This window comes from Coregonus clupeaformis, chromosome 15 (assembly GCF_020615455.1).
Source record: "Coregonus clupeaformis isolate EN_2021a chromosome 15, ASM2061545v1, whole genome shotgun sequence".
NCBI classification, from domain to species: domain Eukaryota; kingdom Metazoa; phylum Chordata; class Actinopteri; order Salmoniformes; family Salmonidae; genus Coregonus; species Coregonus clupeaformis.
The window spans coordinates 62,731,611-62,803,699 of record NC_059206.1 but is presented as its reverse complement, the minus strand read 5'-3'; the positions used below and the strand labels follow the sequence as shown (position 1 = coordinate 62,803,699).

The following is a 72,089-nucleotide window of genomic DNA, read 5'->3' as shown; positions in this document are numbered from 1 at the left end:
GTGAGATCTCTATTCATCCAATAAGGATCTACTCTGCTCTCTCCACTTTGTATGTTCAGCCCATGGTCTACCAAGGTTTGCCTCTGCCATTTAGTAAATAATTGATTAGACACTTTTGAATGGGGGGGTTAAAATTCATGTACTAATTGGAGACCAGTAGATTCCAGTGGGATTGATGACTTTTCATCTTATGATGATGTGAACATAATTTAACAGATGATTTTATATTAAGTCGATTTGGCATAATTCTGTCTTTTAGTGTGCCGAAATGTCGCTTTTTAGATTTTTAGAAAAAAATAAAACATTGAACGCTATTTTTTGGGCGGCGAGTCAATTTGAATTGGGAATGTGTCAGGGGCTGAGGATCTCAACTCTCTGCGCCTTAGAGGACTCTCTTGTCATCAGTTTAGAGTTTCTCCTCCACAAGTTACTTTAAAGATGCAGAGAAAAAACATCCAGAATCAGATGCACTTTATTAATAAGGGATATGCTGCTTTAACGGCTGTTTTTGATTTGATCTCCAACTCCCCAGTCATGAATTGTGCATTATGACAAGTGTCAATGTAGCTCTTGAGCCGAAGGTCACACTCCAGTAATGATTAGAGAAGGCACACCACATCTAAAGTATTATTTTGTACAAGCCATTTTAATTATTGATTGCCTTGGTCCCACCCCCATATATGCTAATGTCATCGAGCATCTCATTGAATTATTTGTATTTCATTTAGAATTGCTATAACATCGCCTCCCACTAATTGCGTTTTTAAGATGTGAGAAATTGTGTTGTTATTTCGGGAAAGGATGTGGAAAAATAGGAAAGGAAATGCAATATTTCTGTGTTGTTGTGTGTCTATGTGGTTCATTAAGACTACCACATGCCACATTTTTTGCATAATAATAAGATTTGAGTATAATCATTCATAACCATGAAATTGTTTGTTCTTTTCACAGGCCGACAAGGAGTTTGTGTGGTCCCTATGGAAACGCCTCCAGGCTAATCCGGACCTGACCCAGGCCGCCAGTCTAGTGGTCTAACGGTGAGTTAGTAATTGAAACTGCCCAGAAATTTCCACGGCTCCCTCCTCACCCATACTTTATATCTCTCAAAGCACGGCCTGTAACTAATCTCCATACTACTACCTGTGAAGAAATGTTCAGTGGGCGTAAGATCTCCCAGAAATCCCATCTCCAAAGTGAAACAGAAGGAGGTAGGGAAGTACGCCTGCTGGAAAGTTATCCAAGGTTGTGTGTGTGGGAGGCACCTTGGCCATTCTGGTGGGGTTACCGCTGAATAGTGCAGATGCTCTTTAAGCCCTCTTATCCCCAGTCTAGCTGCTCAGCAATGGAAACCACCCGCGTTAATGAAAACAGTCTCGCTCGGCTCCCATTCTAAAAACTGTGAAAACGCTCACTGCCAAGTGCTTCATTTTTTACGGGATAAAACGCTAGATTGAAGATGACCTTTTTGCGAGGGGCAACTAAGCCGCACAGAATACATCAGCATGGGAACTGGTTGAAAAGAACAGGGCTTCAGGTATTTGAACTACTGCAGTGATACATGGTAATAGTGTGAGTTCAGGCATGTGTGTTCTTTTCAAAACTTCTGTTGGGAAGTTGTTTGATTTAAAATGCTATGTCAAAAGGTTGTTTTCATAAAGCCATACCAAGCGGATCGTAAACAGAATGAGGATTCTAAAGAATTGTTGTGCATTATTTCATTTCTAAACAAAGACTACTGTAATTTCTGTTAATAACAGGATTTTAAATGTACTGTAGTAGGTCTAGGCCTAGATGTTTAGTCCTTTCCATGCTAAATGCAGTAAAAAATGCAATTATACCAAGATTTTGGCTACTTTTCATGTATCAGATCTAGCAGGCCTATATTCTACCTTCTCCTGCCTGTTGGAACATCAGACGCACAAAATAAACTGTGTCAGTTGGCAGGAGCCTCAACGCTTGGCTTCAGGGGGGAAAAACATGTACGCCAGGTTAGGATCCTCTTCTATCTGTGTCTCAGGCAGTTTCCATCCCCCCCACGCCCCCCATAGGAAAACCCAACAAAGCATGTTGGTCCACAGGGGCCTTGGTAACATGCACCCAGAGAGGTGTGTGTGTGTGTGTGTGTGTGTGTGTGTGTGTGTGTGTGTGTGTGTGTAGTCTATCAGCACACTGGCACCGCGCTGCACACGGCGGGTATATTGACATGATAATTGCGCTGACTCCAGTCAAGCGCCGGGCCTATTGGGGATTCCAGCTGGTCTTGTAGCGATTGGATGGTTGCTCAGACACGGTTAACACGGCAAAGGATACAAGGTAGCGCTTGACTCCGAGGAGACCAGGCATTCGCGTTCAAACAGCCCCGGGGAGGGGGGGGGGGGAGCCAGACAAGGCAAAGGGAGGAGAGGGGCCGGGATTGGGGGTGGCGGAACGGGGAGAGGTGGGGGGTTGGTTGGAGGGCTGTGAAACAACTGGCCCCGATCTGGGTTGTTTTGTCCCCTCCCCAAACAGTGAGCAGGAGAAAAGAGGTTTGAGCCAGAATGAAAGATATGCTGCTGGAACAGGCTGTTGCTGCATGGCCCAATGGGGGCAGAGAGAAAGAGAGAGGGAGGGAGGGAGAGGGAGAGGGGGGAGAGGGGAAGAGGAGAGGGGAGAGGGGGAGGGGGGAGAGGGGAGAGAGAGGGAGAGGGGGAGAGGGAGAGAGGGAGGGAGAGGGAGGGAGGGAGAGGGAGGGAGGGAGAAAAGGTTTGCGTAGTGTGTGTGTGCTGAATAGGAGTCCAGGTTTGATGTCGCCCTGGTAATTACCTTATCTGGAGAGCAGTGAAATGACACTGGGGGTGCTGATTGACATACTTCTGGTGCCTGCCTGCCTGCCTGCCAGCGCCCGGGAGCCCGTGAGTGTTTGAACACACAACTTTGGGTTATCTTCTCTTCCTGTGACCTCCTTTTCTTTAAGGCACTCTTTGTTTTCATTTGGTTGCCTGATTTCAACTAAATGAGTTTTTATGCCTATTGCACAGATATTTGCTTGATATTGAGTGTTTCTGTGTTTAGTTTTCAAACTGCCATTTAATGTATTTGTCCTTTACTCCCATGACGACAGCAGCATCAGACAGGACGGGACATTATGAGCCTAAAATAATGTGCTATCATGGGGGGTCACAGACTACATCATTTGGCATAGCATATTCAGTTCTCTGATAACATTCAATACTCTGTAAACCTTTGCACTGAATGGCTTTTCCCGTTTATTATACGAATAAAGTTACCATTTCCCTCAGATGAGCTTGTTTGCTGTCGCTTGCCACATGCTAGATCCTCTCAGTGGTGGATCTGTCACCGCCACATCACCCTAATGCCTCAAATGACACCCATCATCATTAGCAGGACCAGAGAGTCGTTGGAGACGAGCTGCTAACGATGCTTCAGCTCTGGGCCTCGCAGTCACTTCACCGCGCCGCCACTCTCTCTCCATAGAAATAGGAATGACACAGATTATGTGTTTTATGTCTCTCTCTTCATTTCTATTTGTATGGTCTCTTCATAGAAATAGAATGACATAGATTAACATTGTCTCTTCATTTCTATTTGTATGGTCTCTTCATAGAAATAGAATGACATAGATTAACACTCTCTTCATTTCTATTTGTATGGTCTCTTCATAGAAATAGAATGACATAGATTAACATTATGTCTCTTCATTTCTATTTCTATGGCTCTCTTCATAGAAAAACAATGACATATATATATATATTATATTTATATGGCTCTCTCCATAGAAATAGAATGACATATATTAACATGATATTTCTATGTTTCTCTGTGTCCCAACAGAGAGAAGTGGAAAGCTGAAGCCAAGACCGCAAAGTGCTGGAGATCCTGCAGGCCAAAGACTACAAGATCCAGGAGCTGGACCAGGTATTGTTGTTATGATATGTGGAATGCATAGTTCGTGGAACCATGTATGTGTCGTATCCTGGTATTTATAGAGATATCTCCCATAGGATTTTCTTGTCGTATCCTGGTGTCTTTATAGAGATATCTCCCATAGGAATTTATCTTCCATTTGATATGAAGGATGCATTTGAATTGGAAGTCTGTCTGAGTGAGAGTGCACGTCCCAGTCTAACCTACATTCAGTCAGTCCTGTTATAGAAAAGACCCCTAGGTCTAGGGTTTGTCTGAGGCAAGCTCCTACCACTAGCGCAAGTGCAACTCTATACCCACCTATACCAGTGGCTCAGTAAGTGTGTTCTATGTGCTGCTAGGACAGTTAATGATAACGGCGACGCACTGTAATTTACCCTCAATCATCGCCCCTTAACGGCAGCATTGTCAGTTTTTGTCATTACATTAGCAACCTTCTGTCAGTCTGGCTAATGCCACGCCACGCCACGCTAACATCATCCCATCAGAGACGGGCGCTAATGCTATCATCAGCAGCTCTTTAACAGTGTGTCTATCCTGCCCTCCCCACTCATCTTAACACTGATGTAGCTATGTACAATTAGCCAGAGCTGTGGAGCGCAATAGAGGTTACAAATGATTTTCTTACCACTGCTCTGTTTGTTCTGAGAAAAAGAGTGCTGGCAGAGATTTCAAAATTGTATCTAATTCAAATAACTTTATCGGTCAAACACTGTCACTGTGAGGGTGAATGAAGGAAAGGACGAGGCAGGTTCATTCATCTGCTTCGCAAAAATTGGGGGGGTCATTTAGCAGATGCTCTTATCCAGAGCGAATTACAGGAGTATTTCGGGTTAAGTGCCTTCCTCAAGGGCGTATCGACAGATTTTTTACCTAGTCGGCACGAGGATTTGAGCCAGCGACCTTTTGGTTACTGGCCCAAATCTTAACCGCCAGGCTACCTTTGATGACCACCAGACACCGCTCAAGTCTTAACAGACCTGACAGTATGTTCCACTCACTGCATAATATTCGCCAACGTGATCTTGTGTGCCCACAGAAACAACAAACTGTTTAGAATATTACAAATACATTGCATTATTAAGTAAGTAACCATGGAGATAAGTGTAATATTTAATTGACTATTTCCATGCCCCTTCGCTTCTAAACTATGCCTTGCAAGTAGCAGCACTCCACCCCCCCCTAAAGTTCTTTATAATAGCAGTAGAAATTCTGGTTGGTAAAGTTCCGCCGATTTGCAAAGCCCATTAATAGTCAGGATTGTGTGCAGTGTCATACAGACCACTGACATTCATCATCCCGCCCAGATTTGGGGCCAAAGGAACCCAAATGGTGATGAATTGGTTTCCCCCCTTTACTGTTCTCTAAATGTGATGGTCTGCTGAGTCACACAGGACCTCACGCTAGTCCTCTTAACGCCTCCACTCCAACTTTGACAATATTTTTTTCCTCTTTTTATTTTTTCCTCTCTCGCTTTACCTCTCCTCTCTACCTCTTTGCTACTTCTCTCCTCTCTCTACTTCTCTCCTCTCTACCTCTCTTCTCCCTCTCTCTCCTCTTTGTCTCTCTCTTCTCTCCTCTCTTTGTCTCTCTCTTCTCTCCTCTCTTTGTCTCTCTCCCTCTCTCTCTCTCTCTCTCTCTCTCCTCTCTCTTTACCTTTCTCTCTCTCCACCTCTCTTTCTACCCACCTCTCTCTCTCTCTCTCTCTCTCTCTCTCTCTCTCTCTCTCTTACCCACCCTTACCTCTCTCTCTACCTCTATCTCTACTTCTCTTTTCTCCTCCGCTGTCTTTCGCCTCCACTCCCTTCCATTTTTGTAACATAATTAGCTTTCATTTTTGAACTGCACTGGGAATTTTGGAATGCTAATCTCTCTGTCCTAGACCTCTTAATTTCCCTAAACCTATTTCTACCAATCGAACACTACTGGAGCTGAAATTGTTCTCGCCCACCTCATTATCAACGCTTGAATGTATTTCCACTTCGCCCGTATAAATCTCGATTAAAGCCTGTTTTTGCATGGCCAACGAGACAGGGAAGGCGTTGAGTAAATCCACGATCTTGGAAAAGATTTGAGTGATTCCCCTAACATGGCAATTAATTGCATCCCAGAGCACAGTGTTATTTTAGAGCTACCCGCAGCCTGCAGTGGATTACTGCCATGCCAGAGCCCAGCTGATGCAGTGTTTAAAAGGCAGCGTCCTCCCTCCTCCTACAATCGCCCAGCTATAGGCCCGCCAGAAGACTAGCCGGCAGGAAGAGAAAAAAAAGATGGATCATTAAAATTATGGAACCATTTTTTCATCGCCTTGATTCCTTTGTTCTAGTTTGATAGTAAAGATGAGAAGCACCGCTTTGATTAGGCTATCATGGTAACTGTATTGTAAATGTACAGAGCAGTAGTTCATTATTCTATACAGGCCTAGACCTATTAGACAGTATTACAGTGCTCTTATTCTATGTAATTGGCTCGGTGTAATATTGTAAGTGGTGAGGTTAGCACATACAGGGGTGTGAGACCCACGTACATGAGTTGGCTCATGTGTACGGAGGTGTACTGAGGCCAGTATTATGAAAGTGAGGGCTTGTGCAGGGTGAAGGGTCTCCCTCAGCACCTGTTCTGAGATCAGGGGTTAGAAGGAAGGTGCTGGCCCGGTCACAGGCCTTGTCAATATCTGCCAGATCTGAACCCGAACTGGACACAGAAGGTGAGTTGGACAGAGTGGTTAGATGTGGAGTAGATTAGACCTCACATGAGATCAAACTGTGTCCTCCCCACCAGTGGCCATTTTATTACAGCGGCTGATACTGAATGTCCCCCCTCTGTCAACTGGAGCCTCTGATTAATCCAAAATGGGACTGTAGTTACTGTAATGCTTACTTCCTTCCACAATCCATAAACAGTTTATTCCCTCCCGTTGCCAAGATTCCTGTTGATGACTAACGCCTTGTCTCTCTTTCCATCTCTCTCTCTCTCTCTCTCTCTCTCTCTCTTCTCTCTTCTTTCCATCTATCCTTTCCATCTATCTCCCTTCTCTCTCCCCCATCTCTTTCTCCATCTCTCTCTCTTTGTCTCCTCTCCAATCTCTCTCTCGCTCTCCCCCCACTCCCTCCGTTGGCTGAAACAGAGAGTGACAGGGCAGCAGCAGGAGATCACCAACCTGGTCCAGAGGAAGATGGCTGTGGACGGGACAGAGGCCTAATGAAGAAGGAGCTGGCAGCTCTGCGCCACAAGCTGGGGAATAAGAGCCAAGAACTTAAGGTTTGGAACAAATTTCCAGTGGCACCCGCCTGCCTGCCGCCGTTTGAAGCCTCTGCTCTTGGGCTGCTTGTAGGCAGCTACTAGTCTTTTCACTGCGACACCAAACAGGGACGTGTCCCCCAGGGCTATACTGTAGCCTGAGGCCTCAAAATCACTTAGAGAGGCAGGGGGAGGAAAAGAAACAAACTATGTGATTTTTTCCTGTTCTCGAGCAGGCCAGATCTCTCTCTCTCTCTCTGTCTCTCTGTCTCTCTGTCTCTCTGTCTCTCTCTCTCTGTCTCTGTGAGACATGCCTCCAAACTGAGGGGTTTGAGCAGACGGAGAATGCTGAAAAGCCAGAGATAGCGAGGGAGAGCGAAGCTTTCGATAACTTGCCTATAGATAAATACTTAATGACGAACCATGGAAGGGAGAAAGTAACGCGGCTTAGTGTGATTATGTGGCTTCTCCCCTAACTATGGCTTCTGATGGGACCCTGGCTATGATTAATTGATAAAGGAGCGATCTCGAGGTCCACGGATGCGCCTTTGCATTGCGGGGTCTCGCCGATGAAATCAAAAATAAGCGGGGGAAGCATCAAAGGAGGCTGGGATCAGATGTAATGGATGTTGTAGCAAAGTGTGTTCTCATTAGGGGGCCTGTCATTAAAGGGAGAAGCTGCGTGGCCCCTGATACCTGCCACACAGTTAGCCCCGGCCCTCACAGCCTCACAGCACAGGTGACCTTGCCAATCAGACATGCATGGGGGGCCACAGTGGAGCGGAGAAGCGGAGGCCCCAACCAACACAGAACAGTACTGACTTTACATTCTACATATTCATCCCATCTCATCCTCCTCAAAACCACATGCTACTTTTTTTTCCTCCTCTCTCTTTCCCTTTCTTTCTTTTCTCTCCCTCTCTCCATCCGTCGGTGTTGTTTATCTGGCCCTGTGACTCTTGCCCCCCTCCCTGGTTCAGGATGTGAAGGAGGAGAGGAGGAGGAGAGAAGAGGGCCTTGAGGAGGAGAAGGAGGGATTAGAGTCCTGCTGCTCTGCCCTGCGCGGCGACCTGGAGGAGGCACAGAGGCAGGAGAGGAGACACAGAGAGGAGAGGGCCGCCGCGGACGCCAAAGTCAAGGTAACACACAGAGAGATGCCATGTGGAGAGGGGAACACACACATACACACACACACACACAGGAAGGGTTCCCTTTCTTCTGCACACCTTGAACATCCCCTCCTTCTTTTCCCTCCTCAATATATGAATGTCAAATAATTCCTCTTGCAAAGCACACATTTTAAATATTGATGGCCCTGTTCAGAGGGTGGGAGAAATAATTACGTTTTTTAACATTTTGGACCCAAGTCTCGTCTGGTGAGAAAAAGAAGAAGCCGAGCCCCGACCAAGTCCCCCGATGTGATCACTGGACGACTGTAGTGTGTTTTCTCCCTCACCTTATTCATGTAGCTAATTAGCAGAATCAGTGATATGCATCTCTCCCCCTCCTCATTATTATGGATCAACTTACTCTCACACTCTAATCAGCCCCGCAACAAAATAATCACCACAGCAGCACGCTGGACACATGTTGTTCAAACAGTCAGTCAACCAATCAGTGACAACTCACAGGAGACCACTACCACCATTACCACCACCACTACCGCCACTACCACCACCAATACCGCCACCACCACTACTACCGCCGCCACTACCACCACTACCGCCACCACTACCACCACCACTACCACCACTACCACACCACCACAGCCACTACCACTACCCCACACCACCGCCACTACCACCACTACTACCACCACTACCACTACTACCACTACCGCCACTACTAACGCCAGTACCACCACCACCACTATCACCACCACTACTACCACCGCTACTACTACCACCACTACTTCCACTTCCGCCACCACTACCACCAATACCACCAATACCACCACTACCAACCCCCTTCCCACTACCCTCTTGGAACATAACACAACTGCCCATCAATAGTAGAGTTTGGTGGGGCTCCGTGGACACCGAGGCTCGAACACGCACAGACAAACAGACAGACACACTCCGCTGACGCACAGTGCACAACTCTCCTCAGTACCAGCCAACAGTCATTTTTCATCAGCGCCCCTCCAGTCAAGTGTCTGAGCTAGACCCAGGCAGACGGAGAGACAGGCAGACGGAGAGACAGGCAGACGGAGAGACAGGCAGACGGAGAGACAGGCAGACGGAGAGACAGGCAGACGGAGAGACAGGCAGACGGAGAGACAGGCAGACATACAGACAGACAGAGAGAGCGAGAGAGAGAGACAGGCAGACAGACGGGAGGGAGAGAGGAAGAGAGGGCTTTGAATAAGTCAGGGCCAGGGTGTAATTATGACAGGGCCCTAGTAACAACTCCACTATGCACATCAATCACATCACCAGACACAGACAAACAGACAGACAGACACTCACCTGGCTCTGCTCCTAGTCAGGGTTTAATACCATGGTGTGATGTGGAACTCTGAGATCTGGATGGAACACATGGAATGCACAAGAATTCCACACCAATTTATAACAATATGTCTGTTCAAGAATGAAACATTAAAAAGTTACAAGAAGTCACAACTATGCACTGATTTTGTTGATGTACTAGTAGTGTTATCTCTCCGTCCATAGCACCAACTTTACTTTACAAAATGGCCGCCGGTGGCTAATTTGCTGCCATTAATTTCACCAGCGTCGGTGATTGAAGCTGTTTTTAATTACAGTCAGACTTGTCCCGATGCCCCCTGTGTGTTTGATGCCAGGCGGCCGGGTCTGCCCCGTTGTAATTGTAGCCTCGCGCTAAAAGGAGAGAGTCTCTTGTGATGTTTTAAGATGACCTAGTGCCCAGACACTTTCAGACCTCTTATCTCTCTGGCTCTTAATGTTAAGAGTTGTTTGGCCATTAGTGGAGTCCAGCAACACAACATCAACATGTAACGTCATCGAGGACTCAGTCAGGGCAGAGACCAGTCATACACTGTGTCCTGGGCCTCTGGCCGTTGTTTTGGCTTTGTATTAGTGCTGCCTACTTTGTTTGTGTACGCCATTCTGAAACTCAGCTGGGAACAGGAACACCAAGCCTGTACCAAATTCACTGAGGAATACAAAGTTCATAGTCATTTGCACAACAAACACAAGCACGGTTACTCTAGACCAGGGGTGTCAAACTCATTCCATGGAGGGCCTAGTGTCTGCTGGTTTTTGTTTTTTCCTTTCAATTAAGACCTAGACAACCAGGTGAGGGGAGCTTCTTACTAATCAGTGTCCTTAATTCATCAATCAATGACAAGGGTGGAGCGAAACCCACAGACACTCGGCCCTCCGTGGAAGGAGTTGGACAACTGTGCTCCAGACTCGAAGAGGGCTGCCCAACACTCTTCCTGGAGATCTACTGTCCTGTGGGTTTTCAGTCCAACCCTCTTCCGAGATCACTGTCCTGTAGGCTTTCAGTCCAACCTTTTTCCTGGAGATCACTGCCCTGTAGGAACTTCAGTCCAACCCTCTCCTGAAATCTACTGTCCTGTAGGTTTTCAGTCCAACCCCAATTGAGCGAATCTGATTCAGCTAGTTAAGGTCTTGTTGAGCAGCTAATAAGTAGAATCAGGTGTGTTAAATGAGGGTTGGACTGAAAACCCACAGGACGGTAGATCTCCAGGAAGAGGGTTGGACTGAAAACCCACAGGACGGTAGATCTCCAGGAAGAGGGTTGGACTGAAAACCTACAGGACAGTAGATCTCCAGGAAGAGGGTTGGACTGAAAACCTACAGGACGGTAGATCTCCAGGAAGAGGGTTGGTCTGAAAACCCACAGGACGGTAGATCTCCAGGAAGAGGGTTGGACTGAAAACCTACAGGACAGTAGATCTCCAGGGAAGAGGGTTGGACCGAAACCTACAGGACGGTAGATCTCCAGGAAGAGGGTTGGACAGCCCTGTTCTACAGCATGTTTTTGTGACAACTGTTGATGTAAAAGACATAAGTACATTTGATTGATTGATTAATTGATTGATTGACTGATATTCCTCTTCTTGCCCACCATGGCAGGAGATGGAGGGTGATCTGAGCGATGCCCAGCAACAGGTGGCAGACCTTCAGGGCCAGTGCAGCAGCCGGCAGACCTCCTCCCTCCAGGCAGAAGGAGGTGGCACAGAGGGACCAACACGTCACCCAACTCAGGTCATAATAAAACATAATACAAATAAATGTTATTTGACAGACGCCTTTCAGGACACTCTCGACACCTTGCATTAAATGTAATTGTAACTGCTGTGAGATGTGCCATGACATCTGTGCTTTGGCATCGCCATGGATACAATGAAGTAAATGTAACAGGCAGTATTTCCCATGCATTCAATTTGGTCTGTCAAGTTGATGTCGCTTTTGTATACCTTTTTAAGCATAAAGTGTACCGTGAAATGACCCTCAATTAAAAAAATGTCCCGTATCAATTTATAATCTTGCTAAATTAGATTTACTTTTAGGTGGCTTTCATTATCCACTACAGTCTCAGTTAAACCAGTTTAGAGTAGGGTGGGTGTGTGTGTGTGGGTGTGTGTGTGTGTGAGAGGCTCTAGCCGCCTCTCCACCCGAGCTCTGAGGCGACACACACACCTCATCTAGAACCACTTGATAAGCTCTGCATACCAGATGTGTTTGGAGAGGTAGAGTCACGGAGGGGAAATGGTGCTGGCTTTGGCTAAGCTTTAGTCAATATGATAAAAACTGTGAGAACCCTGGAGCCTTAGTGGGTAATCTCACCTTTTTTTAACTACTCTGTGTCTTAGCTGCCGTGCCACTGAGAGATGTCAGCCAGCCACATCCGGCTCAGGGAACGCTTCGGTGTGTTATGAGTGATTGAAGATGTCATTGTACTTTTAGTAAGATTGGTACCATTATGCCAACAGATTGGTCAAGAATTATTAATATTTTGAATATGTTTGTATAGTAGGTATTTGATGTTGTGTGTTTTTTTTGTGTTGTGTGTGTGTGTGTGTGTGTGTGTGTGTGTAAGGCGCGAGCTGCAGGAGTTGCAGTGCCCTACAGACAGAGCAGTGAGCATGCAGCAGAGCAGGCCCAGCTCATCCAGCAACTGAGGGGCTCAACCTAGACACACAGAGAGTCTTACGCAACCAGGAAGAGGCTCACACTGCAGACACCACCTCTTATCAGAAGGTAACTAACTATACTACATACTACCACTCTTTTCATTTACACTACAATACCCGGAGTCCTCTGTAACCAGGAAGAGGCTCACACTGCAGACACCACCTCTTATCAGAAAGTAACTAACTATACTACATACTACCACTTTTTAATTTACACTACAATACCCAGAGTCCCTGTACCAGGAAGAGGTTCACATGCAGACACCACCTAACACACTCTACCCATAGCACACACTCTACCCATAGCACACACTACTAACACACTCCACCCATAACACACACTACTAACACACTCTACCCATAGCACACACTACTAACACACCCTACCATAACACACACTACTAACACACCCTACCCACAGCACACACTACTAACACACCCCACCCATAGCACACACTACTAACACACTCTACCCATAACACACACTACTAACACACTGTACCCATAGCACACACTACTAACACACTCTACCCATAGCACACACTACTAACACACTCTACCCATAGCACACACTACTAACACACTCTTACCCATAACACACACACTAACACACCCCACCCATAGCACACACATACTAACACACCTACCCATAGCACACACTACTAACACACTCCACCCATAGCACACACTACTAACACACTCCACCATAACACACACTACTAACACACCTACCCATAGCACACACACTACCACACTCACCCATAGCACACACTACCAACACACTCCACCCATAGCACACACTACTAACACACTCTACCCATAGCACACACTACTAACACACTCTACCCATAGCACACACTACTAACACACCCTACCCATAGCACACACTACTAACACACTCTACCCATAGCACACACTACCAACACACTCTACCCATAGCACACACACTAACACACTCTAACCATAGCACACACTACCAACACACTCTAACCATAACACACACTACGAACACACTCTACCCATAACACACACTACTAACACACTCTCACCCATAACACACACCACTAACACACTCTACCCATAACACACACTACTAACACACTCACCCATAACACACACTACTAACACACCTACCCATAACACACACTACTAACACACTCTACCCATAACACACACTACTAACACACTCTACCCATAACACACACTACTAACACACTCTACCCATAACACACACTACTAACACACTTACCCATAGCACACACTACTAACACACTCTACCCATAGCACACACTACTAACACACTCTACCCATAGCACACACTACTAACACACTCTACCCATAGCACACACCACTAACACACCCCACCCATAGCACACACTACTAACACACTCTACCCACAGCACACACTACTAACACACTACCCATAGCACACACTACTAACACACTCCAACCAAACACACACTACTAACACACTCTACCCATAACACACACTACAACACACTCTACCCATAACACACACTACTAACACACTCTACCCATAACACACACTACTAACACACTTACCCATAACACACACTACTAACACACTCTACCCATAACACACACTACTAACACACTCTACCCATAACACACACTACTAACACACTCTACCCATAACACACACTACTAACACACTCTACCCATAACACACACTACTAACACACTCTACCCATAACACACACTACTAACACACTCTACCCATAACACACACTACTAACACACTCTACCCATAACACACACTACTAACACACCTACCCATAGCACACACTACTGAGTGGCGCAGTGGTCCAAGGCACTGCATCGCAGTGCTAGCTGTGCCACCAGAGATCCTGGTTCGAATCCAGGCTCTGCCGCAGCCGGCCGCGACCGGGAGACTCCATGGGGCGGCGCGCACTTGGCCCAGCGTCGGCCCAGGGTAGGGGAGGGAATGGCCGGCAGGGATGTAGCTCAGTTGATAGAGCATGCGCTTGCAACGCCAGGGTTGTGGGTTCGATTCTCACAGGGGGTATGAAAAAATAAATAAATAATGTAAGTCGCTCTGGATAAGAGCGTCTGCTAAATGACGTAAATGTAACACACTGCCCATAACACACACTACTAACACACTCTACCCATAGCACACACTACTAACACACTCTACCCATAGCACACACTACTAACACACTCTACCCATAACACACACTACTAACACACTCTACCCATAGCACACACTACTAACACACTCTACCCATAACACACACTACTAACACACTCTACCCATAGCACACACTACTAACACACTCTACCCATAGCACACACTACTAACACACTCTACCCATAGCATACATTACAATGAGGAGGCCCACAGCGCCAATACCACCTCTTAAAATACGGTTACTTTACCATTAGTTCACCACACGACATCACACTCAACCATACACTACCACACGACATCACACTCAACCAGTCCCCATAACACTCTAACATACATGACCACAACCGACACCAGCTCCTATCAGTAAAACCACCATGAAATCACTAAAAACCACATCACTACACGCCAAAACCCCATCACCACCCGCCAAAACCCCACACCACCCGCCAAAACCACATCACCACCCCCAAAAGCACATCACCACCCCCCAAAAATCACCCACCCACCCCCCCAAAAAAACCCACATTAACCCACCCCCACAAGGCAAGCTGACAATGTGTTGTCTTTACAGCGTCATTACAGTGAGGCAGTAAACTTATTCTCTCTTCAGATGTTCAGTGTTGTTCCGATCTCATGGCTGCCAAGCCACCCATTGTAAGCCCTGTCTGTAACAGGAGTGTCTGTGTGGGACAAAGACGACGAAAATAATCTGGGCAGTCAGGGGTTTTACACTTTCCACTACTCTCCCACTTTCTCCTTCACCCCCTTTTTCCTTCCTTCTCTCTCTCTTTTTTTTTTTTTTTTTTTTTTTTTCTCTCTCTCTCTCTCTTTTTCTTTTTTTTTTTTTCTTCTTTTTTTCTTTTTCTCTCTCTTCTCTCTCTCTCTCTCTCTCTCTCTCTCTCTCTCCAGATGATCTTAGCATCTGTCCTCTCATCTTCTCCATGGAAATAGGAGAACAATCCTTGTCACGACTCTGTCCCGCCAGCACCCGATGTGATGAGTGTTTCTTTTTAACTTTCCCCTCCCTCTCTCTCTCCCTCTCCCCCCCTCTCCTTTACTTGTGGCCACAGCTCTACAACGAGCTGAGCATATGTTACCAGGCGCTCAAGTCCAACGAGGGCCGGCTCTGCCAGAGTCACGTCGCCCTGACAACCCAGCTGGGCCAGAAGGAACAGCAGATTGTGCAGCTCCAAGGTCGGCTACAGCAACAGCAGCAGCAACAACAACAACAGACACACAATCAGCAGCAGCCTCCACAGACCATGGCCCCAGCCGGTCCCCTAGCCAGGCAGACCAACTCGAAACACTTTGAGGTGAGCTGTTTGAGCTAGAGGCAAGTTGAAGACATTTTGCGTCACACTCCAGTTTTTTCCCTATCTCAGGGATTATATTGAGAGTGCTGTACAGCCAGAGGCAGTGAACTGAGTGGCCATATTGTCTACTGCAGAAGTTTTTAATTGCAGACAGATCTGTGTGTGTGTGTGTGTTTATGCGCGCCACTGCATGCACTTTCACACTTTAAGTACTGTCTGATGAAATAATGAATGTTTATTATGCCCGATGTCACGCCTAAGCTGTTTATAAAGGTCCAGGACTTACACCACCCTTGATATAGACATACATCTAACCTCCGACCCCGACATTCAACCAGTGTCTAATTATTGTCCGGCCTGGCAGGGAGAGAGGAGGGTGTGGGTGTTAATAGGCCCCTGGTGGTGGTGGTGATGGTCTTTAGAGACAGAGAGACTCTTATCAGGCACTTGGCTTGATATCATGTCTCCAGGCCACCACTCCATCTTCTGATCCTCCCTTCACTGTTAAAGCCCAATGTCAGTGTCTTTCATGTAGCTTTGATCTCTTTCCACTCTTGGGGCTCTCTCTCTCTCTCTCTCTCTCTTTTCCCCACGCCTTCTTTCCCACGCCTCTCTCTCCCACGCCCCTTTTTTTCTCTCCCACGCCTCTCTCTCTTCCCACGCCTCTCTCTCTTTCCTCACGCCCCTCTCTCTCTCTCCCACCTCTCTTTTTCCCACGCCTCTCTCTCTCTCTCCTACGTCTCTCCCTCTCTCTCCTACGTCTCTCCCTCTCTCTCCTACGTCTCTCTATCTAGACTGGGACTCAATTGAAAATTCTCTTCAGGTGATAGAACCTTAGAAGCAGCATCCATTTTGATGTTCCTCTCCGTCCCTGGAGGTCCAGGTTTAATTGGAGATGGGTAATGGTGTTGAGGATTGATGGGGTCTCCCCTCTTGTTCTCTAGTCACACCCAGAGGGTAGAGAGTAACAAGATGGTGTCTGTCTGTCCAGCTCCATCAACTAAAGTAGCCCTTAATATCTTGTAATGATGCGTTTATGAGTGATCCTCCCTATTGGTTAGACCACACATGGTCAGTCACAGTCCGTAGATCCACAACAGTAGCAAGACTATATCAGAGTGTCGTATTGCTGATCTAAAATCAGGTCCACCCTGGCCATGTATTCTTAATGATTTATAATCTAAAGGTAAAACTGATCCTAGATCAGCACTCCTACGCAGAGATACGTTATTCATACAGGTCCTGATCTGAGAGCTCTTACACCGGGCAGAACGGTTTGCTATTCGCTGATTTACAAATTGATTGTGTTTGTCTAATTTGACGGGTGGTAATCCTCCAGATAGCATCGCCCCGGACAGGAAGTCAAAAGATATCAGTGCAAATGTTAAGTGAGTTACAATTGCCTCTGTCTCACTTAACCCTATTAATTCAGCCGAATGAATGTTGAAATATAAATGGATCAATTAGCGAGCAATTAAGTACAGCTATGCAGTGTTACCCCAGTAATTAATACTACATTCTTGAGGAGCCGCGTTCCAGGCGGGTGTGTAGTGTGTGTAGTGTGTAGTGTGTGTGTGTGTGTATGCATGTTTATAACTGAGTGTTTTTGCGTGTGTTACAAGTCTTAGTGTGTGTTGTGTGTGTGTGTGTGTGTGTGTGTTCTTTCTGCCACCACCAATACAAGGCAGACACCCCTGTCTCTCATTCTTCCACCCCAATCAGCATCCATCCATCCGTCCTCCATCATAAGAAACTCAGATCACATATATTTTGGGCATCCAACGAGCTCTAATCACACACATGCCTTATGGGTAAAAACCGATGCGTGGCATCAATATTAAATTGTGTTTACCCAGAGCACATGTAGCCGGCTCCTGGGCTGCTTTGTCTCATAACTTTCCTTACCTACTGACATCAAAGTGAACAGATCAGGTTATCATCCCAAGGTATCCCAGCCAGTCAGGAGGGAGAGGCTTCTCCGTTTCCCAGGCTATAATTGCACTGACAGGGCGCGTGTGTATTCCAGCATAATAGCAAATTCCATAACGACTTCCTCTCGCCGAACACCTGTTAAATTCTAATGCACAGGTTGTTAGCCTGAGATGTATTTTAATTTTAAATGTTTGGAAGTTACCCGTTGGAGATGATCAAAGTGCTGATCGCTGGGGGAGCGCCGGGCGTGGGGAGACGTAGCTACCGCCACGCTCATTTGAATGCGGGGAAAGAGAGGGAAGAGTGACTGCTTTGAACACCACTCTCTGAGGAAGAGGAAGGGGGTGAAGGAGGTGAGAAAACACCTACTGTGTGTTATGTTGCCATGCTCTGCTAGAGATCTAGTGTCTGTCTTCTGTCTCCATGTCTGAAGTGGAGTTAACACTTTACAGCCCGCTCAAAGCTGCCTCTGTGATTTAGACTGAAGCAGGTCGTCTGAATAGGAATCAGTCTGTCTAGTAGTCAGACTATGTCAATCTTGACTTCCATCTTGTCTAGTTTCTATAGCTACTGTAGCACCTTTGGTACCTTCATCTACACATTTGTACTGGAAAGTTGTGTAAATGATTTGGAGTTGGCAAGAGGGAAGTGGGTGAAATTTAATTTCCTAGATAAACATCCTCTTGTACCATAGTTGTATACTTGTGAGAGTTCCTCACATCGAGCTAGCTAGTTCCTTGTTAGCCATGCATGTAGATAGTTGGATGCCTTTGTGCTTTTATGTGAGTGAGTGAGTGAGTGAGTACACTGCAGACAGACAGAGACAGGTCTCCACAGAGTCTAGAAGATGGCCTTGTGCCCTGTTCCTCTATTCAGCCTGAAGGGCCTGGCTGTGCTCTGACCACCCAGCAGCCCAGGTGACTCAGCTCAGCCACACACCAGCCTGGATGATGGGTTGCCAGGTTGGATCGAGCGGTTGCCAGATTGGCGGCTGCCACCGCAACCAAGGAGACTGGGGAACCCCCACAAGTGATCAGTGGCCACCAGCAGAGTTTTGTAGCCTAGCTAGCCGTAGCCCAATCAGCCCATACTGTCACTGCATTGTACACAGGGTAGCTAGCTACTGTTTCTCTGGCTGGCTACAGTAAAGAAGTGATTAGTAGAACCCACATTATAATACATAGCAGACCTCAGGCTTTTCTGGACGGCCATCTAAATGAATGGTGAGTTCTTAATTGTGTGGGCAGCTGTTCAAACCAGAGCTCACTTGCAAAGCCCTTCATCAGCGTTGGAAATGAGAGGTGTGAAGATGAGGCTCTCAGTCAGTCCGATGAAGTTGGGGCTAGATTGAAGAGGGGGTTTTGTCCTTTTCGTCAACTGGAACTTGGCCCTCTATTCCCATATAGTGCACTACTTGTTGCCACTCTAAAGAGCATAGGGTGCTATTTAGCCTTGCATCCTTTTTTGTTCTTCATCAGACACACTGATGGGAAGCAGAAGGGTCCTAGTACGTGTGACTGTACCGCATCAACACATAGTGCAAACATAATGAAATGCTGAATGAAACTTTGAAAGCCAGGCACCACATCCATCGCCCCCCGTTAACAAAACTTTTTCTCTCTTTCTTATTTGCCTATTTTCTTCTCGCTAAATAAAAGGTACGGTAGTTGCCCAGAGACTTCCCACCTTTCCCTCAGCTATATAGCCATGGTTCTTCCTATAACATCTGCCTCCATCTAATCCTTGTTTAGTGTTAGTGAATCAGGCGCTGTCTGTCAGATGTGTAATTAAAGTATCACTCCCCACACGCCTGCCGCTCTGTTCCGCCAGGGTCAGGTTTGGATGAGGAGAGGTGCTGCTTTTGATCATCCTACATTACACACCCCTGGATCTCCTGTGGAGTTATAGACCTAGTGAAGAACGGAAGTTTATTTTTATTTTTTATGTTAGTGGTGGTGTGATGGACGAATGGTGGACGTCGTCTCAGAGGGGGAAGCATTAATAGTTGGTTCTCAGATAGGATCTATGAAATCGGAACGCTACAGAAGCAGGTTGATGGAAGATGAAGTCCTGATGTCAGGTTAGAATGTATTGTAATTCTAACTAAGGAACTTAATCAATTTAAATCACAACACTCTAAAAATGTATAGAAAATGTAGCCTAATGGACAGTGGTGTAAAAATACTTTAAAGTAATACTTAAGTATTTTTGGTGGGTATCTGTACTTTACTTTACTATTTATATTTTTGACTACTTTTACTTTTACTTCACTACATTCTTAAAGAGATAATGTACTCTTTACTCCATACATTTTCCCTGACACCCAAAAGTACTTTTTACATTTTGAATGCTTAGCAGGACAGGAAAATGGTCCAATTCACACACTTATCAAGAGACCATCCCTGGTCATCCCTACTGCCTCTGATCTGGCGGACTCACGAAACACAAATGCTTTGTTTCTAAATTATGTCTGTGTGTTGGAGTGTGCCCCTGGCTATCCGTAAATAAAAAAAACAAGAAAATCGTGCCGTCTGGTTTGCTTAATATAAGGAATTTGAAATGATTTTTACTTTTACTTTTGATACTTTTGTATATTTTGGCAATTACATTTACTTTTGATACTTAAGTATATTTAAAACCAAATACTTTTAGACTTTTACTCAAGTAGTATTTACTGGGTGACTTTCACTTTTACTTGACACATTTTCTATTAAGGTATCTTTTACTTTTACTCAAGTATGGAAATTGGGTACTTATTCCACCACTGCTAATGGAAGGCAGAGCAATAGAGTGAAACTTCTGCGAGATGAGGAGTGAAAGCCATGTTGTTACAACCTACAGTATAGAGACATGCATTTACAAAGAGCCATGTTTTTCAATGTTCTCAGATTCTCCATCATTTAATGACTTTGACTTGATTCTTTGTGTCATAATGAATTTTTGTTGTACTGTGTGTGACCCCCGTGGGAATCGAACCCACGACTCTGGCGTTGCTAGTGCCACGCTCTTACCAAGTGAACCACCCAGTGTCAGGGCTCCCTGTCTGGCAGCAGATGAGAGGCCATATATTAGGCCTGAGACAGTAATGACATGGACTCAACATGGACTGTTGTGTTTTAATAGCTCAAGTGGTCTCATTAGAAGGGATCCCTGTGTACTGCAGCTCTCCTCATTAACCAACCACAGCCATGTGCTGCAGGCACACAGGTCAGACAGACTGTGTGGGAGGACCCAGCCGCACGCACACACGCACACTCACGCACGCACGCACACACACACACACACTGCCCCTGCCTTGTCCTTCCATTAGGTCCTCCATCACCCCCAGCACAACACACTTCCACTGAAGGGGCCATCATCCAGACTAACACAACCCACTGCATCTGAACTGGGGGGTTACACAAACACCCCCCTGCCCCGTCCATTCGTTACCCTAGCCTACCTCTCCAACAGCATCAGAGACACAGACAGAGAGACCCCGGCGTTGCCACAGATGTGAGGTTGGGCCTGCCCTGATTATAGCTGCTCCATAATTAACAGTGATCAGATTTGTTTTGTGGCATAAATGGTGCATGTGTAGAACATTAGCCATGGAGCTGCTCATTTAAATTCAGCTGAAGGGCTCAGCAGCAGACGGGTCACGAGCTTCAGGGAGCACAATCACAAGCCTCCTCCATATGTTCCTGCCGCATCTTACCAGGGCCACGAGCGCCAGATAAGTTCCCAGAAGAACCTAATCGTGTTCGGTAATTACAGCGCCCCTCTCTCTCTCCCCTCCCTCCTCCTCTCATCCCTCCCGCCCTCCCCCGTTCTCTTCTGCTCTGGCTTACAAAACGAGGGGGGAAAGAACTAAAACAGTCCCTCATCAGATAATTTGTAAATTGCTTTACGTGGCCGATGCCGACCGAAAAAACTCTGGTTGGTTCTTCTTCTTTTTTCTTCGTCCAACTGAGCTAGAAATTATAAATAATTGTAACAGATGCAGCAATATGGCCAGCCTCCAATAAACGAGGCCCTAGATAATTTGGCCGACCCCTTCTGACAGGCCAATTTAATAAAATGTGAACAAAATCTTACACCGCTAATAATTTATCATCCCCGCTCCCCGTTGGTTAAAGTGAATTACCCTGACAGTTAACAAGGTCACACCCAGATGCTAAGCGACCTCACAACAAGGCTGCAACTCGATGATGTGATCAGGAAACATCGAGAGGTGACGACAGCTCTGGTGTTGTTTCTTTCATTACCTGTGATCCTAGAAAACACACACACACACACACACACACAGGTGCCAAGGCCCTACTTGTCAGTCGGCAGTAATTATACGCTATCATGGAATGTGGCATGTGTGTTCGCGCCTGGTTTGGAAGGAAGTGGTAGGTATAGCACTGTAGGGCTAGCTGAATGTATAATTTATTGCTCACCGTTTTCTATAGGGTCGTCAAGGATGAGGGGAGAGGTGGCAACGCACAGTATGGTTGCATATGTTTAAGGTTTTGTGTGTGTGTGTGTGTGTGTGTGTGTGTGTCACGCCCTGGCTCTGGGGACTATGTTATGTTGAGCCAGGGTGTGTAATTCTATGTTTGATTTTCTATGTTGGGCTGAGTGACTCCCAATCAGAGGCAACGAGTGTCAGCTGGGTGTCTCTGATTGGGAGCCATATTTAACTGTCTGTCTTTCACTTTGTGTTTGTGGTTTCTTGTTCATTTCGGTTTGTGTTAAACTGTAGACGCCACGCTATCGCTTATTGTTTTGATCGTGGTGATCAGTAATAAAAAGATATGTTCACCTTCAACGCTGCGCCTTGGTCCTCATCTCTAACCAACGATCGTGACAGAAGAAACCACCATAACAGGACCAAGCAGCATGAAGAAGAGAGAGGAAGGACTTGGGAGCAGTTGAGTAGGAGTCTCGACTGGGCCAAGCCAAGAGAAGAGGAGAGAGGCTGGAGCTTGGAGCAGTGGGGTGGAGAGTCTGGCGAGAATGATGGAGGCCTGGCCCACGGGGAGGAGAGACCCCCTGAAAATTTTTAGGGGGCCTCACGACGCCGGGGCAGCAGGAGGCCGCGAGGAGCTCCAGCGGGGGTTGCAGAGGAGGCCGCCAGGTTACGGGGGCTACTGGTAGAAGAGGGGATGGAGGGTGTAGAGGCACGGCGAGAGGTACTGGCGCGTGTTGCCAGTCCGGTCCGGCCCGCCCAGATCCCGGGGGTAGAGCCAGTGGTGTGTGTTCCCACACGGTCCGGTCTTCCTGCTCCGCACCAAACCTACGGGTAGCGCCGACACCCAGCCCGCCTCTGCGCTCCCACCAAGTCTGTGGTGGCGCCGCCAGCCCAGTCCGCCCATCCAAGCTTCCCCACAAGCCAGTGGTGTGCGGGTCCGGCCGGCCCTGCCGTCTCCGCACAAGCCTATGGTGCGCTCGCCAGCCCTGTCCGGCCCGCTCCTGCTCTCCGCACCAAGTCTGTGGTGCGCGCCGCCAGCCCGGTCCGGCCCGGCGCCCAGCTCCCCGCACAGGTCAGTGGTGCGCGCCGCCGCCCCGGTCCGCCTTATTCCGCCCCCGCACCAAGTCAGGGGTGCGCTTCGCCAGCCCGGTCCGCCCGCCCTCCTCCACGCATCAAGCCAGGGGTGTAGGCGTCGCCAGTCAGCACAACCCGTGCCTGGGGCGTTCCGAGCCGGATCCGGCGCCAGGCGGGAGTGCCCACCCGGTCCCTCCCCTGTTGTGGAAGTTTGGCGCGGCCGGAGTCCGCGCTTTGGGGTATTGTCACGCCCTGGCTCTGGGACTATGTTATGTTGAGCCAGGGTGTGTAAGTCCATGTTTGATTTTCTATGTTGGTGAGTGACTCAATCAGAGGCAACGAGTGTCAGCTGGGTGTCTCTGATTGGGAGCCATATTTAACTGTCTGTCTTTCACTTTGTGTTTGTGGTTTCTTGTTCATTTCGGTTTGTGTTAAACTGTAGACGCTACGCTATCGCTTATTGTTTTGATCGTGTGATCAGTAATAAAAAGATATGTTCACCTTCAACGCTGCGCCTTGGTCCTCATCTCTAACCAACGATCGTGACAGTGTGTGTGTGTACAGTGGGGGGAAAAAAGGATTTAGTCAGCCACCAATTGTGCAAGTTCTCCCACTTAAAAAGATGAGAGAGGCCTGTAATTTTCATCATAGGTACACGTCAACTATGACAGACAAATTAAGGAAAAAAAATCCAGAAAATCACATTGTAGGATTTTTAATGAATTTATTTGCAAATTATGTGTGTTCCACCTGCCTGTTATGTTAAGGCCATGTCCCTCATCATTAATTGTGTGTGAGAAAGAAAGCCCACGCAGCCTCTGCATATAAACCACTGTCCCCGAGGACTGTCCTTATCTCCACACACCGCGCACACACACACACTGGCCCTATGAGCTCTCTGTGACACCAGGGAGGTAAAACACATGACGAGGAGAAAAGTGGGGGCAAGATAATGCTTTCTTTGAGGTCACATAAAGAACTGGATTATAATACACTGTTAGGTAACAGGAAGTGTTGATGTTACAGTAGCTACGGTTACAGCTTACCTAATACACTTTTATAATTTCTGTCAATGTAGTTAGTGCTACTGCATATGCATATTTCTTTATTTGAATAGGGACCGGGACGGGTACAAACACTGAATAAACAAGGATCTGTATAGATGGGCTTTTCTAAATGTCTTATATTGTAAACATGTTCCTCAGTGTCACACTTATCACCTAATAATAAGTCTGAACCCCCCTCTTCCTCCTCCTCCCCTCCCTCTCCCATCACACTAAGGGGACAATCTGGCCAGTGACATCTGTCCATCCATCATCCCCTCTGTTTCCTCTCTGGGCGGCCGTGGGGCTGTGCCTCCTAGCCTCCTGCACACGCTCACATACACTCCCATTCGCCCTTGTCTCCCTGCTTTGTTTCGGTGGTCCTGTAATGTGGGGGGGATGTGTGGCGGGTTGCCGTGGTGTGTTGGGGAGCGTTAATTGACTGGGCTGCTAGGTGGTGATAAATAGATGGGGCCTTGATAAGGAATGTCTCTCACGGCTGGAGTTGAGTTTAGACAGCTGTCCTGTCCTCCTCGTTGGAGCTTCCAGTTCCCAGCTTTCATGCGTCTGGATGTTTACTGTAACCATCAGGCTGAGGTGTAGGTTATGACTAAGGTACAGCGTCAGGCTCAAGTCTAAGATCAGGGTTTAGTTGAGGATTAGTTTGAACTTTTCACGGTTCTTTCATACTATTTATTTTATCTCAAATTCAAATCAAGGCCTGTAAACTGAAATTTACAAATTGGTTTGCATTTAAAAAATAATGAATACAACTTTCCCCTTTCCCAGAGGTGTGCTGCGCTGCTGGGTCCCCCCACACAGTCTGGAATGCTATTGTCAAATACTTGTTTTATTTCTGTCACCTTATCTGAGTGTCTGTGTCTAGTGCGGTGGATCATGTGGATGTGCTTGGTCTTTTACAGGAGCAGACTCTGTATGACTCTCCAGATCAGGAGCCCAGTGGAGAGGAGGATGCCCCAGCCTCAACCTCAACCTGTAGCCCAGCCCCAGAGGAGCCCCCGGGGGCCCCAGGCACACCGCTGGCCCTCAGCCCCTCCAGGGGCCAACGCACTGGGAGACGGCAGGTAGGTCAGCTACAATGCAGACGCGCACACACACACTACCCCAGTCACCTCAGAGACTCACCCCAGTCAGGTAGGAGATGGCTACTGGGGAGATGGGGGCCAGTTGCAGCGAGTCATGGGAATCATGTGATTGATTTGAACCATTCTGGCAGCCGTAGACCTGGCCCCCCACCTCCCTTCACCCCACCTCTCCTGCCGTGGCTGGCTGGACCCGGGCCGGCGTGTGCTGCGGGTTTCATGCATGCCTGGGGCTCAGGCACTGGCTGATTTACCACATTAGGCTTTTGATCATTCAAGTTCCAACCACTCACTATGTTGACTAATATGTTTTTAGATAACACTCCAAATCTGCCGTACGGACACACATTGTCAGACCTTTTTGTTAAGGACTTTGTAGGTAGAAAAAATATATAACTTTTGCTTAGGCTTTATTACATTAATACAGGCCAAAACATCACTGACATCTCTTTAGAGAGAGAGTCCTACAGCATACATACCATAGCGGTCTCAGCAGTACCGGTCTGTCTCTATCCCGGGGCTCCTGTCTGCTAGAGTCTCCTGTTATGCACCTGGCTGTGTGATGTTAACACCCAGCTACAGAGATGACACAGAAATTCCATTAGTCAGACCCTCTCCTCTTCACCCCACCTGGACAGAGGCCTAGGCCTAGAACCTTATCTGATCTGACACTGGAGGAATTACTGACCCTGACACACACACAAGGCGCACGCACACACCACACACACTGACACACACTCACACACTGGCCAGCGTTCACACACGACCTTCAGCCGCTCTGCCCACATCACACGCTTTTTATTTGTCAGCCTCCAGTCCATATCAGTCCAACCCATTATAGGGGCTGGACTTTAGCATGTCTTGTGTGTTAGTTTATGTACATCACTCTCCTGGTTCTTCCTTGCTCCTCTTACAGTACATGTTTCTAAATGATTCTTAATGTCCTTTTAAAACCTTTTAGTACCTTTTTGCTTTTTTTTTTGCATCCTGAAAAGCACCGAGTGGGTCTTTTCAATGGCCCATATAGCTGTGGGTGTGTGTATGTGCCCGTGTGTGTGTGTGTGTGTGTGTGTGTAGGGGCGCGTGTTTGTGTGTAGCTTACAATATATCCCATTCACATCACCCGGGTCCTGAACAAGTCGTGCTTTGAGAGCCCTGGCTGGCGCTGCTACACACATGACACAGTGCTGCCATCATAAAGAACTCCATTGATGACAGTGTGACCCCACCAGTCTCTCTTCCACTCACAGGGAGATGGAGAGAGTGGAGGGAGGGGTGGGGTGGGGTGGGGGGGGGGTGCCTCTCCAATATGGAGCTGGGGTCATCAACCCTTCAGGAAAGAACACACTTTTTTTCTCTTACTCCATCTCCGTCTGGTAACGTATCTCTCTCTCTTTCTCTACTTTCTCTCTCTGCCTCCCTCTCTCTTGTTTGTGGAGCCATTACGGGGTGTGTGGCACAGGGCAGGTCATGGCCCCTAGCCAGCTGTCGAGTCGACACGAGGGCGCATCTTCATCTTCCTTACGCCTTCGCCTTTTTGTTTTGTCCTCAGGCTGTTTGTGTGTGTGTGTGTGTGTGTGTCGACGGCTCGGGCACGAGTTGTGGCTGGCCCAGCATTAGAGATAACGACGTCGTCCTCCATAACAAGTCGTTTCGTAGTACACACACACACACGTCTGTCCTCTGGACCTGTTGCAGGACAGACGGCAGACGCGGCTGTCCAACTGGACGAGGGGAGCATCTGCACCCACAGCCTTTCATCGATCACTGTGTGTCCCTCTGTCAAGTCCTTCACTGTCTATTCACTCTAATATGTTTGTGTCTTTTACACGTGATGCAAATTGATGTTCTCTAGCTATCTTTGTCTGCTTTTATGCCATGCATGGCAGCACAAACATGAATATTATGAGACTTCAATTTCAGTCCAGGTGGAATTTCTGTCTCCAGCTTTATTTTGATTTTGATTAAGGGTATATCGTTTGATAACACCTGAAAGATAATTCAAACCTCTTATGATTAGTGCTTGATCAGAAATGATCATTCCACACATAGTGTCTCCTCTCTACAGCCAAGTGTTAGTGAGGGCAGTGCAACATTCTTCCCATGTCTTGTATCCTGGCAGCCAGATCTAATAGGCCTCTGCCTTTATACACACACACACACACACACACACACACACACACACACACACACTATACCCCCCCACACACAACGACGCCAGCCAAGCCAAAACGTCAGTAATATGCAGATCCATCTACTAATGACTAACCATAGAGGTAATTAAGACAGAGCTGGAACAGAGATGGCAGAAGGGCTGTCCCACAGCCAGGACTGCTGGTGGAGTAAAAAAAACATTATTTTAAAAATGAATTGAATTGAAGATCGTTGACACCCAGGAGGAAAGTATTTGTCACAGCAGTAGATAGTGAGTGGTCAAAACATTAGGAACACCTGCTCTTTCCATGACAGACTGACCAGGTGAAAGCTATGATCCCTTATTGATGTCACTTGTTAAATCCACTTCATTCAGTGTAGATGAAGGGGAGGAGACCAGTTAAAGAAGGATTTTTAAGCTTTGAGACAATTGAGACATAGATTGTGTATGTGTGCCATTCAAAGGGTGAATGGGCAAGACAAAATATTTAAGTGCCTTTGAACAGGGTATGGTAGTAGGTGCCAGGTGCACAGGTTTGTGTCAAGAACTGCAACGCTGCTGGGTTTATCACGCTCAACAGTTTCCTGTGTTTATCAAGAATGGTCCACCACCCAAAGAACATCCATCCAACTTGACACAACTGTGGGAAGCATTGGAGTCAACAAGGGCCAGCATCCCTGTGGAACGGTTTCGACACCTTGTAGAGTCCATGCCCCGACAAATTGAGGCTGTTCTGAGGGCAAAGGGGGTGCAACTCAATATTAGCAAGGTGTTCCTAATGTTTGATATAATCCATGAGGTTCAAATGAGAAATGTTGTAAAGCTTTAATAGATCTAGTTGGCACAAGGCCTCTGGTAGCCCTTCAATGTCACTTTTTTCCTTTTTGGGTCAGCCGACTTGCCGTCCCTCCGTCTTCCCCATAAACTCTTGCTACCGCCAAATCTCTAGACTAAAGAAGCATCGGCGCATTTAGTCACGTTGCATATTTTAGCCGCCATCTGGTCAGCTCAACACTCCCACCACAGGAGTTCCTATCCTCATCTCTCCGTATTCATATTCCAACAGCATATTGTTCCCATGGCTTCTTTATTTATTTATTTTTACAGGAAAGACACACACACACACACACACACACACACACACACACACACACGCAGGACCGGAGAGTGCTTCTTGTTCTCAAGGAGGAGCGAGAAAGCAGCTTTCTTTTTCCTCTCTCCAGCAGTTTCTACCAGGCAGTTGTCCTATCAAGTGTAACCTCGGGGTCCTCATAGAGCAATTAAAGGGGCCCCTCTGCCCACCTTTTGGTAATGAAGCCCGGCGCAGCCCGGAATCTATAGCCCTTTAGTGTCCCCTAATGGGACGTCATTATAGTCAAAGAAACAATGTAAATGTAAATGAACATACTCATTAGCCAGTGGCGGGGAGAAACCTTTGGAGCTCCGTGTGGTACAGTGTGTGGAGCAATGCTTGCTTATTCCTCTGGTAGCCTATTTGTTTTTTTTGTGTTCTGTGTGTGTGTGTGTGTGAGGGGAGAGATGGTGTGTGTGTGTGCTTACTTGCTTGTGTGTGTATCTGTGTCTTCTTCACGTAAGGGAAAAGTGAAATGAACATATATAATGCGTTATTGGTATTCACACAGCCGTTGTGCAGCTGTTAATTGAGCACTAGTTGTCTCTGTAATGTGATGCTAAAGCCTGCTCAAGCGCGTAGCCGAACACCCCTGCCTCTCTCTCTCTCTCTCTGATTGAATGACTACATCCCCCAGAGTGCACCGGTGCAGCGGTCCAGGTCCTTGTCCTTGGCGAGCAGCGTGGAGACGGAAAGAAAAGTGGAAAAGAGGATTCATGACCTAGAGGAGCTGCTCAGACTGAAGGTACAAACCTCACTGACCTCTACACTACACACTCACTCTCTCTCTCTCTTTGTCTCTCTTTGTCTCTCTCTGTGTCTCTATCTTTCTCTCTCTGTGTCTCTCTCTGTGTCTCTCTCTCTCTCTCTGTTTCTGTCTCTGTCTGTCTCTCTCTGTCTCTCTCTCTCTCTCTCTCTCTCTCTCTCTCTCTCTCTCTCTGTGTCTCTCTATCTGTGTCTGTCTCTCTCTGTGTGTCTCTCTCTCTCTCTCTCTGTCAGTTTCTCTCTCTTTTCAATCTCTTTAGTCTAAATTCTCTCTCTTTCCCCCCTGTTCTCTCCCCATTTCCTCTCTCTCTACTCCCTCGTCCCTCCTCTCTCTCCCTCCTCCTAATGCTTTCCAGCACATTGAGTAGTGTGTGTGTCCAGGTGAGATGTACCTATGTTCTGTTTCCTGTGTGTATTGGTATGACCTCATTCTCATCATCAGCCCCATTCAGAGACAGACAGGCCGTCATGTGTGAATGTCACCGCTCTGTCGCCAGCCACGACACACTACTGCAAGTTAGCTAGCGCGCCGATAGGACGAGGGAGCACTGTCAAGCATCTGCCTGCGCGGGTCCCATATCTCCCATCAGCCCCCTGGTTCCCCCTCTCATCAGTGCCTTCTCCTGATGGCTCAATTATGACCATCTGTAATCACCACTCAGAGAGGTAATAATGCCTCTGAAAAGGAGATGGAGATGTGACTGGCTGGCTGCCTGGCTGGCTGCCTGGCTGGCTGGCTGCCTGGCTGGCTGCCTGGCTGGCTGGCTGCTGCAGCAGCAGCAGAGTGACTGACTCCCACATGTATGTTCTGACTGACTGCCCCCAGCTTTCAACCACACATCAGTGTCTGGCTATCATGTGTTAGACTTGTCTCGAAACCTGTGACATTCTCAGTCTCAACTCTTAAAAATGATGAGCATCTTGGGTTTTGTAACAACAGAGTATCCCTTTATAGTAACTTAAGAGCAGCGGGTCGGTACAGTATCTCTGCAATATGATTGCTGTGTGTTGGAGAGGCCAGCAGAGTGAATTGCCCCTGATAAGAGGTGAGTGGAGGGGATAGCAGATACTCTCTCTCTGTCTCTCCCTGTGGTCCAGCGTCAGGGAAGGCTGATGGTCTCTAAGGGGCTCAATTGCACCGCTGTTACAACTGCTTCCTCTCTGACCTTTCCTAACGGTGTGCCACACACACACACACACACATACACTGATACATACACACACACACACTGACACACACACACACACTGATGCACACGACCGCTGAGCGTCTGTGTGGGCAATGAAGCAGCAGGAGAGGAGAGGATGTGGCAGGACTTGGACTCTCCCCATAAACCAATCAGCTCCATCGCTCTTTTAACCTTCACACTCTCCTCTGTTCTGCGGTCTCTCTCTTCTTCCTCCCTCTCTCTCGCTTTCTTATTTCTCTCTTGTGCTATTATTATTTCTCCCCTCTTATTTCTCTCTCTTCATCTCTGTTTTCACCTCTTTCTCTCTCTCTCTCTATCTCTCTCTCTCTCTCTCTCTCTCTCTCTCCCCCCCCCCCATCCCTCCAGAGGCTCCCACCCTTTCACAGTCCGTCCACCAGAGATATATGGAGGGCATGTCTCTTTACTCAGCCAGGGATATGAGCAGTTATTTTGGTGTCAGGTTTAAAGTGTCCCTATTACATCACACACTAGACCGACACTCAGCCTGATGCTAATGGCTCATGATACGCATGGGTGTGTTATTTAATGGTGCCATTTACATGTCTGTAGTGCGGACTGAGAGGCGTTTAACTGAGTTGTGTGTGTGTTTCTGGTTTTACTATCCTTGTGGGGACCAGAAGTCCTCACAAGGATAGTAAAACAAGGAACATTTGGACAAGTGGGGACATTTTGCCGGTCCCCACAAGGAAAAAGGCTGTTTTATGGTTAGGTTAAGGTTACAGTTAGGGTTAGGAGTTAGGTTTAGGAATAGGGGTTAGGTTTAGGGAAAATAGGATTTTGAATGGGAATCAATTGTTTGGTCCCCACAAAGATGCAAAACAAACGTGTGTGGGTGTGGCGAGTGGTAATTCAACAACCCTTGTCTTAGATTAGACATCCACGGACCCCATTATATTGGGCACACCATTTCTACTGTGTACCCAGTGTGATTTTATCAGTTAAATGCTGAACTGGACTGAACGGTAGGGGATCCTAACAAACTATTTTTATTTATTTAATGAACGTTGTACAAACTTGCCACTTCCAAGACAACAGCACTGTCTCTCTCTCTCTGAGGTCTGAGAGACACCAAATTATTTTTGAGCTTGAGAACATACATGCTGGATGATTAGGGTCTCGGGCCAGTGTACCCAGGGCAGGCTGTGTGTTGTGTTGTGGAGTATTGATTGCTGGTGGTGGGGTTGAAGTGTGATCTGTGATGACCAGGGTTGGGGCCGAGGCCCAGTGGGAGCTCTAAGGGGCCTGGGAAGCAATGATGTGGCTAATGCCCTGCCACTCTGACCAGAGCCCCTCTGCAATCAATCAGTCAGGACTCTCTCTCTCTGTGTGTGTGTGTGTGGTGTGTCTGGTTCTCTCTCCTTTCATTAGAGGCAGAATCCCAGGCTGTGTTTGTTTGGGGGGCTTTGTGTTGTAAAGGGGGCCTGTGTAACGGATGTCCTCTGTGAATATCTCTCACCAGTACACAAAAATCCATACTTGTCACATCGGTGGAGTGCAGTGTGTGTGTGTGTGTGTGTGTGTGTGTGTGTGTCTCTGTGTGTGTGTGTGTTTGAGAGAGAAAGCGAAAGTGTGTGTGTGTCTGTCTCTGAGTGTGTGTGTGTGTGTGTCTGTGCTGCCACTCCCGCTCCTCTCTCTGTTCTCTTTGTCCTTGTTAATAATAACAGGGTTCAGAGCTCACATTTCCTTCTCTGCAGGGCAGCCGTGTCATATCAGCAGTAAACAAGCTCTTCCCTTCAAAAGGCGCTCGACAAGAAATCTCCCCAGCCCTGCCTGGCCACTCAAGCAGAAACCTGCTTTACTGTCTCTCTCTCTCTCTCTCTCTTTCTCTCTCGCTCTCTCTCTCTATCTCTCTCTCTCTCTCTCTCTCGCTCTCTCTCGCTCGCTCTCTCTCGCTCTGTCTCTTCTCTCTCTTCTCTCTCTCTCTCTGTGTATCTCTCTCTCTCTCTCTCTCTCTCTCTCTCTCTCTCTCTCTCTCTCATTCTCTCCGTCTCTCTCTTCTCTCTCTGTCTCTTCTCTCTCTCTCCCTCATTGTCTCTGTCTCTCTGTCTCTGTCTCTGTCTCTGTCTCTGTCTCTGTCTCTCTCTCTCTCTGTCTCTGTCTCTGTCTCTCTCTCTCATTCTCTCCCTCTCTCTCTCTCTCTCATTCTCTCTCTCGCTCTCTCTCTCTCTCATTCTCTCTCTCTCATTCTCTCTCTCTCTCTCTCTCTCTCTCTCTTATTCTTTCTCTCTCTGTCTCTGTCTCTGTCTCTGTCTCTGTCTCTCTCCTGTCCTCCTCTTCTCCCTCCCTAGCCCGCCTGTTTTAAAGTGTTTTCTCCTCTCCTTCCGCTCTGTTAAGGTCAGAATAATAAAGATGCTCCTGTCAGGAACATCTAGATGTTCTCCTCCTCCTCTCCCCTGAAAGTCCCACCTTGTAATCTTTTTTACATTTTTATAGTGGGTCATTGCCGCTCCAATTGGGTGGTGACCCCAGTCAATGACTGGTACCCCGCTGAGGGGAGAGGGGGTTAAGGAGGGGTGAGGGTAGTGTGAAGAGGGTTCAAAGTGCTCTCTCTCTCACTCCCGGTTGACTTGACCATGTTAATGCTGTACCTGTAACGTTCCTCGGGTGCTGGAGGAACACTTGTCAGAGAGAAGGAGAGGAACTGTAATGTCAGAGAGAAGGAGAGGAACTGTAATGTCAGAGAGAAGGAGAGGAACTGTAATGTCAGAGAGAAGGAGAGGAACTGTAATGTCAGAGAGAAGGAGAGGAACTGTAATGTCAGAGAGAAGGAGAGGAACTGTAATGTCAGAGAGAAGGAGAGGAACTGTAATGTCAGAGAGAAGGAGAGGAACTGTAATGTCAGAGAGAAGGAGAGGAACTGTAATGTCAGAGAGAAGGAGAGGAACTGTAATGTCAGAGAGAAGGAGAGGAACTGTAATGTCAGAGAGAAGGAGAGGGACTGTAATGTCAGAGAGAAGGAGAGGAACTGTAATGTCAGAGAGAAGGAGAGGAACTGTAATGTCAGAGAGAAGGAGAGGGACTGTAATGTCAGAGAGAAGGAGAGGAACTGTAATGTCAGAGAGAAGGAGAGGAACTGTAATGTCAGAGAGAAGGAGAGGAACTGTAATGTCAGAGAGAAGGAGAGGAACTGTAATGTCAGAGAGGAACTGTAATGTCAGAGAGAAAGAGAGGAACTGTAATGTCAGAGAGAGGTGTTGCTTCCTCAATAATGGAGCACATCCTTGTTACACCTGGGGGGGGGGTGTACAGCAGTGGAGGCTGGTGGGGGGAGCTATAGGAGGACTCATTGTAATGGCTTGAATGGAATTAATGGAAGAGTGTCAAACGTGGTTTCCATATGTTTGATATCGTAACATTTAATCCATTCCAGCCTTTACAATGAGCCCATCCTCCTATAGCTCCTCCCACCAGCCTCAACTGGTGTACAGTTCCATACTAGACTGACACTGTCAGTAATTACATTATTTACACTGTTTCTACATTGTGTATCGTAACCTCCTGTATGTGTGAAGTGGCCACATTGTGTATCGTAACCTCCTGTATGTGTGAAGTGGCCACATTGTGTATCGTAACCTCCTGTATGTGTGAAGTGGCCACATTGTGTATCGTAACCTCCTGTATGTGTGAAGTGGCCACATTGTGTAATGTAACCTCCTGTATGTGTGAAGTGGCCACATTGTTTAACGTAACCTCCTGTATGTGTGAAGTGGCCACATTGTGATTTTGCAGGTTTTCCTACTTACAAAGCATGTAGAGGTCTGTAATTTTTATCATAGGTACACTTCAACTGTGAGAGACAGAATCTAAAACAAAAATCCAGAAGTTCACATTGTATGATTTTTAAGAAATTAATTTGCATTTTATTGCATGACATAAGTATTTGATCACCTACAAACCAGTAAGAATTCCGGCTCTCACAGACCTGTTCGTTTTTCTTTAAGAAGCCCTCCTGTTCTCCACTCATTACCTGTATTAACTGCACCAGTTTGAACTCATTACCTGTATAAAAGACACCTGTCCACACACTCAATCAAACAGACTCCAACCTCTCCACAATGGCCAAGACCAGAGAGCTGTGTAAGGACATCAGGGATAAAATTGTAGACCTGCACAAGGCTGGGATGGGCTACAGGACAATCGGCAAGCAGCTTGGTGAGAAGGCAACAACTGTTGGCGCAATTATTCGAAAAATGGAAGAAGTTCAAGATGACGGTCAATCACCCTCGGTCTGGGGCTCCATGCAAGATCTCACCTCGTGAGGCATCAATGATCATGAGGAAGGTGAGGGATCAGCCCAGAACTACACGGCAGGACCTGGTCAATGACCTGAAGAGAGCTGGGACCACAGTCTCAAAGAAAACCATTAGTAACACACTACGCCGTCATGGATTAAAATCCTGCAGCGCACGCAAGGTCCCCCTGCTCAAGCCAAGCGCATGTCCAGGCCCGTCTGAAGTCTGCCAATGACCATCTGGATGATCCAGAGGAGGAATGGGAGAAGGTCATGTGGTCTGATGAGACAAAAAATAGAACTTTTGGTCTAAACTCCACTCGCCGTGTTTGGAGGAAGAAGAAGGATGAGTACAACCCCAAGAACACCATCCCAACCGTGAAGCATGGAGGTGGAAACATCATTCCTTGGGGATGCTTTTCTGCAAAGGGGACAGGATGACTGCACCGTATTGAGGGGAGGATGGATGGGGCCATGTGTCGTGAGATCTTGGCCAACAACCTCCTTCTCTCAGTAAGAGCATTGAAGATGGGTCGTGGCTGGGTCTTCCAGCATGACAACGACCCAAAACACACAGCCAGGACATCTAAGGAGTGGCTCCGTAAGAAGCATCTCAAGGTCCTGGAGTGGCCTAGCCAGTCTCCAGACCTGAACCCAATAGAAAATCTTTGGAGGGAGCTGAAAGTCCGTATTGCCCAGCGACAGCCCCGAAACCTGAAGGATCTGGAGAAGGTCTGTATGGAGGAGTGGGCCAAAATCCCTGCTGCAGTGTGTGCAAACCTGGTCAAGACCTGCAGGAAATGTATGATCTCTGTAATTGCAAACAAAGGTTTCTGTACCAAATATTAAGTTCTGCTTTTCTGATGTATCAAATACTTATATCATGCAATAAAATGCAAATTAATTACTGAAAAATCATACAATGTGATTTTCTGGATTTTTGTTTTAGATTCCGTCTCTCACAGTTGAAGTGTACCTATGATAAAAATTACAGACCTCTACATGCTTTGTAAGTAGGAAAACCTGCAAAATCAGCAGTGTATCAAATACTTGTTCTCCCCACTGTATGTGTGAAGTGGCCACATTGTGTAACGTAACCTCCTGTATGTCTCTTTGCGGCAGACCGAGGAAAATGAGGAGCTGCGGAGGGCCCATGAGAAACGCCACGAGCGCCTGCGTCTCGTCCAGACCAACTACAGGACGGTCAAAGAGCAGCTCAGAGAGGTGGAGGACGCACAGGGCCTGTGAGTACCACTGCTACAACTATTCAATATTCTACTCTATTAGAATTCTATTTCTATGGTACCACTTCCACCCAGTGGCAGACCGACATTCTGGTATTGACTGCCAGGGGACACACTTTCACACTATGGTGCCGACCAGAAACGTGCTGTGCTGGCTAGGATATTTTCTTTTCACATTGTCTTTAGGTATGTGTAACCAGGCCAGCACAGGCTTGATTTTTTTCCCCTGGATTTTATTAGCTCAAACCATGTCGCAATCCGCTCCCTTTAGCCTGGAGTTAATAGGAACTTGGCTTCGGGAGTGTTTTAAAGGCACGTAACCCCTCTCTCTTTAGTTAAGCCCCTCTGAACCCACTGGAACACATCAGAACCCAACTGAAACGCTCTCAAATACTCCCATGGCCTTTACTCTTCATGTTGCATGTCATCACCTGACCTACTGTGTGGGAAGAGTGGGAGAATTACACCTTTACCTTTGAAAAAGCTTCACTGGTTTTAAGCGAATCAATTTCGTTGCTTAGCTTTTGAGTCGCAGTGCATCTGTCTGTCTCTCTCTTTCTCTCTCTCTCTTTCTCTGTCTCTCTCTCCTTCTCTTCCCTGGCATTCATTAGGACTTGAGAGCATGAGGCTGAAGGTGTCCGTTAGAGAGGGGACAGGGTGTCTGAGAAACTCCTGGGGAGGGACGAGGGGGGAGTGAGGGGGAGAGGGGGTGATTTGAAGGTAGTGATTTCCTCTTCCGATCCCCTAGGTTTTGATCTAGATTAAAACCACAGGGTTTTCACACAAAGAGGGCAACGTGGCGGCACATCACATTAACATGAAACACACACTTTCTCTTTCTTTCTGTCTTCCTCCCCCCAAAGCGTCAGGCAGCGAGGAGGACCTTTTAAAACACTAACTAATGGAAGCGTATGTGGGGTTGGTATCCACGCGGGACCGACGTGTTGACCCTGTCAGCTGTTTTCTCCCCGGGTTAATTAAAGAAAACAGCGGCTGCAACGTGAGGCCGTGTGAAAGTAGAGCGAGCGAGTATTCACCATCCACCACCTCCTCGCCGTTCGGCTCGGAGCAGCTCAGCGCAGCACGGAACAAAGACCGGCAGACAGAGAGAGTGTGTGACAGACAGAGAGAACGAAGAGAGCATCACTTGGAAACAACACCATGTGTACCCCTGTCTGTACATTTTAGCAGGTTATCAAGAAAGTGTGGTGTGTGTCTCCTTGTTGTTGGAAGATCTTGATGAAAATGAGGTCACACTTTGCTAGCAGGAAAAAAAATAGGTCTGTCTGATATTTATCTCTGTTTGTAACCTCTTGTGGCAATAAGTCATATTAAAAAGGGACCATTTTAAATGTTAAAAAAGCAGTTTTGTTGCAAACAGGGAGTTGGTGACTCATAATACACATTCAACCAAGACTCCATCAGACTGACCTGTCACCTGCGTATTGGCATCACCGCTGATTTGACAGAAGACAAATTTGACACAATAGGCAGCTCTGCCCTTTTCATCCGAAGCCTTTGCTGGCACCACCCAGCCAGCCCCTCAGCCTTTGGATGGGTTAACCCCTCATATCCATCCTTAAATAGTCCCAAACCCAGTGGGGTAATGCCAGTCTGAACGGGGAGACAATGGAGAAACCACTTAAACACTACCCCCGTTAGCGCCGCGGAATCAGGCCTAACAAGTCAAGGGGGAAAACGTCGACTCTCATTGCATTTTGGGCTTGTTAGGGATTTCCCAGTTGCTGCCACGCTGTGTTGATGGTTTTCAGGGAAATTGGTGGGGGTGGGGGTGGGGGGCTTATTTTATGCTCTCCCTTTGTGTGTTAGACTGAAAGGGTTGTGTGTGTGTTCTGAAGACCACCTCTTTACCTGCCTCTTATTCTGTTTTGGAGTTTAAATTGAATAGACCACCCCCTCCCCCCATTATGACAGGTGAAAGCCATTAACATTAGCGGGGTTAGTTTGTGCTTCCTCTTTAGCGTGTTGCTGCTGCCACCCTCACATTCATCTTGTTTCTCTCTTCAGGAGTTATTATTGGTGCTCTATGGGTCTGGGTTGATGTGCAGTGAGTGCAGTGGCTGTGTCCAAAATGGCACCCTGTTCCCTATAGTTTACCCGAGGCTCTGGTTAAAGGTAGTGCACTATTTTGGGAATAGGGTTCCATTTCAGACACAGCCAGTGTGTGTGGGTGGAGTGGACACTGGAGCAGGAAGTAGGAAGTAGGCTAACTACCAGCGAATCAGAGCGCAGCTGCAGGCCCTGGACTCTTTCTCCTCATCAGCATGCAGCCGACACACGGCCGGTCTGGGCCGCTCCGGAGAAACAGCACTGTCATTCATGATTACCACCACACGCACCCAAACGGCATAAAAGAGGAGAAAAAAACCCAACTTCTTATTTATATTAGAGAGAAGAAAGTTTTAATCAGACTGGGATGACGGGATGAGTAAATAAATGAAAGGTTATTAAAACGTCTGCAGTCTGATCAAAGTTGCGCCCGTAAACAGATTCCCCTCGAATTAAAAGCAATTAGCTGGAGAGTCTTCTCTGTGAAAAAAGTGCCCTCCCATTTCTGTTTCCACACTGCTTAATAACGGAAACTAGATGACTGCAGGGGGGAAGCACTGAGGGCTGGACTGGTGCTGGATCCAAAATGGACTCCTAGTCGCTACACCCTAGGCACTCCCTGAATATCTAAATGCTCCCCTTGGCCTATAATAAGACAGTGTGAATCTTTTACACTTTAGTCATTTAGCAGATGCTCTTATCCAGAGCGACTTTAAGGAGCAATTAGGGTTAAGTGCCTTGCTCAAGGGCACATCGACAGATTTTTCACCTAGTTGGCTCGGCAACATTTCTGTTACTGACCCAACGCTCTTAACCGCTAAGCTACCTCAATTCCAATATTACTTAAAGGGGCAGACAATATAAGCATTCCATCCATATCCCTGGTAGCAGATCTGTCTATTCAGATCTACAGGACTGCTTAGGGTGTAGGGGCTTGCCCCTGCATATAACACATGGTGTAGAGAAATGCACTTTGCATGGCAATACTCTCTCCACTCACCATGCATACGTACAGAATACTCCTCAGTGTCTAAGTTTTGTGGTGGGAAGTTCCGGTGATCTCTCTCCAATGTATCAGAGAGAGCGAGAGAGAAAGAGACTTTGCTCTCTGGGAAAGAAACCTGGGGATCGCTCAGCTCAGCTCAGGCACACTACAGCACTGCACAGCCGGCACCATACCACAAGTTCAAGGGCTCCAAATTGCTCACAGGGGCATTAGCGGTATGAAATGAAAAAATGTGCTGTTCCTCCGTTGCCTTCCCATTCCCAGGAACGGGCTCTTGACTGGTATTAGCGTGGCAGAGAGGCGTCTACATGACCACGGGAAAGAAACCCTGGACAATATAGAAATAACCCTTGTTTCGCCTACTTTGGAATCCAGAGAGAGAGAGAGATCTCATTTTCTTCTTTATTAGATTGGTTTTATCGCTGTGTCTTTGCACCAGAAGCCATTTTAGTGTTCAAATCAAGGACTAATTGGGATTGAATGGTGGTGGGTAGGCTGGGATTGATTGATGAGGAGGATACTGGGGGGCCAAGGGGAAATAGGTGGTGGGTGGGTGTCTGCCACGCCACTGTGTAAAGGTGTCATTAAGTATTCATAAGTGACGTGTGTGTTAGAATGACCTGGTTTGAGTGTGTTTTGGGCATTATTTAGATCAACATGGCACACTGGGAATCCTCCGCAGTCCCCAGTCTAGCCACTCTGGCACTGCCCTGGGCTTTAACTGTGTGTGTGCGCGCTTGTGTGTACACTTGATTTGCCACTGAAGTATCAAAGTCAAGGCCACTCATTTCAATACGGCTACAAATGTCTGAATAACAGCGGTGCTCCCGATGTGAATTGACCAGGGGCTGCTAGGTATGGTACTAACTGTTCTCCCCTGTGTCCACTGTGTGTGTGTGTGTGTTGGTGCAGGCCCAGGGGCAGGGCCCAGCAGCGGGCAGAGCCGTGGCAGCTCCGTCAGGAGAACAGCGATGCGGTGTGGAATGAGCTGGCCTACTTCAAACGCCTCAACAAGAAGCTCACTACACACAAGTAAGTCCCACTCCTGTCTGTCTCTCTGTCTCTCTCTCTTTGTCTCTCTCTCTTTGTCTCTCTCTCTCTCTCTTTCTCTCTCTTGGTCTCTCTCTTTGTCTCTCTTGGTCTCTCTCTTTGTCTCTCTCTCTCTCTCTCTCTCTCTCTCTCTCTCTCTCTCTCTCTCTCTCTGTCTCTGTCTCTGTCTCTGTCTCTGTCTCTGTCTGTCTGTCTATACCTCAATTTGCCTGATTGCTTGCTGATACAGAGTAATGTCATTTGCACACACACACCGTTACACACACACACTCTTACACACCTCTCGACCTCTCCCCTGCAGTTTGTGGGTGTTAAACTTTGCGCACGCCCTTCTGAACTTCCCAGCGTCCGACTCCCCCTCCTCATTATCTCCAGCCAGAGGGTTCCAACACTAGATCATTAGCCCCGTCTCTCATTTGGAAGATTCACACGTAAAAAAATGTTGGGGTCGGTGGGAGAAAGAAAATCACATTATCGTTTTGCTCTGGCTGTGTCTTTGTGAAGCATCTTCATCTTCCTGTTGTTTCTAATGATAGTGAGAAAGAGAGTTTCATGCTGGCAACAGTTCCATTTTCCATGAACCACATCATATACAGTGGGGAAAAAAAGTATTTAGTCAGCCACCAATTGTGCAGGTTCTCCCACTTAAAAAGATGAGAGAGACCTGTAATTTTCATCATAGGTACACGTCAACTATGACAGACAAATTAAGAAAAAAAAATCCAGAAAATCACACTGTAGGATTTTTAATGAATTTATTTGCAAATTATGGTGGAAAATAAGTATTTGGTCACCTACAAACAAGCAAGATTTCTGGCTCTCACAGACCTGTAACTTCTTCTTTAAGAGGCTCCTCTGTCCTCCACTGTTACCTGTATTAATAGCACCTGTTTGAACTTGTTATCAGTATAAAAGACACCTGTCCACAACCTCAAACAGTCACACTCCAAACTCCACTATGGCCAAGACCAAAGAGCTGTCAAAGGACACCAGAAACAAAATTGTAGACCTGCACCAGGCTGGGAAGACTGAATCTGCAATAGGTGAGCAGCTTGGTTTGAAGAAATCAACTGTGGGAGCAATTATTAGGAAATGGAAGACATACAAGTCCACTGATAATCTCGCTCGATCTGGGGCTCCACGCAAGATCTCACCCCGTGGGGTCAAAATTATCACAAGAACGGTGAGCAAAAATCCCAGAACCACACAGGGGGACCTAGTGAATGACCTGCATAGAGCTGGGACCAAAGTAACAAAGCCTACCATCAGTAACACACTACCCGCCAGAGACTCAAATCCTGCAGTTCCAGATGTGTCCCCCTGCTTAAGCCAGTACATGTCCAGGCCCGTCTGAAGTTTGCTAGAGTGCATTTGGATGATCCAGAAGAGGATTGGGAGAATGTCATATGGTCAGATTAAACCAAAATATAACTTTTTGGTAAAAACTTAACTCGTCGTGTTTGGAGGACAAAGAATGCTGAGTTGCATCCAAAGAACACCATACCTACTGTGAAGCATGGGGGTGGAAACATCATGCTTTGGGGCTGTTTTTCTGCAAAGGGACCAGGACGACTGATCCGTGTAAAGGAAAGAATGAATGGGGCCATGTATCGTGAGATTTTGAGTGAAAACCTCCTTCCATCAGCAAGGGCATTGAAGATGAAACGTGGCTGGGTCTTTCCAGCATGACAATGATCCCAAACACACTGCCCGGGCAACGAAGGAGTGGCTTCGTAGAAGCATTTCAAGGTCCTGGAGTGGCCTAGCCAGTCTCCAGATCTCAACCCCATAGAAAATCTTTGAGGGAGTTGAAAGTCTGTGTTGCCCAGCGACAGCCCCAAAACATCACTGCTCTAGAGGAGATCTGCATGGAGGAATGGGCCAAAATAGTGTGTGAAAACCTTGTGAAGACTTACAGAAAACCTTTGACCTGTGTCATTGCCAACAAAGGGTATATAACAAAGTATTGAGAAACTTTTGTTATTGACCAAATACTTATTTTCCACCATAATTTGCAAATAAATTCATAAAAATCCTACAATGTGATTTTCTGGAATTTTTTTTTCTCATTTTGTCTGTCATAGTTGACGTGTACCTATGATAAAAATTAAAGGCCTCTCTCATCTTTTTAAGTGGGAGAACTTGCACAATTGGTGGCTGACTAAATACTTTTTTTCCCCACTGTATATATATCCTTCTACACGGTGGACAGCGAAAACATTTGTTCATTCAAGTAATTTTACCTTACACTTTTTAGGAACGAATGTGGGGACGGGCGGGTCTGTTAATTGCAGCTCCGGGGTATGATTTTATTCATCACCACTACCAATTAATTATATCAAATACCTAACTGGACCTTAATGTTCTCTGATCTGTAGCTATGTGAATGTGTTTGGTGAAGGAGAGCTAATTAAGAACGTAAATAGACAGTTGAGTATTATGGGGACATGTTGTCCATGTACCAGTACTGAGCCTCAGTGACGATAGCGGTATAACGGGGGAGAGAGGGAGAGAAAAAGGTGGGTGACAGGGATTGTGTTAATTACCGGGGCTGTTGGAGGTGTTGCTCTTCATTAGGGGCTCTGACTGCGGCTCCCTACCACTCTGCCAAGGCCAGGTGGCCGTGAGGGGATAACCCAGCCAGCTACAGCCCAGACCAGGCTCAGCCAACCACTGACCAGCCAGTCCTCTGTTTGATCTGGAGCAGTTTCCCCTAACCGTCCCTTCCCTACCCCCGTCCCTACTCTACCCCCACCTGTGGTACTAGCGGGAGGCTGAGACCTGGGCTCTCCTCCTCCTCCTACCCTCTCCTCCCCCTGTCCTGTCCTCCTAATCCCAGCTGAGCTCATATGATCTAGCCCGGCTGCCTCTCTCTGAGCCAGAGCTGTCCGAGCTAATTACAGACCAGGCATACAGCCGCCACAGCTCCATCCGCTGCTGCCGTTAAGGATCCTCCCGGCCCGGGCATGCGGCTGCAACGTCCTGCTGGTCCTTGCAACTGACCTGCGAGGAGCACGAGGCAGAGCGGGAGGCCGCCTGTTCCCTTTCAGGCTGTGCAGCCCCTGTCCTCCGAGGTTAGTGCTGATCCCCGTCAACCCAGGCAGTCACTCGCTACCCCAGCGCCCCCGCCAAGGCCCAAAGTAAACTTGGCGGGGGTCTCTAACTCGTGCTTTAGAAAAACTACATCCCCCCTCACCCCCCCACAGAATCGCCACGCTTTGATCCTGGTCCCGGCCAACAGCCCCGACGACCATTAACCGGCTCACTGTGCTAAAGCAAGCAGCAGGCACACCGCCCGTCCGACCACCTTCCCCCCTTCTCTTCTCCCCAAACCCACTCTCCTCACCCTATCTCCCTTTATATCTATTGGGAGGGTTAGGGAAGGAGGGAGTGTGGTAGCGGATGGGAAGAGGGGGGAAAGAAATGAAACATGCACGGTGCAATTAGGCTGGGCTTCTATATCAAGCTGTTTGGCGGCCCCGGCCATGTAAATTACTGTTGATAGCCAACAATTAAGGAGAAGGGAGCCGTGTTGGTGCAATAACTAGACCAACACCCCCAGCCCTAGACTTCAGTTGTGTCCCAATGGCACCCTATTCCCTATATAGTGCACTACTTTTGACCAGAGCCCTATGGGCCCCGCTCTGGGCAAAAGTAGTGCACTATATAGGGAATAGGGTACCATTTGGGACGCAAACATCTAGTGCTTCTGCAAGGCCCAATAATAAGTGGCAGTTTGCCATTCTGCCGTCCATATTAAGATGATTGTGCTTGTGAAGGTTGCGCCTCCTCGTAAGTGTTAGCTATGATTTGCTAATGGCTAATTATCTCCTGGCTGGAGGTAGGAGGAGGAGTTCGGGCCCAATAACCGCCCGGCGAAGGCTGCTGTTTGGATGCTTAAAGTGTGTGTGTGTGTGGGGGGGGGATATTCTCTCTCTCTCTCTCTCTGTTGTGCTCAAGTATGTCTCTCTCTCTCTCCCTCTCTCTCTCTGTTGGGCTAAAGTCTCTCTCTGTTGGGCTAATGTCTCTCTCTCTCCCTCTCTCTCTCTGTTGGGCTAATGTCTCTCTCTCCCTCTCTCTCTCTGTTGGGCTAATGTCTCTCTCCCTCTTTCTCTCTGTTGGGCTAATGTCTCTCTCTCTCTCTCTCTCTCTCTCTCTCTCTCGTTCTGTGCTGAGCTGAGCTGAGCTGGTGTGTACAGATGTCTCATCATTGCTCCCCCATCCAAACAGGCACTTATAAAAGAGGCTCGTGGTCCAAACAACCAGTTGTTGCCAAAATGAGTGTGCTTGTGTTTATTCCCTGGTTCCGGGTCCCTGTAGTGTTGCTCTCAACACAACAACACTCCAATTATTGGATCCTCTAGTTCCCTTAGTGGAGATGAGGCCGTTAAGGAAGGTGAACCAGCTGCAGGTCCACTATGGTAGTTTAATCTCTCTCTCTCTCCCACTGGCTCCCTGCAATGGAAATGATCATGGATGCAATCAGGCACAGAGTGTAAGAACTCAACTTCATATCCTTGAACTTGGACAATATTATTAAGACCTCTGTGTTTAGGTGATTTGAGTGAAGGCGGACTAGAGTCTCCCTTGACGTCATTAGAAGTACCATGATCTGCAGTATTAGATTAAATGCCTGCATTCATGTTAGAAATTGCCCTTTGTCCTAATGAATAAATAATAAGGATCTAGTCAGAGAAATATTCTGTTTAACTTGTTATCTCAAATCAAATTGTATTGGTCACATGCGCCGAATACAACAGGTGTAGACTTTACTGTGAAATTCTTACTTGCGGGTCCTTTCCCAACAATGCAGAGTTAAAAAGTACGAAAATAAGCAAATAAGAATAGAAAATTTGAACACAATAAATAACAATGACGAGGCTATATACAAGGAGTCAATGTGCAGCGGTACCAGGTAGTTGGGGTACCAGGTAGTTGGGGTACCAGGTAGTTGAGGTACCAGGTAGTTGGGGTACCAGGTAGTTGGGGTACCAGGTAGTTGGGGTACCAGGTAGTTGAGGTAATATGTGAATGTAGATAGGGGTAAAAGTGACTAGGCAATCATGTTAGATAATAAACTGAATTGCAGCAGCGTATGTGGAGAGTATGAAAGTGTGTGTGTGTGTACCGTCAATATGCGTGTGTGTGAGCGTGTGTGAGTGTGTGTGTGTGTGTGTGTGTGTGTGTGTGTGTGTGTGTGTGTGTGTGTGTGTGTGTGTGTGTGTGTGTGTGTGTGTGTGTTGGAGTGTCAGTGTAAGTATACAGTGAGGGAAAAAAGTATTTGATCCCCTGCTGATTTTGTACATTTGCCCACTGACAAAGAAACGGTCAGTCTATAATTTTAATGGTAGGTTTATTTGAACAGTGAGAGACAGAATAACAACAAAAAAATCCAGAAAAATGCATGTCAAAAATGTTATAAATTGATTTGCATTTTAATGAGGGAAATAAGTATTTGACCCCCTCAATCAGAAAGATATCTGGCTCCCAGGTGTCTTTTATACAGGTAACGAGCTGAGATTAGGAGCACACTCTTAAAGGGAGTGCTCCTAATCTCAGTTTGTTACCTGTAAAGACACCTGTCCACAGAAGCAATCAATCAATCAGATTCCAAACTCTCCACCATGGCCAAGACCAAAGAGCTCTCCAAGGATGTCAGGGACAAGATTGTAGACCTACACAAGGCGGGAATGGGCTACAAGACCATCGCCAAGCAGCTTGGTGAGAAGGTGACAACAGTTGGTGTGATTATTCGCAAATGGAAGAAACACAAAAGAACTGTCAATCTCCTCGGCCTGGGGGGCTCCATGCAAGATCTCACGTGGAGTTGCAATGATCATGAGAACGGTGAGGAATCAGCGCCCAGAACTACACGGGAGGATCTTGTCAATGATCTCAAGGCAGCTGGGACCATAGTCACCAAGAAAACAATTGGTAACACACTACGCCGTGAAGGACTGAAATCCTGCAGCGCCCGCAAGGTCCCCCTGCTCAAGAAAGCACATATACAGGCCCGTCTGAAGATGGCCAATGAACATCTGAATGATTCAGAGGAGAACTGGGTTAAAGTGTTGTGGTCAGATGAGACCAAAATGGAGCTCTTTGGCATCAACTCAACTCGCCGTGTTTGGAGGAGGAGGAATGCTGCCTATGACCCCAAGAACACCATCCCCACCGTCAAACATGGAGGTGGAAACATTATGCTTTGGGAGTGTTTTTCTGCTAAGGGGACAGGACAACTTCACCGCATCAAAGGGACGATGGACGGGGCCATGTACCGTCAAATCTTGGGTGAGAACCTCCTTCCCTCAGCCAGGGCATTGAAAATGGTTCGTGGGATGGGTATTCCAGCATGACAATGACCCAAAACACACGGCCAAGGCAACAAAGGAGTGGCTCAAGAAGAAGCACATTAAGGTCCTGGAGTGGCCTAGCCAGTCTCCAGACCTTAATCCCATAGAAAATCTGTGGAGGGAGCTGAAGGTTCGAAGTTGCCAAACGTCAGCCTCAAAACCTTAATGACTTGGAGAAGATCTGCAAAGAGGAGTGGGACAAAATCCCTCCTGAGATGTGTGCAAACCTGGTGGCCAACTACAAAAACGTCTGACCTCTGTGATTGCCAACAAGGGTTTTTGCCACCAAGTACTAAGTCATGTTTTGCAGAGGGGTCAAATACTTATTTCCCTCATTAAAATGCAAATCAATTTATAACATTTTTGACATGCGTTTTTCTGGATTTGTTTGTTGTTATTCTGTCTCTCACTGTTCAAATAAACCTACCATTAATAAAATTATAGACTGATCATTTCTTTGTCAGTGGGCAAACGTACAAAATCAGCAGGGGATCAAATACTTTTTTCCCTCACTGTATGTAGAGTCACATCGGTAGTGTAAATTCCCTCTGTCATAACATTGTTTGTTTGCTTTGTTGTTGTTGTTGTGTCTATATCAAACAGATCTTAGATTTATTTGTAATCTCATTCTGATCACTGTTTTTATGTATAAACTGGGTTTAGCCTTGGTTTCTTGTGTCAAGGTCTATAGACTCCCCTGACTCTCCTGATAGCCCTAAAACAGGCCTATTTACCCTCCCAGGTTTGAAGTGGTCCTGAGAGGAGACTTGACATTTTCCATTGGGACCACTCTACCATCGGTTTCAAATCAAATCTCTCTCTTTCCTTTATTTAATTATCAATTGTTGTACTCCTCAGACAAAGACCCCCCCGTTTCAAATATGGGCTCTCAAACATGAAACACACTCTGGAGGAGAATGATCTGAATTAAGTCAATTGCGAATGAGCAAATAAAGCGGAAAGCCGCCAGAGCGCCGGCCAGGCATTCAGATTGAAATTTCCGGAGGAGAGGCAGGGCGGGCAGGCGGGAGCGGGTTGAGCGAGGAATGTTGATTCGCCGTGGGTTAATTTTATCTCCCATCATTATGGTTCTGTCTCTGGTAGCCCTCCACGTCTTGTCCGCCGCTCGCTAATTGTTGTTAAAGGTCTGTTGGTAAAAGGGAGGCAGGGATTATTTAGGCCCTCGTAAACAGACTAAACACTGGCTACACGGCGCGCTGCGGCGGGCGGCGCCCTCACACTAAAGACGGTACACTCAGTCGACATCAAAGCATAAATTAGGCAGCCATTACTGGGGGATAAAAAGCCTTTGAGATGATTTGTAGGAAGAAGGGAGTGGTGAAGAAGGCCCCTCTACTGAGTGACCATTACAGATGTGGTGGAGACTTTGATTCTAATGAAGTTTAATCAAGTTTACCTGGTTTTCTGCTCTCTCTCTCTGCAATGTCTTTTTTCTCTCGTTTCATCTTGATTGCTAAAATGTATTAGGAGTAATGAGTGTATTTTGCCCCCCGGACCAGGGAGTGTTAGGGGGAGGGACGCACGGGGCAGACAGACACACACACACACACACACACACACACACACACACACAAAGACAAAATAATGTTTTATGTATGTTTTGATAACCGACCACCTAAGTGCCCCCTTCATTCATTATTTGCTAAATGAATTATTCTTTGAAACTTTGCGGCACACTAACTGGGTAATTATGAAGCAAGCCGTAGCCTGCCTGCTCTCTGGATTGTACTGTAGCCTGCCTGCTCTCTGGATTGTACGTAGCCGAGCCGTCGCTCTGAATGCATGGGAACTAAGGCTGTGCTGTGAAGTATCAACATAGATAGTAAAGCACATTTCACAGGACCAAGCTAAGAACGTACATCCCTACAGTGATATCTACCTGTTTAGTCAGATACTGTGTGTTATGTCACTTTACCCCATGCAAACGGATACCATAACACTACACACTAAACAGTAGTATAAATACAAAGGGTTCAGTCTACTTTTTGTGGTATTTGTATGTTGTAATGTCAATATTGACAGATGCCATCATCAGATGAGATCATACTTAACTAAATCCACAACAACAAAAAACTGTTCTTAGGGTAGGAAATCTCATATCTGGTATTTTAATGCAGGACCTCCTTGACCGTTTTCACTAGTCCACCCCACTAGTGCCTGAACATGAAGGCCTGTTTACCTCCCGTATCAATGCCCCGTGGCTGAGGAGGGAGAGGCGTGCTCCGGCTCTGCTCAGTGACTCACTGCTTCACTGTTGTTGTTGCATTATGGCCTGTGGCCACGAGAACAGAGAGCTGTATGAACTACAACACTTTACTGCTGACAGCGGAGGCTTATCCGTCCCAAATGGCATCCTATTCTTTATAGTGCACTACTTTTGACCAGAGCCCTATGGGCCCTGGGTCAAACGTAGTACTTAATAGGGAATAGGGTGTAATTTGGTACGCACTCACAGACTCTTGCCTTTCTGGGCTTAAAGCTGCAGAGAGAGGGGAATTCCCCTCTGACTCAAAATGATGTCTTTCCTCACTTTTTTCTTCAGGGGGAACTGACATTCTCTCTCCTCTCCAGTCATAGAAAGTGCTAGAAGTAAAAAAAATATACCCCCTCTCCCCCCTCTCTCTCTCTCTCTCCCCCCCTCTCTCTCCCTCTCTCTCTCTCCTCTCTCTCTCTCTCCCCCTCTCCCCCTCTCTCCCCCCCCTCTCCCTCCCTCCCCCTCTCTCCCCCTCTCTCTCTCTCCTCCCCCTCTCTCCCCCTCTCTCTCTCCCCCCTCTCTCTCTCTCCCCCTCTCTCCCCCCCTCTCTCTCTCCCCCTCTTTCTCACTCACTCTTTCTCTATCTGTTCTATGTTTTTATGTGCCAAGCATGAAATGGGAGAGGGCGAGTACGAGGAAAGGCCTGGCGCGTGAAAAGCACAACGGTCAAAAGATGATGTACTGCTCTGTAATCCCTGGTGGGTCGGAGCTGGCGGTGTGTGCTCTAAGCTCTGTTAGTCCACTCTAGAGGAACACAGTCAGAGAGAAGATCAAATGACTTGGAATAGAGGCTCAGGACTGGCTGGCTCGATGCTACTACAGTACTTCAGGAGAGAAATCTTAACAAACAGCGAAACAAAGATGTACATTACAGAGCCATCATTACCAAGCAGAACGCATCTGTTCCGTCTGTTTTCTTTCGTTTTGATGCTAGCGGAGGTAAAAGTGGTTATTTTTTTCGCTTTCATGCCTGCTGAGTTTGTATTCTACCTTAGGTGAAGCGTTGTTGAGGGAATTAGAGATGGATTTGCTGGCTTTTAGTTGAACAGAAGTGAAAGGGGAAAAGAGAGAACAGGATGTGTGATTGACCACAAACATTGTTCTATGCTGCTGTCCAAGGGTTGGACAGAAAAACTTCTGTTTTAGGATCATTAAAGTCTACCTATTGGAAGTGTTCTGGAGGGCCACTGTAGTGGATCAAGTGTGTCCTCCCATAGGCCTGTTGAAACAGAAGTCAATAGCTGCATTTGAAATGGCATCCTATTCACAAATACTTGCGGACAAAAGTAGTGAACTACAGTGGCTTGCGAAAGTATTCACCCTTGGCATGTTTCCTATTTTGTTGCCTTACAACCTGGAATTAAAATGGATTTTTTGGGGGGTTGTATCATTTTGATTTACACAACATGCCTACCACTTTGAAGATCAAAATATTTTTTATTGTGAAACAAACAAGAAATAAGACAAAAAAAGAACTTGAGCTTGCATAACTATTCACCCCCCACCCCACCCCCCACCCCCAAAAGTCTAATACTTTGTAGAGCCACCTTTTGCAGCAATTACAGCTGCAAGTCTCTTGGGGTATGTCTCTATAAGCTTGGCACATCTAGCCACTGGGATTTTTGCCCGTTCTTCAAGGCAAAACTGCTCCAGCTCCTTCAAGTTGGATGGATTCTGCTGGTGTACAGCAATCTTTAAGTCATACCACAGATTCTCAATTGGATTGAGGTCTGGGCTTTGACTAGGCCATTCCAAAACATTTAAATATTTCCCCTTAAACCACTCGAGTGTTGCGTTAGCAGTATGCTTAGGGTCATTGTCCTGCTGGAAGGTTAACCTCCGTCCCAGTCTCAAGTCTCTGGAAGACTGAAACAGGTTTCACTCAAGAATTTCCTGTATTTAGAGCCATCCATCATTCCTTCAATTCTGACGAGTTTCCCAGTCACTGCCGATGAAAAACATCCCCACAGCATGATGCTGCCACCACCGTGCTTCACTGTGGGGATTGTGTTCTCGGGGTGATGAGAGGTGTTGGGTTTGCACCAGACATAGCGTTTTCCTTGATGGGCAAAAAGCTCAATTTTAGTCTCATCTGACCAGAGTACCTTCTTCCATATGTTTGGGGAGTCTCCCACATGCCTTTTTGCGAACACCAAACGTGTTTGCTTATTTTTTTCTTTAAGCAATGGCTTTTTTCTGGCCACTCTTCCGTAAAGCCCAGCTCTGTGGAGTGTATGGCTTAAAGTGGTCCTATGGACAGATACTCCAATCTCCGCTGTGGAGATTTGCAGCTCCTTCAGGGTTATCTTTTGCCTCTGATTAATGCCCTCCTTGCCTGGTCCGTGGGTTTTGGTGGGCGGCCCTCTCTTGGCAGGTTTGTTGTGGTGCCATATTATTTCAATGTTTTGATAATGGATTTAGTGGTGCTCCATGGGATGTTCAAAGTTTCTGATATTTTTTTATAACCTAACCCTGATCTGTACTCCACAACTTTGTCCCTGACCTGTTTGGAGAGCTCCTTGGTCTTCATGGTGCCGCTTGCTTGGCGGTGCCCCTTACTTAGTGGTGTTGCAGACTCTGGGGCCTTTCAGAACAGGTGTATATATACTGAGATCATGTGACACTTAGATTGCACACAGGTGGACTTTATTTAACAAATTATGCGATTTCTGAAGGTAATTGGTTGCACCAGATTAATTGGTTGCACCTACACAAGGCTGGAATGGGCTACAAGACCATCGCCAACAGCTTGGTGAGAAGGTGACAACAGTTGGTGCGATTATTCGCAAATGGAAGAAACACAAAACAACTGTCAATCTCCCTCGGCCTGGGGCTCCATGCAAGATCTCACCTCGTGGAGTTGCAATGATCATGAGAATGGTGAGGAATCAGCCCATAACTACACGGGAGGATCTTGTCAATGATCTCAAGGCAGCTGGGACCATAGTCACCAAGAAAACAATTGGTAACACATTACGCCGTAAAGGACTGAAATCCTGCAGCGCCCACAAGGTCCCCCTGCTCAAGAAAGCACATATACAGGCCCGTCTGAAGTTTGCCAATGAACATCTAAATGATTCAGAGGAGAATTGGCTGAAAGTGTTGTGGTCAGATGAGACCAAAATCGAGCTCTTTTGGCATCAACTCAACTCGCCGTGTTTGGAGGAGGAGAAATGCTGCCTATGACCCCAAGAACACCATCCCCACCGTCAAACATGGAAGTGGGAAACATTATGCTTTGGGGGTGTTTTTCTGCTAAAGGGACAGGACAACTTCACCGCATCAAAGGGACGATGGACGGGCCATGTACCGTCAAATCTTGGGTGAGAACCTCCTTCCTTCAGCCAGGACATTGAACATGGGAATTCCAGCATGACAATGACCCAAAACACACGGCCAAGGCAACAAAGGAGTGGCTCAAGAAGAAGCACATTAAGGTCCTGGAGTGGCCTAGCCAGTCTCCAGACCTTAATCCCATAGAAAATCTGTGGAGGGAGCTGAAGGTTCGAGTTGCCAAATGTTTTGCAGAGGGGTCAAATACTTATTTCCCTCATTAAAAAGCAAATCAATTTATAACATTTTTGACATGCGTTTTTCTGGATTGTTTTGTTGTTATTCTGTCTCTCACTGTTCAAATAAACCTACCATTAAAATTATAGACTGATCATGTCTTTGTCAGTGGGCAAACGTACAAAATCAGCAGGGGATCAAATACTTTTTTCCCTCACTGTATGCATGCACCACTTTTCCGTTATTTATTCGAATTCTTTGAAACAAGTAATTTTTTTCATTTCACTTCACCAATTTGGACTATTTTGTGTATGTCCATTACATGAAATCCAAATAAAAATCCATTTTAATTACAGGTTGTAATGCAGCAAAATAGGAAGAACGCCAAGGGGGATGAATACTTTTGCAAGGCAGGGAATATGGTGCTATTTTGGACGCAGGAAATATCAGTGGATATTGTGATGTAGAGAGGAGCAATCAATTACTGCTACAGTAAATGCACCTTGATTGAGTTTATTCAAGCACATAGAAATATTGATTTCTAGGAATTTCTGTAGATTTGAGTGACATGATTTTCCCCACCACTGTTCTGTAGCTAAGAGTAGTACATGATGTACAGTGGGGAAAAAAAGTATTTAGTCAGCCACCAATTGTGCAAGTTCTCCCACTTAAAAAGATGAGAGAGGCCTGTAATTTTCATCATAGGTACACGTCAACTATGACAGACAAAATGAGAAAAAAAATCCAGAAGTTCACATTGTAGGATTTTTAATGAATTTATTTGCAAATTATGGTAGAAAATAAGTATTTGGTCAATAACAAAAGTTTCTCAATACTTTGTTATATACCCTTTGTTGGCAATGACACAGGTCAAACGTTTTCTGTAAGTCTTCACAAGGTTTTCACACACTGTTGCTGGTATTTTGACCCATTCCTCAATGCAGATCTCCTCTAGAGCAGTGATGTTTTGGGGCTGTCGCTGGGCAACACGGACTTTCAACTCCCTCCAAAGATTTTCTATGGGGTTGAGATCTGGAGACTGGCTAGGCCACTCCAGGACCTTGAAATGCTTCTTACGAAGCCACTCCTTCGTTGCCCGGGCGGTGTGTTTGGGATCATTGTCATGCTGAAAGACCCAGCCACATTTCATCTTCAATGCCCTTGCTGATGGAAGAGGTTTTCACTCAAATCTCACGATACATGGCCCCATTCATTCTTTCCTTTACACGGATCAGTCGTCCCTGGTCCCTTTGCAGAAAAAACAGCCCCCAAAGCATGATGTTTCCACCCCCATGCTTCACAGTAGGTATGGTGTTCTTTGGATGCAACTCAGCATTCTTTGTCCTCCAAACACGACGAAGTTGAGTTTTTACCAAAAAGTTATATTTGGTTTAATCTGACCATTTGACATTCTCCCAATCCTCTTCTGGATCATCCAAATGCACTCTAGCAAACTTCAGACGGGCCTGGACATGTACTGGCTTAAGCAGGGGGACACGTCTTGCACTGCAGGATTTGAGTCCCTGGCGGCGTAGTGTGTTACTGATGGTAGGCTTTGTTACTTTGGTCCCAGCTCTCTGCAGGTCATTCACTAGGTCCCCCGTGTGTTTGTGGGATTTTTAGCTCACCGTTCTTGTGATCATTTTGACCCCACGGGGTGAGATCTTGCGTGGAGCCCCAGATCGAGGGGAGATTATCAGTGGTCTTGTATGTCTTCCATTTCCTAATAATTGCTCCCACAGTTGATTTCTTCAAACCAAGCTGCTTACCTATTGCAGATTCAGTCTTCCCAGCCTGGTGCAGGTCTACAATTGTGTTTCTGGTGCCCTTTGACAGCTCTTTGGTCTTGGCCATAGTGGAGTTTGGAGTGTGACTGTTTGAGGTTGTGGACAGGTGTCTTTTATACTGATAACAAGTTCAAACAGGCGCCATTAATACAGGTAACGAGTGGAGGACAGAGGAGCCTCTTAAAGAAGAAGTTACAGGTCTGTGAGAGCCAGATATCTTGCTTGTTTGTAGGTGACCAAATACTTATTTTCCACCACAATTTGCAAATAAATTCATTAAAAATCCTACAATGTGATTTTCTGGATTTTCTTTTCTCAATTTGTCTGTCATAGTTGACGTGTACCTATGATGAAAATTACAGGCCTCTCTCATCTTTTTAAGTGGGAGAACTTTCACAATTGGTGGCTGACTAAATACTTTTTTTCCCCACTGTATCTGATCTCATAACAGGGGCGTTATCTGTTGTTTCATTCATCTTACTCTGAGACATTCTCCTGTGTGTGGTGCACTGATAGTTACAGATACTCCTCAGGCAACCCTGGTGTTATCCTCTCTTCCTTATGTATTTATTCTAAGAGATATCCAACATCCAACCAGCCTCTCAACCCTCTGGAGAGGGCCACGCTCCCCCTCCCCCCAGGGAACCAAAAAGGCTGCAAATAAACATCTGTTATTCAAATTGATGCATTCACACTAAGGAATCACACAAGCTTATGAAGTGAGAGGGAAATGGAGAAGGGGGTGAATCGAACGGGAGGGAGTTGGGAGTTAGCAACCTCTCACAAAACAATTATATGCAGTTGACAAAAAAACTGGAATTTGCGTCGGGCGTTCGTCTGCATTTTAATTGAACAACTGTTGGGTCTGAGGTAAATGTTTGGTTGAGAGGTAGAGCAGGAGCGCTCAAAACAGATACAGTAGAAGATTATCTAGCTAGGGTTAAGTTATAAGACAATGTTTTCTTAGAGTCCCTCATAGTACTGTCACCTATGATGTCTTTTTTAGGATCTAAGGATAGTCATCTACCGGTAGTCGCCTTTAAGGGAATTTATCTCTGTTTGCTTGCTTGTGTGTGGCATATTGAGCCACACACTGACTGTATTCATGTATTAGATATGCTTAAGATCTATCCCATACTGTTCCCTTTACTAGAATGTCGGTGGGAAACCAGAAGGTCCCAGGACACAAAAACAAAACCCCATCTGTAATCTAATCCGGGATCACTGAGAGAAACGTGCTCATCCTTCAACAAACAGAGTGTCTTCCATATGAACTTTGGTGTCATCGTCGATACGGCCTGCATCGGAAAAGGCATAAAAGAGAAACATTAGACGAAATTGGCCCGTTCCACACGCGCCATATTTCAGTTAATTTGTCCCATTAACAGGCTGTATGGATACATAATGCTATTCTCAGGGCAGTGCTGGGAGCTGGAGCCTGCATCGACTGCAGTTCATTTATAGAGGAAAATCTATAGTGAAGCAGCGACACGTATCCATCTGCATTCTCTCTGTCTCACCCCCCAGAGAGGGTAATTTGTGGATTTATTTAAGCTGTGGTTAGGTTAGCCCATTATTATGTCTTATTGTTGTTGCATTGTAGAGAAGGAACCTGCAGGTAAGTATTTAGTTAGACAGTGTATACCATGTGTATCCTGTACATATGACTAATGAAACTTGAAAGTAGGCCTTGGTTCACACTGTATTACTGTGGTGAACCCTGAGCCATTCACACACCTCAAGCCTACTAACTAACCCATCCCCTAACCGAGAACTACTCAACTCTTCACATTTTCTTGGCAACTACCGGTAAGAACATTTAGCATTGGAGGAAGTTGCAGAACAGAACAGAGCAGAATAGAGCAGAACAGAACCGTACAAGGCCCTCACCATACGTGTTTACTAACAGAACCAGGGTCCAAGCTGACATTACCACACTAGTCAGGAAGTGTAAAAGGTTGAATTACTTGACTGTTCCATGCTCCTAGTTTAACCTGTATTAGAGTCAGTCAGTCAGGAAAAGGAAATCAGGTTGAGGGATAGAATGCCACTGGAACAACAACAGTAGTTCACACAGACAGTGTTTCTCTCTCTGGCTTCTCCATCTCCCTAGGTGCTGGGGCTGGGAGCGAAGGGGCGGGGAACGAGGTGTGTGTTTTCAGGTGTGACGCTCTCAGCGGGACCTATCACCCGTATCCTCTGCAGACTTCTTTTTGGCTCCTAATAATAACTTGCAATTGCAAGAGTCTCGAGCATGGCTCCCTTTCCTCTTAATTAGCCTTTTGGGGAATCAAGCTAATTGCAGAGAGTTAATTGGGTTCATATACACACATATACACACACACACACACACACACATTGTACCTCCTTACCTGGGTTTCATGGTTCTTGTCACTTTGATTTCCACATGAATTAAATTCAGCCTAAAATTAGCTGGTTTTCCTTTTCATATTAATCATCTCAGTTTCGTAGAGGAGGATCTGATGACACAGTTCTCAGGTTGAAAGTAAAATGGAGGCTTCATACAGTCAATGGATGTAATGTGGAATTAGAAGTGGCATTTACAGGAATGTAACAAGACGTCCCCTTTCCTTGGGTCCAGGTGTGTTGACAGAAGAGGGAAACAGACAAAGAAACTGCCCTTCCTGTCACTAAAGTCTTAAAGAAAAAACGTTGTGTTGTTTTAAGTGTTGTTTTTTTGTGTGTGGTGGTGGTAGGACTAACCTAGAGGAGGAGCTGGATGTGTTGCGGGTCCAGGCTGCTATGGACCGGGCCACTGTACAGGAGCTGAGGATGTGTCTTCAGAACGAACAACAAGGTGAGCCTTGTCACTTCCACACCATAGAGTTGGAAAGAAAGCCCACCCAATGTTTGCTCAGGATTATAATTCATTGGCTGATCCGGTGGAATTCTGTGATCCCTCGTTATAACATTAGAAGTCCCATCCAGGGAAATGATGAAAGCATTCAATTGTGCTGTCCATGCTAAAAAAAAAGGCTTTGTGGCAAGTGTGCCCCTATATCCAACTCTATGGTCCACACTCTAGAGTCTAAAGGCTGACTGACCGATCAGAACCCAATCAAGCTCTATTGCCCCATTTCCCCTTGTCTGAAAGAATTTGTCCTCCATTGGTTTTAATTCTCAAGCATACTGTAGGTATCAAGCAACACCCCTGGATATTGCCTCCAGGCTGAACAAGTCAGAGGAAGCACTGAATAAGTAGTGGGTTTAAAAGCTCATGTTCTATAATAGTTATGACTGAAAACACGATAGTACTTATACAATCTCTCTATATGTAATGTATCGAAATATCAAATTACTTGATTCTTGCTATGTAACTACTGTAAAGATAAAAATAAATAAAAGCCATGTACTGTTGAAGTCGGAAGTTTACATACACCTTAGCCAAATGCATTTAAACTCAGTTTTTCACAATTCATGACATTTAATCCTAGTAAAAATTCCCTGTCTTAGGTCAGTTAGGATCACCACTTTATTTTGTGAATGTGAAATGTCAGAATAATAGTAGAGAGAATGATTTATTTCAGCTTTTATTTATTTCATCACATTCCCAGTGGGTCAGAAGTTTACATACACTCAATTAGTATTTGGTAGCATTGCCTTTAAATTGTTTAACTTGGGTCAAACGTTACGGCTTGCCTTCCACAAGCTTCCCATAATAAGTTGGGTGCATTTTGGCCCATTCCTCCTGACAGAGCTGGTGTAACTGAGTCAGGATTGTAGGCCTCTTTGCTCGCACACGCTTTTTCAGTTCTGCCCACACATTTTCTATAGGATTGAGGTCAGGGCTTTGTGATGGCCACTCCAATACCTTGACGTTGTTGTCCTTAAGCCATTTTGCCACAATTTTGGAAGTATGCTTGGGGTCATTGTCCATTTGGAAGACCCATTTGCAACCAAGCTTTAACTTACTGACTGATGTTTTGAGATGTTGCTTCAATATATCCACACTAATTTTCCTTCCTCATGATGCAATCTATTTTGTGAAGTGCACCAGTCCCTCCTGCAGCAAAGCACCCCCACAGCATGATGCTGCCACCCCGTGCTTCACGGTTGGGATGGTGTTCTTCGCATGCAAGCACCCCCCTTTTTTCCTCCAAACAACAATGGTCATTATGGCCAAACAGTTCTATGTTTGTTTCTTCAGACCAGAGGACATTCTCAAAAGTACAATCTTTGTCCCCATGTGCAGTTGCAAACCGTAGTCTGTCATTATTATGGCGGTTTTGGAGAAGTGGCTTCTTCCTTGCTGAGCGGCCTTTCAGGTTATGTCAATATAGGACTCGTTTTACTGTGGATATCAGATACTTTTGTACCTGTTTCCTCCAGCATCTTCACAAGGTCCTTTGCTGTTGTTCTGGGGATTGATTTGCACTTTCGCACCCAAAGTACGTTAATCTCTAGGAGACAGAACGCGTCTCCTTCCTGAGCGGTATGACGGCTGTGTGTCCCATGGTGTTTATACTTGCGCATTATTGTTTGGTACAGATGAAAGTGGTACCTTTAGGCGTTTGGAAATTGCTCCCAAGGATGAACCAGACTTGTGGAGGTCTACAATTTTCTTTCTGAGGTCTTGGCTGATTTCTTTTGATTTTCCCATGATATCAAGCAGAGGCACTGAGTTTGAAGGTACGCCTTGAAATACATCCATAGGTACACCTCCAATTGACTCAAATGATGTAAATTAGCCTATCAGAAGCTTCTAAAGCCATGACATCATTTTCTGGAATTTTCCAAGCTGTTTAAAGGCACAGTCAACTAGTGTATGTAAACTTCTGCCCCACTGGAATTGTGATACAGTGAATTATAAGTGAAATAATCTATCTGTAAACAATTGTTGGAAAAATTACTTGTGTCATGCACAAGGAAGATGTCCTAACCGACTTGCCAAAACTATAGTTTGTTAACAAGAAATTTGTGGAGTGGTTGAAAAACACAAAGTGTATGTAAACTTCCGACTTCAACTGTATGTAAAATGTGTGTAGAATGTACATGTAACAACAAAGGAAAAAAGCTGTAAAAAAAACGTCTATCTTTGTCTTCCGAAGAGGGTGGATGCCCCCTCCCCCAAAAAAAATAAATTAAAAGAATACACTGAATAACGGCACATATGTTGTTTTAACATACGTATGTCGAACATCTGTTGAACGGTAGTGTTCTGACGTGCTTGTAATGTTGTACTTCCTGGCTTTTTTTTGTTTGTTTGAACACCACATCTTCAGTGGAATTAACAGGACAATTCAATAAAAACCTGAACAACCTGTTCTAAATTGACTGGGATATCAAAAAGAATGCATCTTCTTTGCATAGTGCATACCTCCCCTCCTAATCGTAGAACGTGCATCACTTTGTCTGTGTCCCAAATGGCACCCTATTCCCTACATAGTGCACTACCTTTTACCATAGTCCTATGTGCTGGTCAAAGGTAGTGCACTATAGGGAATAGGGTGCCATTTGGGGACCCTCACTTTACTCCAATCTGCATCCCTTTGTCAAATACTGAATAACCTACTACAGTGGCCCTTTTAATTAACGAGTTCAATAACCAATCTGTTCTCCATCACTTTAATTTACCTGATGATTAATGATGGTGTCTGTCGGCCAAATGCGAAACCAGGGCTACAAAGGATGCCACTAATTAAGATGGCGCATCCCATTGACAATCAATGGCATAATCAGAAAAGCTGAGAGATAGACCGGCTTTGAAAGTAATGGTTTAACATTGTATCCTGTCTGTCACCCAATCAACCAAATTAGAGACCTATAATCTCTACACAGCACCACCTGAGTGAAAGCACTGCTGCAGCCACAGAATGTTTATGATTATACTACTACCTTTCACTTCATAATAACGTAAAGGCCCAATCCCTATTTTGAAAACTGTCTATAAATATCACGGTTAGGCCCTTTAAGTTAAACCCAAGGATACATGATTGATTGTGACAAAAGTGATTATGTAATTGATTGACATACAAGATATAAATTGAAATTGCTAACCGTTTTTGACAACTCTGAGGCCTGCTCATCATAAACCAACACTGTGCGGCTCAAATCAGGCCTTGGCAACACAAACCCAGAGATCCATAGAACACGTTTCTACGAGCGGCCCCGAATTAACTCTTGCGGAACCCCTCTGACCCGATCAAAGGGAGAGAGGTTCAAGCAGCAACCCAACCCAACCCTATCACAATCCCGCTAAAGAAAGCCAACAGATGAAAGGCAACGCTCCGTGGCGGAGACCTTTGTGGCTCGGCCTGTAAGGGGCGGGAGAGGGAGGAGCGGAGGAGGAGGAGATGCGGGGGGGTTGAGAAGACGTTAGAGCCTTTAGACGTTAATGAATGCTGTAGCATTGGGACCTCCTCCAATGCAAAGTGACTAGAGAGCCACCGACCCCCTCCATATCAAGGTACTAGTGCCGAGGTGCCAACTCCCCAGCCACCCACCCCCAGCCCGGGCCGTCGCGCTACGAGCGGGATAATTGTCTCCCTATCTGGTTATGTACACGGCGCTGGCACAGCAGCCCTCGCTACATTATTTGGGCTCTGGTCTGATTGGATGTGACAAGCCAGGGGAGACAAAAGAGATGGCTAATTCAAAGTAACAAACTTCCTTTTTCCCTCTTCGGCCATGCACAGGAGAAGGAGGGAGGAGCACAGTGCTTCAGAGCGAAGAGCTGATCCACCTCTTTCTCTCTCTCCCCTCTCGCTCTCACTCTGTCGCTCCTCTCTCTCTTTCTCTCTCCTTCTCCTGCATCTCACGGCAAAAGGTCAACTGACCTGAAAAGTCGAGTGCCTGAATATTTCACATTTTCAACCTCATCTGACAAATGAGTTTCCTTGTACCACCATGAAAGTTTAACCAGAAGGAGCGAAGGAAAAGTTTTGTCTTCGTTATTATTTAGCCTCAACCTTTTTATTTACATTTTTGGGGTCAAAAAAGAGGGTAGTTCGCACACAAAATAGACAAACTCCTATTCATTTTTAAATGTAGTTTTTTTTTGCTTGTAGCAGCAGGGGAATCTGGTCTACAAGCAGTCTTCTTCACCGGTGAATGTTAAAGACATATTAATAATGACTTGTTGAACTGCTCCTAATAAAGGAAGATTTTATTCGTTGGAGAGGAGTTATTCTACTGGGGGTGGATGCATGGTGGGCTGCAAAGCAAGCAGGGCAGCCAGGGTTTGTGCATTCACAGGGGAGTTGAACATTTCTCTACGTTTGTTTAAGATCTCCAGGGGTGGGGGTTGAGTTTTCACCAATGTCTGCTTTTGATTGAACATAAAATATAAGGCCTTTATTATTAGTAGTGGTTGATAAAGTCCTATGGTTTTAGAATGGAAATGGATATTCTAGGGTAGATGTATTTATTCTTATCCCATAATATGACAAATCACTGTCTTCAAATGCTCTTTGCGTTGTCATTTCATAATGGTTTTATATGTCTGAGTAATTGCCAAAGTGATATAATTTAGGGCCCTCTTGTCTTGAACTTAAACGGAAGATTTAAGTTCAGACACTGGCAAGCCATGTGTTTCTTCCTGACACTATTTTCAGAAAAGAAAAGTAGCCTACAAGAATAGGCTTACGATGTGAAAAGAAATCAATTAGACATAATTAATCAAACTTGATTTAATAATATAAAATTTGGCTGGCTGAAAGGAAGAAGACACTTGTCTTTTTCTTCGTGTCACAATAACATGCTTTGTTCTCCGGCAGAGCTTCTTCACAAAGTGGCAGCCGAGCCGGAGGTCAAGAGTAGCACTCCCAAAAAGCCCTCTGCCGAGAGAGTGGAGCAGTCGCTGAAGAAGGTACAGTAAACTGCTCTTTGTCACCGCCAATAAAAGAAACCGGCAAGACAAAAGTCTTCTTCACCACAATACCTGGAACTGAAGTTATTTCTGTAACACTGAAGTGGGGAGAGAAATACCGTCTTGGCTCTTGGAAGTTTTATTTGGATGTCTTGTCGTTGAGCAGACATTTTTCTGGTCAAAATAACAACTCGAAAAACATATTTGAAAAGGATTCAATGTCTGCTGTTGGTTGCAAAGGCTTTCTTCTGAGAAGTACTAAACAACCACAAACAATGCCTTTCTAAATGACTTCTTCCCAGGCCCCATCACTCACTGTGAGTGTGATAATCCTCCACAATGACGTTGGTGAAGTGCCATCCAGGGGATGTTAAGAGGGGATGTAAGAGCGTGCTAATACGCCCATAATAGTCATGCAGTGGTATCTTGAAGAGGTTTGAGAGGGACACAGGGAACTATTTTAACGGGGAATTAAATTGTTCCAGAATCATTTATAGCAGATGATGCCAAGGCGGCTAGAGCCAACGAATGCCATATGGCGGTTTAATGGAGACTGTCATGGCATCTATTACTGTCTGACAGTACCATGTTAGTGTAATAACCAACAGGGGTCAGGGGAGGAGGGGAAGAGTGGAGCAGCATTCATTTATCCTCTCCGGAAATGGTGGGTAATGGAAATACATTTGGGGAAGGCCGAAGGAGAAAGTATGTGTGAGCGTGTGCGTGAAATTTTACATGTCTTCCCGTCTCACAGCAAGTCGATGATCAGGCGGACCAGAAAGCCGTCCTAATTTTGTTTGAATGGTACCGTGCTGCTTAAGCAGAGGGCAGAGCCCAGCACAATAAAAGGGAGAGATTGCCTGGGGGTATAACTATACCCAGCAGGCATCCACTGTTCTGTTTAACCGTCTCCACCCAAGATCCAACAAAGAGACAAAGTGGTCCTGTTTCGTGTTTAGTGATGGGTCGGGGGTTAGCAGTCATGTCCGTAGCCCTCTCTGGATGGGAGGGGGTAGGGGGCTCTCTCACCCCCCAAAAGAGGCACAGACAGAATGGGAGTGTTTACATTTTAGTAATTTAGCAGATGCTTTTATCCAGAGCTTACAGGAGCAATTAGGGTTAAGTGCCTTGCTCAAGGACACATCGACAGATTTTTTCACCTAGTCAGCCTCGATTCACCAGCGACCTTACTTAACCACTAGGCTACCTACCGCGTGTTAATGGTCTAATGGTTTGTTTCAACCCTCTACTGCCCTGGCCTGCATAGTTAATGTGGAACACAGGTCAGAGTAGAGAGAAACACAGACACTACCCTGTTTTTGCAGTTCAAAGTGGACAGGATTTTTCTTGTTCGTAAGCTTGTTTTAAGACATTTACTTAACTCAGTGAATATGATATCCATCAACTCTACATGGCAGAGGACATAGAGTTGCATGACTGTGAGATTACTTTTGGTCTAATGAACACTCAATGATCGCCATATAGATAGAACAGTTGGAGAGGAGGACGGTGTCCATGGAGCAGGAGACCGAGGAGGCTGAGGGAGGACCACCAGGACTCCTCCAGGAGGCCAACCCAGCTCTAACCCAGGACAACGAGCACCTCCAGGCCTCCCTTGGCCCACCTCCGCACTCCAAGGGGCTGCCCGGCGATGGGCGGCTCCTGCCCAGGCACCGCCCAGGGGAGAGAGAACACCGCGTGCCGAGGCCCCGGGCCCTGGAGATCCAGCTGGAGGGGGCCAGGAAGGAAGGCCGGACGCACCCGGCAGCAGCTGCTCCAGCTCAGGCAGGAGCTGGGCAACCTGAGGGCGGCCAGGGACTCAACAGGAGCCAGAGAGGACCAGGCTAACATGCTAACAGGGCTGGCTGCAGCAGCCACACAGGAGGAGGAATAATGAGGGGCAGCAAAACAACAAGTCACCTCCCAACAGGCAGAGGCCCAGCCAAGCGCTGCACCGCCACTGAGCGGCCGGCCCCAATCAAGCTCATCGGAGGAGGAGGAGGCCGAGGCCCTGCTAGGGGACGACTGAGAGGGGCAAATGCATGCACACACACACTACTCTCTCTCTTCTCTCTCTCTCTCTCTCTTTTCACCCCCTCATTATTTTTTTAAGGAGGGGGGTGGGGGGTTTATCGGCATCGAGGGGACACGTGTATATGCAAAGCGTAGAAGCAAATGGGTGATTGAATCTTCGGCGCGTCTAGTTGTAGTAATTCAAGAGTCACAAAGGAAGACGATGGCGAAAAAAAAAAACTACTGTCATTGATCCTTTGAAAATATCCTTGGGAGCTTATTGACTGAAATTTGCATGCAAAATTAGCCACTCTGCACACAGAGTTGGAATCCAGCAGAAAGCCCTACACTTGATATGATAAGGGCCCTACACTTGATACTTCCAGTGATGCAGCGGGCCTGGAAACTGACAGTTTGGCAGCTTGATTTAATTTACCGGTCTTTTTTGCATATTCACCCCCTCTCTGACAGCAACCAAGGCACCCCCAGGCATGGTTCCCCCCCCACCCCAACCCCAGCCCGGTTCGTATCTTGTCAGACACATGCTCGATTCGGGATGCGCAACCATTTTTTTTTCTCCTCCCTCCCCACACTAAACCCCCTCTCATCTCTCTTGCTTGACCGTGGTGGGATACATTTTGAATGACACCTCCTCGGCTCTGCGCTACCAGATGTCTACAAGCTGTTTAACACTTTCCAAATTAAGAACCATCTACAGTAATTATTTCCATGTATGTTTTATGCTAAAAAGCCACTGAGCTAATAAGCTTATTGAGTGATGGTTGGGATATTTGACTTCAAACACCGGCCACCCACACCGCTGGCTGATGTTTATTTCTCACCAAGACTCTCTCTCCAGTAAGCCCAGCACAACACACACACAAAACTCACTCCTCACCTCTCCCATGACTAATTCATCTCACTGAAATCTGTATCCAGGGTCTATTGGGTTACTCACATGGGGATGTTGAAACCTAACAGTGGCTGTATAAACCTCCATGGGCGTACTTCTCCTTGTCCCTAATGTGCTTCATTGGGCAGCTGTAAGATACCTGCTAACCTAAAAGGGGGACTTTAGGAGGATTTAGGAAAGTGTGTCTTAAAAGAAGATGTCTTAAAGCTACCTGTCAGTTGGAGGTGTAGTGGCTGTGGAAAAGCCTTCTGTCTCTCATGTCTCAATGTTATTATGCCTAAGGTGTTTGGGAAAATGTATTTTTCATCCTGCAGAGAATTTGTTAAACAACAAATAACACATTATCAGACTCGTTAAATGACTGAGCAAGCCGCTTTCCTCCGCCTTGGTTTTAACTGTTTTCTCAATGCCTCTGGTCTCTGCCAGGGATAGACAGTTTCAGGAAGAAGTACCTTAAGGCCGGCGCGTCATTTTACTTTTCACCACATCAGCAGTATTGGTTGGAGAGAGGGCGGGTGATGAGGCAGGGTGCTCGGGAGGCTGCAGGGGCTAGCAGGTCTGGTAACAATATATAATACGCCTCCGCAGTCCGCACTGTTGCAAGACACCAGCACACACACACTACACACACACACACACACACACCTGTCTCCCCAAGCAAGCAGCCAAGTGACACGACCAGCACACTGTCCTGTCCACTCAGCACATCTGAGATCAGATGGAATAGTAGAAGTGCTCCTGGGGCCAGGGGGAACTCGCCTGCCAGTGAGATATATGATACAACCCTGAACAGATCTCCCCCGCTGGCATGAGTGGGAGTGGTTCAGCCCAAAGGCAGTGAGAGTAAAAGATAGGTGTTGAGTGTCTATTATCATAACAGACATATCATGCACATACATTCTATCCAATACATCTAAAGGATTATATCTCCACAGGTTGGTTTTATTGAAATAGTTCTTATTCTGCTTGGTTCGTGTTGTAGGCTAAATGCTTCTCTGGTGCAGGTGTGTGGTATACGGAATTTGTATACTGCACAGTCTGTCAGCAGGCCGTTCTTGGGCCTGTGGTGGCTGGGTCCAGTCCTTTTCTCCCTCTCAGTGCCCCAAGCCTCCATCCCCCAGCCTTCCCCAGCCCTGGGGCCTTTTTGGTCTGTCATGTCGGGAAGGCTGATGGTGATGTGGAGCTTTTACTCTGCTGTTCTCCACCGCCCCCTACGTCAAAAACCCTAGATGTTGGGCAAGGCCACTGACTTCCCACAGCCAAAGGTCAGCTGCCGATAACTGGGGGATGGTAGGAGGGAGGTGTGTGGTGCGTGCGTGTGTGTTTGTGTGTGTGTGTCTCCGAAAACCTTGGCCGCACGTCCGTCCCACCAGATGGGCTCGCCTTGCCGCTTATCAGCCATGCCACTACATGACACGTCTGTCACACAGATAGCACTAATGAAGGCCACAGCAGTCTTCATACATGTTGATACACACCGTAGCACAACTGATGGAGGTGGAATTCATTCAGGCTGATTTCCAGGACCAGGAAATAAATTCAGGAATTTTAAAATTGCACATGGAATGAGATGGAAAAAAACAATACTCTGCTTGATGGTAAATGGAACATTGAATATATAAATTGTTATTGAACTTCATGATGCAAAATTCAAATATTACTGTGTTAATACATATTCACATTCTTTATTTTTCTCTCTCTCTCTCTCTCTGTCTCTCTCTGTGTCTTCTGTCTTTTCTGTCTCTGTCTCTTTCTCTGTCTCTCTCTATCTCTGTTTTTGGTTTTCTGCCCTCTTTTCTGTTTTCTCTCTGTCTCTATCTCTCTTGTTCTCTGCTGTCTCTCTTCTCTGTCTCGCTTCTGTCTCTGTCTCTCTCTCTCTCTCTCTCTCTCTCTCTCTCTCAGGACAGTGGAGAGGAGTACTCGTAATTGCCTGGACACCAGTCAAGGTGGGTCCATTTGGAGCAGTCCATCTATTCTTCCATTCACTATAACCTCCATTCAACCAATTCACAGTCTTTACACATTATGTAAATTGGAGTAGTTAATTGAATAGTTTATTTCATTTCTGAAGTTTGTTTGTAATGGGTGAGTCAGTTTGTGATGTTAAACCTTGGGTTTGCCAAGCCTGTCTGGCCTATATTACACAGTGCTCTACATGGCTTTCGGCTCTGCCTTCCTGTGTTCCAACAGGTTGTGGCTTCTTCCTTCCTCCATCAATAGTCCAGGCTTCTCTGTCCTTGTTTTTGTCTATTGTCAACTCCTTCCACCAAAATACCTGGCAGCAATTCACCAAAGAGAGAGACACTTGTGAAATGGGTGGATGGGGGGTGTTAGGCCTTCTATCTGTCAAGACTCCCAGTGTCTCTCCGATCCCTCATTCAGCCCCCTCCTCCACTCCGCATGCCCCTCCGCCCGCCCGTGCCAATCAGCCCGCCCAGCCTCATCGCCATGACAGTGGAGCCACGCGCGCAAAGTCACAAACCAAAGGGCTTCCGAAGGCTCCATGTGATCAAACCAGCCCGTGATTAAACCCTACCGGTGCTCCGGGAAGTGGCTGGATGTGACTACAAACGCTCTCGGCGGTGTTACACACACACACACACACGTGGCGCACAGGCAAGGGGGTGAGGAGCGCTGCAACATAAACTGGCACCTGTCAAGAGAGTTACATGTGTAGAGTTGCGTTCGAAGCCACGGTGTTGTATTAAACACGCAGTCATGACATTGCGCGTGTGATTTGTCGGGCCGCACAAAACGCCGCCACATGCTGCAGATTCCGAAGCGCGACACCCACGCTCGCTGTTCGCAGATCTTCTCGGTCATGTTGCGTGACGCCAATCTGTTGCTGCTGCATAAAAGCGCGGCAGGGCTTAAAAAGCGTTGCCATAAACGCTTTTTGTTTGTCTTTTTCCAGTCACACAGGTACGCAGGCCACCTCAGAACAGCCAGCGGAAGAATTCTCCAGAACGCAGCCCGATGTTCCGAACCAAGGTAGCAAACAACACGGTTTCATGTTTCACTCAGATTTTCTTACTAAACTTAAACTATTTAGGGGGAAAACCACCAAAACACACACTATTGGAAACGACACTTGGATACAAAACAAGTTTCTGTTATCTACGCTAAGTTGTATCGGGTTATATGCGAATGGGTTTAGTCAGTCCTGGTAATAGAATATCACACACACACACACGCACACACACACATACACATTTGATAACCAGCAGCAGAAATCTAAATGGGGATTGTGAGTGTGTTCACCGCTGTCTTGTACATGAACACACTGAGGAACGCACTGTGTTCTCCCCTTGTTAGGAAATAAACAGAGGGAGCCGGGGGAGGAAGGAGGGCTGAGGACGGAGTGAGAGAGGAGGGAGGAAGGCCCAGAGTGCTGCTGCTGCGCCTCTTCTGCGCGGCGGCGTGGCGCCCAGCGCCACTCGCCTTTCTACAGACCGCCCGGGCGTGATGCCCAGCGCTCCGCCCGGGAGCTGCGAGACGCCAACGAGAAGATCACTTCGCAGCTCAACCAGAGACTGAACGTCAGCAAGCAGTTATCACAGGTACCACAGACCAGAGGAGAGGATATACAAAGGGGACAGAAAGAGTGGAACGAACAGAAGAGAAGGAGGGGAAGAATGGAAAGATAAGGAGGGGGGTTGGTACAGTAACTGGGAACAAGGAAGTTGTTCTTTTTCTCTCCTCTTTTTTTCTTCCTGTCTTTTCTTTTGTCTTTCGGTGTGTTTCTGGGGGCCCTATCCCTGGCTGCAGTGGTAGCAGCTCCTTTGCGCTTATCATGCTTAATAAGTGTGTGTCTGACAGGCCTGCTCGCCTGGGAGGAGGCTGTCAGGCACCACAGAGGAGCAGAGAGGAAGAGACACAGAGCACTGAACACACTGCTGCAGTCTCCTGCAATACCCCACTGACTACTATACTATACCCTACTGACTACTATAATATACACCCTACTGACTACTATACTACACCCTACTGACTACTATACTATACCCTACTGACTACTATTATACTATACCCTACTGACTACTATACAATACTATACCTTACTGACTACTATACTTATACCCCTACTGACTACTAATATACTATAATATACCACTGACTTATACTATACCCTACTCAATTACTATACTGAAATCCTACTGACTATACTATACCCTTACTGACTACTATACTATACCTACTGACTACTATACCCCTACTGACTACTATACTATACTATACTATACCCTACTGACTACTATAATATACTATACCCTACTGACTACTATACTATACCCTACTGACTACTATACTGTACTATCCTTCTATACCCTACTGACTAATAGACCTATACCCCACTGACTACTATACTATAATATACCCTACTGACTACTATAATATACCCTACTGACTAATACTATACCCTACTGACTACTATACTGTACTATACTATACCCCACTGACTACTAGACTATACCCTCTAACTACAGCTAGACTATACTCCTACCGACTACCATAATATACCCTACTGACTACTATACCCTACTGACTACTAACCATACCATGGACTACTATACTAGAACTATACCCTACTGACTACTATACTATGTGCCTCTACTGACTACTATACTATACCCTACCGACTACTATACCCTACTGACTACTATACTATGCCATATGGACTACTATACTAAACTATACCCTACTGACTACTATGCCCTACTGACTACTATACTACACTACTGACTAATACTGTACTAACTATACCCTACTGACTACTAGACTATACCCTACTGACTGCTAGACTATACCCTTACTGACTACCATACTATACCCTCTACTGACTACTATACTATACCCTACTGACTACTATAATGTACTCCACCGACTACTAATGTACTCTACTGATCTTCACTATAATGTACTCTCTGACTACTATACCATACCCCACAGACATATTATAATATACCCTACTGACTACTAACTATACTATACCCTACTGACTACTATAATATACCCTACTGACTACTATACTATACCCTACTGACTACTATACTATACCCTACTGACTACTATACTGTACTACCTTCATACCCCACTGACTACTAGACAGTAGACCATACCCTACTGACTACTATACTATACCCTACTGACTACTATAATATACCCTACTGACTACTATACTATACCCTACTGACTACTATACTATACCCTACTGACTACTATAATATACCCTACTGACTACTCTACTATACCCTACTGACTACTATACTATACTGTACTATACTATACCCTACTGACTACTAGACTATACTGACTACTATACTATACCCTACTGACTACTATACTATACCCTACTGACTACTATAATATACCCTACTGACTACTATACTATACCTTACTGACTACTAGACTATACCCTAATGACTACTACACTATACCCTAATGACTACTATACTATACCCTACTGACTACTATACTATACCATATGGACTACTATACTAAACTATGCTCTACTGACTACTATACCCTACTGACTACTATACTATACCCTACTGACTACTATACTGTACTGTACTATACCCTACGGACTACTAGACTATACCCTACTGACTACTAGACTATACCCTACTGACTACTAGACTATACCCTACTGACTACTATAATATACCCTACTGACTACTATACTATACCCTACTGACTACTATACTATATTGACTACTATACTAAACTATACCCTACTGACTACTATACTATGCTCCACTGACTACTATACTATACCCTACTGACTACTATACTATACCCTACTGACTACTATACTATACCATATGGACTACTATAATATACCCTACTGACTACTATACTATACCCTACTGACTACTATACTATACCCTACTGACTACTATAATGTACTCTACTGACTACTATAATGTACTCTACTGACTACTATACTATACCCTACAGACTACTATAATATACCCTACAGACTACTATACTATACCCTACTGACTACTATACTATACCCTACTGACTACTATACTGTACTATCCTATACCCTACTGACTACTAGACAGTAGACTATACCCTACTGACTACTATACCCTACTGACTATACTATACCCTACTGACTACTATACAATACTATACCCTACTGACTACTATACCCTACTGTCTATACTATACTATACCCTACTGACTACTATTATATACCCTACTGACTACTATACTATACTATACCCTACTGACTACTATAATATACCATACTGACTACTATACTATACCCTACTGACTACTATACTGTACTATACCCTACTGACTACTAGACTATATACTATACCATACTGACTACTATACCGTACTGACTATTATACTATACCCTACTGACTACTATACCCTACATACTACTAGACTATACCCTACTGACTACTATACCCTACATACTACTAGACTATACCCTACTGACTACTATAATATACCCTACTGACTACTATGCTATACCCTACTGACTACTATGCTATACCCTACTGACTACTATACTATACCCTACTGACTACTATAATGTACTCTACTGACTACTATAATGTACTCTACTGACTACTATAATGTACTCTACTGACTACTATACTATAATGTACTATGCTGACTACTATATTTTACTATACTGTACTGACTCAACCAGCTAGTCTCTGAAACAGTGTCGTAGTGTTATTTCTCAGACTCAATTGCACACCGAATTCAAACATTTTTTTTTTGTTCGCTACGTACAGTACTTCATTCTGAGACTGCCATCGTTAGAAGCGGGGACGCCAAAATGAGGGGTGTTGTACAAAACAAAGCCATCAGCCATTGGATCATATCTAACCAATCAGAGTGTCAAAGCCAATGGCACATTTTCAAAACGCTGCTTTACCCACGTGTGTTCTGGCTCTGGCCCAACCTATTGGTTTCTGGGACCAATCAGACGGTTTAAAATGGATTTCCATTCTAGAAATCGCCGGGGAGATACTCAGATACAAACTCATTGCGGAGATGAAACTAACATCCGTGGTCGCGGTGTAGCGTTTGTGTAGTCAGGCAAATTCTTCCATGACTTGGCCTCCTCTCTCGCCCTCTCTCTCTCTCTCTCTCTCACGGCCTCACCAGGCCGTATGGTAGTTAGTGGG

General features: G+C 46.2%; 1 protein-coding gene across 1 annotated transcript; it reads left to right on the top strand.

Moving 5' to 3' along the window:
* The first annotated feature begins 12,007 nt into the window (after positions 1-12,007).
* On the top strand, positions 12,008-63,851 carry LOC123492687 (centlein-like). Its single transcript, XM_045225469.1, has 10 exons — positions 12,008-12,044; positions 12,292-12,377; positions 15,554-15,796; positions 25,207-25,368; positions 29,311-29,418; positions 36,003-36,124; positions 40,113-40,232; positions 56,893-56,993; positions 61,912-62,003; positions 63,489-63,851. Exons 1-10 carry the CDS (start codon positions 12,008-12,010, stop codon positions 63,849-63,851), a joined length of 1,434 nt encoding a protein of 477 aa, XP_045081404.1.
* The last annotated feature ends 8,238 nt before the right edge of the window (positions 63,852-72,089 follow it).

Bases quoted from the DNA above. Each gene is read 5' to 3' on its own strand.
- LOC123492687 (XM_045225469.1), top strand. From the start codon at position 12,008: ATGTCAGCCAGCCACATCCGGCTCAGGGAACGCTTCG. The intron at 12,378-15,553 runs GTAACTAACTAT...TTGTGGCCACAG, and splicing joins ACACCACCTCTTATCAGAAG to CTCTACAACGAGCTGAGCAT. The intron at 15,797-25,206 runs GTGAGCTGTTTG...GGTCTTTTACAG, and splicing joins CCAACTCGAAACACTTTGAG to GAGCAGACTCTGTATGACTC.